At 41.1% G+C, this 60,948-nt stretch overlaps 1 protein-coding gene across 1 annotated transcript; it reads right to left on the bottom strand.

Annotated features, from left to right (window-relative positions):
• Positions 1–354: 354 nt before the first annotated feature.
• On the bottom strand, positions 355–56,552 carry pex14 (peroxisomal biogenesis factor 14). Its single transcript, XM_049581555.1, has 10 exons — positions 56,479–56,552; positions 54,032–54,085; positions 35,864–35,948; positions 29,585–29,710; positions 25,525–25,610; positions 23,406–23,508; positions 18,703–18,800; positions 6,245–6,336; positions 2,332–2,707; positions 355–843 (listed from the first exon to the last, which is right to left on the bottom strand). The coding sequence occupies exons 1-10, from the start codon at positions 56,512–56,514 to the stop codon at positions 820–822; spliced, it is 1,080 nt and encodes a 359-aa protein (XP_049437512.1). The 5' UTR covers positions 56,515–56,552; the 3' UTR covers positions 355–819.
• Positions 56,553–60,948: the final 4,396 nt, after the last annotated feature.

The raw sequence follows: 60,948 nt of genomic DNA, 5'->3' as shown, positions 1-60,948 counted from the left end.
TTTTTGAATTCACGGGCCTTTGGATATTCAGACATGTTGGATTTGGATTTCTTTAAAATGGTAAAAATCTACAGAGGTTGTTACTAGATATATAAGGCTCAAACTTGGACAATGGATGCATTTTATTGTTACCAAACTGATTTTAATGTTTAATGTTACCTGAACACACACAATCACATTCACATTTCGGTGTGCATTTTTCTATCCTCTGATGTTTACTGGATGGATGGAAATACAAATTAGGTACATTTTACTCTCATAGGATTTACAACCGGCACCCTGTTCTTTACTGCTGTGTGTCCCAAACTATATACTTATGTAGCTGAAAGAAAAACATAAACATGAAAATCTCTGTAATATTAAGTCTAGCCTTTAATAGTAACACACAGCAGCTTGTGGTTAGTGTCCAGATGGTCTCAAATGAATATAACAGAGATTATACTTGAGATAAACCAGATTTATTACACTTGTGTACACTTTTAGCTGACATTCAGACAGTAATCAGCAGGTTACAGAGAGGACTGGTTCTACAGTGTCTAAGAAGCATAAGTTACACCTCCTGATTATGTACTTTGTTTAACCAACCTGATTCATACATACAAATTCATTTCTACTAGATCAAAAAATATAATTTACAGCATACTGCATTGTTGTCGTCTCCTCAGTCACACACATTTAACAGAAATATAACCAAACATAATCTGTAGGTTAGGACGGGTGTCACACAGAGATGTGCAGTGCCCCTCTACCTTTTCTGTGTTCCTATGAAGGCCATGTGATGGGAGGTGGAAGTGGCACCAGAGCTGATATCCCTTCTTCTCACTCATGGACTCTTCTTGTTAGCTGGAGACACAGTGAGTAATTCAATAAGTCAAGTATTCATTTATTACTTTCCTTTTCAATCATGGGGCATTTTTTTCTAACTTCCCCTATCCACCTCCACACTCAGGGAAAAAAAAAAAGTGATACAAGTTCTGCAACTTCCATCTGTGGCAGCCCTCGTTGTCTTACTGCAGCTTAATTACAAAATATTGGCGCCGTTTTCTGTAAAGATTACTCACCGTAGGAGGCCCTACATAATTTGGACCTCGGGGTTTGTCACAGAAAATAATACAATGCAACTGGGCTTTCTGTATTAGATTTCCGCTTTTAGCCTCCTTGACATTTCAAGCTGCATGAACTAATACATCTGTTATTTGTTGATCATTTGATTATTAACATACTTCACAAACCAAATCAGCTGCCCTGCTGGAGACACAGATACAGCTCAGCAGACAGTCTGGGTTTTCTCGCCTGCCACGCGCAAACACACTCGCAAAAAAAAAAAAAAAAAAAAAAGATGCACAATTCAGCCCTCGGTGAAAAAGGAAAGCGGGGGGAAAAAACATTTATCTTCCCCTCCTTTGAGCGTATGAGCACTCTGACACCGGCATGGAACAAAGCCCGTCATCACATTCTAATCTCGAATTTCAGGGCTTTTATTTCACCCAAATGCCACCCTGCTGGCCTTGTGAATTATTGACAGACTGACACCAATGCGAAAGGACACATAAAAGAGGCTAAAAGCTCCGGCCCTGGAAGAGCTTGTCCTCTCCTATTGCCATCAACAGGGAGACAAACTCTGCTAATGCTTCTCTGGAAGCTCACGGTAACTTTGAGACTGAAGTGCCAACATATGACTCCTGACCTACAGCTGCACCATACGGGAGAGATATTCTGTGCAGTGCTGCCTCTTTGGTCTGTATGTGAGCCTTAGTACAATTACAAGGACACCAAGGCAAAGCTGTGAATTATCTGATCAAATCATGGAAATTAAAAGTCACACACGGTTAGTACTGCACACAGCCTTTTACAGTCGTTCTGATTTGACTATTGCTCGTCATTTCTCCTTTCAAAGAAACATCACAGCATGGTACTTGGCTCTGCAGGCAGTCATTTAGTTTGCATGATGAAAAGTAAATTGAGGTAAGCCCTGTGTCAACTAGACACTCCAATATTTGTCAGTTTTGTGTCTTCTCACGCCCACGCCTACTCCTCATTTTGCTCAAGATTAAGATATTACAGAAACAAGTTGAAACAGACAGTGAAGATGGATTAAAAAAAACAAAAAAAAAACAAAAACAAACAAGTGTGAGCAGAGAGAGAGAGAGCAGAGTAAAACAAAGCCGTCAGCAGAGATGAGAGGCGGTGCTCGGAGAGGGTGTTTGTGCTTTCTACTTCTGTCTAATCCACCTCGCTCTCATTGCTGGCACCCTCGGGCCGCCTCAGTTTGTCCACCTGTTCATTAATCTGTCCATCCCCACCTCGCCGATCCTCTGTTTGCATGCTTACACCGTCCTCCTCCTCCTCCTCCTCCTCCTCTTCTACGTGGCTCACATCATCCTCCTCTTCCTCCTTCTTCTCTTCCTCCCCCTGCACCTCCATGCGAACCTGGTCCTTCAGGTCCAGGGGCAGCGTTGCGCCGAGCCCCAACGTGACGTCATCTCCGTTGATAGCATGCGCTCCATCAGGCCCTCCCAGTGTATCCTGGGAGCTGTGGTGTCCATCTTTGATTGGAGAGGAATTAGTAGACTCATTACTGACAGGGGAAATGTCGCTGCTGCTGTTGGTGTGGTTGACTGGCGGCGAGCCGGGCGCCGATGGCGGCTTCAGGGGAATCTGCCATGAGGGGATTTTGGGAATACTGGGAGTGGACGGGAATTGTCGCCTATGGAAAGTGGGGTAGACAAGAGAGGGGAAGAAAATGAGGCCTGATCACAACCTAATCATACTCCTCACTCCTCACTGTGATGAAAATGTATAAAAAGAGCTTTCCCACGATGTAATCAGCCATAATTGGGCAACCACAAAACTATATATAGCTTCTTCAGTCAGGTGTTGAATGAGAACATATCCTCAGCGCTGGCTTACATTTTAGCATGCAGCCACACACAAAGCACCCTATGTAATTCTCATAATTACAGCAGAGAAAATGGCTTTTCCCCCCCAAACAGCCAGATGTTCGTCACACCTGGTAAAGATGCTCTAAGATTTTTTTAATTACATCCACTGCAGCTTTTAAGATCAAAAAGACAACGTTGAATCGTAATGGGATAAGCACTTCTTGGTGGGTTTTAAAAAAAACAAAACAGTTTGGAGATGATTTGGATCATTTGAACAGGAAGGGAACACGTTTGGAGACAGATGGTGATACAGAGCCTTTAGTTTGTGATTCAAGCCTTTGCCAGAAAACTCATTGTGAGAGTCAGGATGAAGTCAAGAAAGCAAATGACAAAGGGATTATTGCTGATTAGAATGTACGAGGGGAACAAAACATGCTCAACTAGACAGTTCTGAGGCAATTTTCGTCCTCGCCGGTTTTCTGATGTACACTCTTACTTCAGGCTTCATTATAGACACTGATACATAATCATGCATGCTAATGGGCCTGACTGAGCTGGGCTGTGCCTGACTAGATTGAGGAACAAAGATGGGAAGAATGAGGGGATGTCTGGCGGTATACAATGAGACCTTTAGCAGCACAAAATACTTTCCACCTTGTATTAACATGTGGTAGGTACAATCAGATTTTACCTTGACAACAAATAAAACGACTGATTAAAACGTATCTACAGTTTATCGGTTATTTTTCTTTTGCTGTGTTGTATCATTTTGCACTCATAAAATGACTGAAGTTGCACAGGAGCAATTATGCACATGTGCGGTTATCCTGCTTACCAATAAAAGCATTAAAACACAGAAGACCAGCTGATGCGTGCAATATGCTAATTGGCCCAGGCAAGTTGTGAAGTAAAAGAAATGGTGCAATCAGTATTAGAACCTCTTGTGCCTTTGAGTTTAAACGTATTTCAGATTAATGATTATTTAAGTGCGCAAGTCATTTTAAAGTGCAATGTGACATACTGTGTTCTTTTAATTTATTTATTCAGTTCCAAACACAAACTCTCGGGCCAGCTACAACAGTGCTGTACTGTAGACATGGGTATGCAAAGATGACTGCATGATGGTTGTTTTGCTGCCGCTCTAGGATGTCACGATGTCGCTAATAGGAAAAATTAACGCAAATTCAACCACACCCCGTAAATTATGCACGACCTTCCAAACTGTGTCCAATATCTGCAACTTTATCACAAAATTATTATGGTTTCAACAATCATAAGCCCCTTTTACACTGCCTGTTCAAAGCAGGAATATCATGCTGTTATGCTGCCTCGCTGTGCTGTACATAAGGTATGATTGCAAAATGGGGGACAGAGTGAGCTCGCCTTTAATCTACCGCGGGAGATAGCTACGGCGCCAAAATGGAGTTTGTATAAACAGGACAGATGGGATCATGGGCAGCACGAATATAACATTTTGACAATCTGTTTCTTGTGCGGCCCACCATGGGAGATTAAAAAAGTAGCTGTTAGCAATTAGCGGCTAACTCCAAGAAGAAGAATGGCCGACTCTAAACAAGTGCGTCATCAGTTAAAGACACAACTTCAGGTGGGTAGCCCTGTTGTGTGGAGATGCAAATCCTTGCCGTGCTGGGCTAACAAGCTGAGTCAAAGAGTGTCAAGCCAAGCTAGCCCATACGTAGGGAAAAGGGCTATCAGTTATGTTCAGGTCTGCAAACTCCAGTCAGGTAAAAAGAGCAACAGTTCTGAGAATATGAACATCTTTTAATGTGCCGCAGCAGGTGTTTAAGGCTGAAGTAGTGAAACTCACTTTGGACCAGGTTATGTTACTGAACCTGAGTTAAACAGAAATATTTCCATACTGGGATCATATTTCAGGCTGGGAGTATAACGTCAACCAAGGCAAATCTCCACACAGTCACAACAGACCAGGCAAAAGTAAATTAAAGAGTTCTGTTTTTAATCTGGCTTTTTAATTTAAAGTGACATTACAGACTGGTCCCATTGTCAACAGTATCGCCAGCCAACCCCAGATTCACTCTCATTTTTTAACGAGCTTTGTCTGCCTGCCGTTTCGTGTAACTATATATGCATTTTTTTCTGCGCTGTGTCCTTGAGTTTTTATAGCTTCCTCTTGGTAGCCTGCTGCCTACAGTCTGGCACCTTGTCCCCATCTTTTTAAAAAGTCCCAACCATGCCTGTTCGCTGTGCCCAGAAACGTCCTGAACACAGCAAAATGAGAAAATACAGGCAGACGGCAGAGTCTCTGCTGATAAATACACGACCACACACTTCTAATGAGTCATACGTGATGATTCAGAGGGATTACCTTTGTACCAGTCTTTATTGTTTTTTAGGAAAATCCTGCATAGTATAATTTTAAGGATACAGAAATAAAGATTCATATATAAAATGTGTGTTTCATTTGCATCTAGCATTTGGACTTTGTTGACCATGACGCCCTGAAAACTCTGCCAAAAACAGAGAATTGCTGTCTTTATTTATCAGTACTATTTCCATCTAGAAGCCTCTCCTGCTTTCCTACCTACTTTCCTGATTAAGTGTTTATGGCATTTATCCATTTTTTAAAAAACAAAACTTTGAAAGGGTAGCTGTGATATTTCAATGTGCTGAGAACAGCTCATGTGTTTAATAATTTTTTAAAACACTAACCATGTCAGTTGCCTGTGAACGTATCTGTTATTCTGCAGCATTTATAATGGTCAGTTGATGCTGTCTCTAAATCACACTGGGTCCATACAGTCACGTGATGACAACAAAGCAAACTCTACTAGCGGGGAAGACCACAAAATGTGATCAAAAGCTCCAGGAAAAAAAATGGTAACTGCACACGGTGAGTTAAGAGTTGTCAAATTGCCATAAAATAACTTTCATGCTTGTTATGCACTCTTGAAGGGGAGAAATACAACACACTGCTTGGCTTTTTGGACTTTTCTGATACAACTGTTAAAATGACTTGAATCTATGTTTGGGCCCCTGATAATATGCTGTTTTTTTACATGTGCAAACCAAAGAAATAAAGTAACAGTCATTTAAAAGAGTGACATGAGATTATGTGGGGAGTTAAAAAGTATTTTAATGTCAGGTATAAATGAAATGTGGCCCAAGTTAACACATAGCATGTTTGAGTGAATTACAAAGAGCTTTGTTCCTGTCAAATGGTTCAAACGGACAACATCCAGGAACACAAAAGTCAATGAAAACAGTGAGCTGTTCGCCCTTCACACACACACACACACACACACACACACACACACACACACACACACACACACACACACCTGCCCTGTTTCATGTGACAGGGGTCTGGATAACTTTGTTACCTGCTGAGCAGTAAGCCCTTCAAAGAGACGATCTCAGCCTTCAGCTCTCCAACTGTCTGGTTGTCCAGGACGCGGTTGGTTGAAGACGATGCCTTTAGGAAACAAACAAGTGAGACACACACACAACAAATGTCACAGACACACACAGGAGCACTGTTCAGGTCACATGCAGGGTCGCAGCACAAAGTCAATATATGTCTTTCAACAACTCCTCTGTGCTCCGTCTCAACAACATGAAATAATAATAAAAAAGCTTTGTTTGGAAAAAAGGACGGAGAGTACAAGGTAAACAAATGTGGTAAATGCAAATGCTAAAAGCCACATGTTTTTGTGTAGTCAGGTCGTTCGTCACCATAACAACCTCACAACGGCCTACTGCTGCTGATGACAGAAAGGAGGACAAACAGTCCCACTGCAGGCACATTTATGGCCTCGGCAGCTCAGAAAGTCCAGTGAGTGTGAATCATGCTGTTTTTACATAATTTTCCATACTATCTAGAAAAGATTAGGCCAGCGTCCAGAGTTTTGGATAATGACTTTATCTTGAACAATGGCCACATTCATGAGGGCAGACCATAGCTTAGCAGTTTGTTTTGTTCTTTTTGTTTTTTTATCAAAGGCATGCGTTATCACTCGCACACTGGTGTGGCATGAAATGCTACAGGGTATAATGGCAAGTATTTGAATGGCAAATTGCTGCCGAAAATCTGTCTCTGCAGCACTTTTTTGGGACAGGCAGGTGTTTGACAGAGGGAGTTACAAAATGACGGGTTTTGATAACGGCCTAGAGAAAAAAACATCACGTGCCACATTCAAATGCAATGATAAATACTGGACTGCACCTACTGCAAAGTCCTGTAGGCTACTGGGTTACTGCAAAATGAATCAAACATAGCAACTATCAAATACGGAAGACATCAAAGGCCCAACATGGAGGTGAAGGTATATGCATTTTTCTTCTGAATACTGAGGAGCTGTCCCTCCTCAGGGTGCTCAAAGCAAAACACAGTGTTCACTGAACTACTAATGGAGAAATACAACCTGTGATGACATCAAATCATCAAATACCATTGCCTTGTCATGCCCTTGGTGTCTGATTGGGACACACAGGGCACCTTTTAGCACATCTATTTGATGCACAGTTGAAACACTGCCTGACACGTAATGTTGTGCAAAGATTGCGGTCAGGTTTAGGCAACAAAACTACTTGATTAGGTTTAGAAATAAGATCATAATTTGGGGTTAAAAAAAGTTTATTTGTTACGTAATGTATGTAACGTGGTGTATTTACCTCTGTGCACGCAACCATACGTAAATTATGCAAAGTTACGATAGAACACCCGTGACTTACAGTTTCACAAGGGATGTAGGTGCATAAGGTTATTTTAAAATAACACAGACTTCTGGTTTCACACAGCGACACAAACTCAAAGTCTCCTGGGTGAAAGTTGGTAAAAGTCAGCTTTTGTTTGACCCATCCAGCTCCCCTTCCTCCCAGACTACACAGACTATTTTGCTCTTTATACTATGTCGGTTGCTCTCTGTGTCAAGTATTGCCACAGATGGGTTTAAAGTGGATATAGCTGAAGCCCAGTGCATCTCATAAAGACATTTAAGGGTGCCTTTGGCATCAATATTGCCCGCCGAGGGGCATAGCGAAGTGAAAATGTGCTGGAGAAGGCATTGCTTGGCTGTATGGCGTCTGAACCCAAAAAGGGCTGGGAACCAGTGATGTAGATAATTGCTCCCCATTCGAAATCCATTCCTGAATAAAAAGCACAAACATGTACGAGAACAGGGGGATAGACTGATGAGACCAGAGGGAGGAGAGGGAGAAGACAAGGGAAAAAGTGGGATAAAAGAAAAGTAAAAACTGTAATTAAGACTCTCCTGACTCACCAGAGGAAGCTTGTTAGGCAGCGTGGACCCCCTATCGAGGGGAGAGGGATAACTTGGACTCTTTCGCTTGTAATTAAATCTAAGAGAAATTAATTGAATCACATCTGAAAGGGATCAGACTCATTTACAGTGGAAGGAGGGAGGCAGAGGAGGAGAAGTGAAGGGAGACAGAAAAGGAGGCTTTTTTTTGGCTCTTATCGACTCCTAAACCTCGCTGATAAGGAGCCCTGTTTTAGAGGTGGTGCATTGGAGGCCTGCTGAAGACACTCTTATTACAGCCGTCACCTCATTAGAACCATCTTAATCCCTCGCCTCCCCAAGGCACCCGTATAATAAGGCTGGATTCTGCTTCTCTCTCATTTTACATCGAAAAAAATTAATTGCTGGATGGGCTGAGCTAAAAGACTTCCAAGGCACCGAATCAACTTAAGAAATATGCAAATTGCTCCAAATAACTGAAATGTATTTCTATATTATATCACTTAACATAAGAGAAAAAGGCTTTAGAGTAGAACTGTTAACCGCCGGCTACATAATGTGCATTATCTACCGAGCAGCACCATATAATATCTCACATCAAGACTTGTCACACAACACTACCACTGACATATGTCTTATTAAGTCTGAAGAAACCTAATTAAATGTTGGGCCAGGACTGGATTTCAGCTTTGAGATGCATTATGTGAGTGTGTATACACACACTTGGTGTAAGAATCTTGTGTTAAGTGCACTGGCTGCTTGGGTAGAGGCTGAGTGGAGGGGTATCAGTGACTGGAGAGACTGAAGGAAACACCGCTGACTTTAAAAGCCCCACCTGAAGTGCTGACACATATCCAATAGACCGCACACTTGTGTCCAGTGTGATGTTTTAACAAACTGCTGATCAAAATATTTTACTTCTGCAATGATTTAGAGGATCTGATTACAAAAGCAGCGTCATCAAGACGATACTTTCAGGTCTGTGAACGTACGCAAGCAAATGTCTGACTGATGTCTGTCTGACTTCTTTATAAAGATTCTGACAATTATTTTACAGGAAGTAACAAAGATTCTTGTTTTTTTCCTTAACCACAATATTTTACATGTAAGATTTATGTGTGCTATTTTGGAATATGTTTTCTTATAATCTTTTATAAATGCTTGCATCCAAAATGTTTTTCTATTGCGTGAGTATTTACTCTGAGATTATTTATCTTTATTTACTTAAAAGATATTCCACACAAAGATTTTTATTTTCTTGAACCTTAAAGGAATACTTCACCCACAAAATGACCATTTGTATGTCTATTACTCCCCCATGTTGCCCTGAATTTGTCGAGAAAACCTTTTCTTGCACGCCTTCACAGTGGATGAAGAATCCAAAAATGGAGAAAATTCTTTATAAATTGCACTAAAAGGGGGCCACACTTAAGTGTTTTAAAGAGTAAGATTTTAATGAAAATGCATGTGTTTGGGAAGGACTGAGCATACGACCAGACAGAGGGGACCTGGGTTGTACTGAGAGTTTGCAGATTAATGTTTTGATACACTTTTGCTGTTTTTAATCGCAGTTGCCATTTAATTGAGCATAGCGCTACTTCAGGCAGCTCACATCCCAGCTACATCAGCTGATCTCAAGCTGCCCCATCAACTGATGGAGCAGCTGACTGATGGAAGGGAGTCAGCTGATAGATCACGAGATTCCTTTCTATGCAACCACTTGGCGAATCTCATTCAGGGCGCCCTATTTAAACTGCTCTGACCTGCCTACTGTTGCGGCTTCCTCTGCAAGCCACTTTGCAACCTGCCTCCACCCTAGCTCCTCCTTTCATACTGTGTCTGACTTATCACTGTCTTTTTTTCCATTGATGCTGCTCTGTTTTGTTCTGGGCGGTCTTTGCTGCTGCTCTCCCTGCCTCAGGCTTTCCATGTAGGCACATGGAAGGGCAGAGAAGTGTGCTCTCTCTGCCTTAGGCTTTCCATGTAGGCGCATGGAAGAGGCTTTCTGCGTAGGCTTGAGGAAAGGCAGAGAGGCCCCAGAACAGAGCCATACTGCCAAATATAATACAATATAATGTGGACATGGAAATAAAGTTCTTTTGACTAAAGTGTTTCTGACTGAACTTCAAGTCATGAAGAATGTTCCCTGTTTTAGATTCTTCATTTACCGCTGAAGCATGTGAGAAAAACAAAGGTTTCTTCACGAATTCAACATAACACAGAGTGAGTTATTTATATACAAATGGTCATTTTGTAGGCCAAGTATTCCTTTTAATATTGCATGTGCATGTGTGACTGGAATGCATTATGCATTCTTTTGGAGACTTGATTTAAATGCATACATCGAAACATTTTACTTTGTGATCCTCCTGCTGGTTCTTGTGTGGATATGTGGACATAAAGACGTAAAGAGGTCTTTCTTGGCTACGTACATGTACGTGACCTCTTTCTAGACTATTAATTATTCTATGTTTAGACTACATATGACAGTTTTACCCTGAGGAAGGTAATATGTGCAAAAGCGAAACGTAGATTTAAAAATAAAGAGATTCAGAGTTATGAGTGCACATCTGCTCTTTTCATCTGGTGTTTGACTTCTATCACACTTCCTGGTGTACAGGTGCAGGGCTCTAAGGGCTCTCTGTGGCCTACACAGTGGAGAACATAATTCTCAGCTTGGCACTGCACATCACAAAAAGCATCATGCATGAACAAACAACCAACAAACAAATGAACCAGCCAACCAACCAAAACCAAAATAACAACTCAACCTGGGAGAGAGGTGCCACCTTTTACATCATCAAACGCTGTGCTGTTGGCTGGATGTGCTTTTTACTGTGTAAATACTGTACATAGTAAAGATTCCCTCTAACTGGTTTAAAAGCCTTGTAACTAATATGTCTCGAGTGGGTGCCTGGATGCAATAGGGGTCGGCATCTTTCTGCTGGTTTACTAAGTGCTTTGAGGGGAAAAAAAAGGAAAAAAAAAAAGATATCCCGAGCAAAGAAAAAAAAAAATCAACTCTAGCAGCACCCAAGGACGGCAACGCATCTGGCTAAATGAAGATAAATGCCTGTGGACCATTAGCAACAAGATAAGATCTTTAACAAGGCTTGTTTAAGAGTGTCTGAAGGCAAATTAATTCACAGTTACTCCGCCGGCAGACAGTGTGTTTTCGTGTAACGCATGTATATTTATGATGGAATTAGTTTCAGAAGGAAGTCCCCAGAGGAGTGTTTTTGAGTGGAAACACTGGTACAGTGCAATTGATTTCACTCTATTTATGCACTTTCCCACTGGCAGTTCGTCTCGCACAAGCAAGGAGGCGGTTTCTAATCTTCTATGTAGTATCCACTAATAAAGAGAACGATCAGTGAGTTGAGACAGCAGGGAAAACACAGTTAACAGGCAGATTTGTAATGATAATGGAGCAGAAATAGACTAGGCTGTTTAACATCGGGGATGAATCATCCTCAGGCAAATCTATCCTTTACACCAGTGGTAGAATACAGCAGCGTGTCTTTGAAGAGTCATGATAACTGAGAAAAAAAGGGAAAAAAGAGAGGAACTGTCTCTGAAGTCTGGAAATGTGCAGCATCAGCGTGTGCTCTGTGTGTGTGTGTGCGTGTGTGTGTGCACGTATGTGTGTGTGTGTGGACATGAGTCAGTCTGTCTAAACTCACTTCCATAATGAGGTCCCCAGTTTAGGGACAGTAAACGCACTCCGCAATTGAGCGGTTTCCAAACTACGAGAAATGTTTACTTAGCAGCTGGAGAAACAGAAGTCTCCATGTGTTTCGGGTTAAAGGCACATTTCCGCGTTGAGAGGTATAATTGCTAAGCGTGGCGCACTTTGAGCGGCGTGGTGAGGCAAACCCCGAAAGCCGCAAACGGTGAATGATAAGTAGCTCGCCAGCTCCAACATGTGTTTCTCATCAAACATCCCGGACCTGAAAACAATTTCACAATTTCCCCCGTGGCCTGAGACAACAGAGGGCCTTGTGCCGACTTGCAGGGAAAATTTAAGATCAACACTATAGCTATAAAGCAGAGTTTATGATTTGTTTAATGGGTGTTTTGATGTGAATTATACTTTTTATACACTACCACTGTCCAACAAGGCACTCATAGCAAATGAAGTAGACACTTTTTAATCCAATCTGTGATTTGGAGATGACAAATGAAAAGCAAAAACATCCCTGTCCCTTTGTGCTGGAGGGAGCTCATTGTTTGAAGTGGGCCTACAGCCTGCTGACAGAAAGCCTCAGATAGTTTTCAGATTTCAGACCAGCATGAGGTCAAATCAGATCATCGCTCACACATGCTGATTTGGGATGCCGCTGCTTTCTACACTGCTCAGAGAGACTGTGCAGCTTAGAACTTGAAACGGCACAAAATGAGCTATGAGTCGTCAGTTTTTTGATGAACCTCGTCCAGGGAAGAGATTCATATTTTTCTTCCTCGTTTGTGCCGAAGCAGATGTGTCCGCATATGTTTTCCTGCGATATCCAGATGCTACAGTGAAACACCCATGTGCTTAACAAGCTGTGGACATAAAACATTGTCTAAGATTGTCTCTTCCAAGGCACTTTTTTAGAGCCCAGAGATCATAAAGCAATTTATGAGCGCTGTTATAAAAAGCAAGCAACATTTCATCCCTGCATGTAAGTTTTTAGACCAATCACTCACTCTGATTCACCTAAACACTTAGCACAATTCTGAGTAGATTATGAACACTGTCTATAAAAATCAAGGCAAGGAGGAACGACAATATGGTTAAAGATTATGGTCCTATGATGAGATGCACCATACTTTTTTGCAGCTTGTGTTCTGATGATATACAGGATAATAAGGCTGTCCGTCTTAGGTAGTTATGACTTGGGGCAGCGCGAGAGGTTTTAGTACACAGAGGCCTCGAGAAACCTTTTCTCTCTCCTCATCAATCTGGAGATTTCAACCTGCAACTTTACGTTTACTGAGCTTCTGCAATTTCAGAGTTACTGCCTGTCTGGCTTTCCCCAAAAACATTAATCATACATAACAGGCCTTGAAGGTGCAGACGGTAACTTCCATGTTCAAACTACACTAACTACTGGCACTTTTTGCCAGCTTTGTGAAGTTGTTTCATCTCACTGTTGTTAGTTTGCTGTAAGGATAATAACACAAATTTGTCTTCAGTGAAATGATTACCGCCCCTTTCACACATGCAGTCCATCCCTGAAATGTTCAGGAACATTTCCTGCTTGGGGCCATGTGTAAATGGGAGCAGGGATCGATTTTCATGGAACTGTACCACCAATTTTCTTGTGACATTTCATGGAAACTGCAGGTACAGCTGTGTTGTGGATGAAAGTAACACTGCAGGAACGAGCCTGTAATAAGATTACGTCCATCTGATGAAAGACTCTTTAATGTGGAGCGTGCAAACCAATTACAGACTCTGCTGATGACGCATTTGAATCCGATTTGTTTACATTATTATTAAATACATTACAAGAACACTGGCATCAAACAACTGCCATGGCATGTGTGAAAAAGTGCAAGATGGGGAATGTTCCTAAATGTAGTCCATGCATGAAGAGTGAAAATCACTACCGGGGCCTAAAAGATTATCGCAGTAATTTAACAGGAACTACAGCCCTTTTTACACAGAGATCCTGCAATACTGCCCTTCCATTTGCTAGCTTTGTTTTTGTTTGTTTTTTTTACACAGAACCAAACAATGCCGACATTAAGCTGCCCTAGCGTGTTACTTAAAGAGGCAACAGATAGCATCTTTTTCTAAATATATGATTATGAAAATAATGTGGGTTGCACAGGGTTGTGGCCACAGTAAAATCAGACTATCAGCGTTTACATAGGTTACTTAGTGGCTGTGCAATTTTGCGGAAAAAATCTGCTTTACGGCAGGAAACGCGTCATGTATTGGGAAATTGGTCAGTCAGCCAATCAGTGACTGGAGCGAGTCCTTATGAGGAGTTGGGCATGAGATAGTTGAGTCACGAGCACACTGGCAGACAAACAAAGTTTGGAGACAAGCAGTGCTTAATTTGTAAAATTAGAAGTAGGGGAACACTTTGGGCCTCTGAGAGAGCAGTGTTCCCCCACTCCCAAAAGTGGGGGAACACTTTTTTAAGCGGCACCCGAGCCGCCTCACTGTGCGACTCCAAATGGAATGGTTGTGACATCTAGTGTTGTCACCGTACCAAAATTGGGACCCACAGTACGATACCAGTGAAAGTATCACGGTTCTGAGTAGTATCAGGATACCACAGCAAAAATGAGGCAGATGTGCCTTTTGTCATTTATAAAAAGATAATTCACTTTTCTATAATACATCAATGATATTTCAATGGAATAAATTACTTATTGACTTATTCATACTTCAAAAACAGCATCAATGAGTGATGAACATAGGGGGGATCAAAATAAAATGAATAAATAAAATAAAAATCAACCAGCCACCCTCCTCCCCTGACAAGTAAAGAACAGTCCCTTCATAAGTAACGAACAGTCCCTAAAGTGCAGTGAGGTTTGCGGGCTGTTACCTGCCACAAAGAGAGAAATGTGAACGGCTCGTTTCTCCTCTGACACTCCACATACCTGTGTGCCGCCACGGCTCAGTTGTCCAGGTACTACTGGGCAGTCATGACACCAAGAAGAGGAAATTACTGGACCTGGAGTCGGACTCACCGGTAAGCCATTATGTTGCGGCGTGGAGCACTATGAGCCTCCACCGTAAATGACCGCTGTATCCTGTCTGTGACTCCCGTTCAACCCACAACCGGCAGGATTTGATTTTCCTTTCTGCTGCTGGCTGAAATCTGTACTCACACAGCGAGCTGAATGATTTAATTTGCGCGCACAAACTATTTTTAGTCACAAATGCGAGTAAAATGCACACACGTAGAGCTCTGTGGAAAACAAATCACTGCTGCCAAGTAAAAAGAAATAAATAATAACTTTCACTGCTCAAAGATACTCACATGCCTGGAAAACAAACCACTACAGCAGCATATTGAGTGCCAGGTGGCCAGTGCGTGCCGTTATTGACCAGCACGCGCCGGGACGGCGCATGGACACTCACCGTCTTGCGACTGGACTTTGAACTATCATATGTAGGCTACTGTGGAGTTTTAGTACCGTGATCTACCATTACCAGTACACCCTGCAACACTAGTGACATCAGCCAATACTGTATGTAGTTTTTAGATGCGAAAAGTTCTAGACCCATGCAAATTAGTTCCAGAACGCACCAAGGCCTTTTCTGAAAAGATCCTGGTACACGTTCCAGTACGTTCCGGCTCAAATTAAGCACTGGAGACAAGTGAAAAATGGCCTCCCAAAATAAAACGAGCTCCTCTGTCTGAGGAGGCGAGGATGCACAAAAAGGAGAGTGATAAAAGAAGAGGAAAAACAAGAGTAAACCTCAGTCAGGTGTTCAAGAGATGGAGGGAGCTCTGTGATCAAAAAGGCTTCAAAACGGATGTCCAGCTAGCTTTCTTTCTAATGGATCAGTAAGTAACACTGCTAAATGTTAGCTAGACGAGAGAGGACTGTACTGTGCAGGCTGCTAGTTCATTCCTAGCTGGCCAGCATCACAAATCGCTGCAACCAGGGACCGGGTAGCGAGTGTTGGTCGGCTGACATCCTCGTTGCCATTCTACAGCAGCCCTCGGACAGTGATACTCCCCTCCCTTCCTTCTGTTCTCTTCTCACTGAGGCAGCTATCGACAAACATCGCCCAGCTAAGTTACGCCCAGCTAAGTGAACACTGGACTTTGTTTCCTATTCAATTTGGGCTCCAACCAGCCGCATCGTTTCCATATGGTACCGTTTATTCTAGAATCGGGACTGTTTACATGTGCATATTGGTATAATTCCACTGCGTCTACTGTTGTTTGTACTGGTACTGTACTTTCTGGTATAATTATTTGCATTAATATTTGTTTTTTCTTCAGATAAATCTGATAATTGTTGCTCGGTGTCTTTACTCATTTATTTAGTAGAGTGTCCACACACCTTCTCATTCTACATATATATATATACAGTACAGGCCAAAAGTTTGGACACACCTTCTCATTCAATGCGTTTTCTTTATTTTCATGACTATTTACATTGTAGATTCTCACTGAAGGCATCAAAACTATGAATGAACACGTGGAGTTATGTACTTAACAAAAAAAGGTGAAATAACTGAAAACATGTTTTATATTCTAGTTTCTTCAAAATAGCCACCCTTTGCTCTGATTACTGCTTTGCACACTCTTGGCATTCTCTCCATGAGCTTCAAGAGGTAGTCACCTGAAATGGTTTTCCAACAGTCTTGAAGGAGTTCCCAGAGGTGTTTAGCACTTGTTGGCCCCTTTGCCTTCACTCTGCGGTCCAGCTCACCCCAAACCATCTCAATTGGGTTCAGGTCCGGTGACTGTGGAGGCCAGGTCATCTGCCGCAGCACTCCATCACTCTCCTTCTTGGTCAAATAGCCCTTACACAGCCTGGAGGTGTGTTTGGGGTCATTGTCCTGTTGAAAAATAAATGATCGTCCAACTAAACAAAAACCGGATGGGATGGCATGTCGCTGCAGGATGCTGTGGTAGCCATTCTGGTTCAGTGTGCCTTCAATTTTGAATAAATCCCCAACAGTGTCACCAGCAAAACACCCCCACACCATCACACCTCCTCCTCCATGCTTCACAGTGGGAACCAGGCATGTGGAATCCATCCGTTCACCTTTTCTGCGTCTCACAAAGACATGGCGGTTGGAACCAAAGATCTCAAATTTGGACTCATCAGACCAAAGCACAGATTTCCACTGGTCTAATGTCCATTCCTTGTGTTTCTTGGCCCAAACAAATCTCTTCTGCTTGTTGCCTCTCCTTAGCAGTGGTTTCCTAGCAGCTATTTGACCATGAAGGCCTGATTCGCGCAGCCTCCTCTTAACAGTTGTTCTAGAGATGGGTCTGCTGCTAGAACTCTGTGTGGCATTCATCTGGTCTCTGATCTGAGCTGCTGTTAACTTGCCATTTCTGAGGCTGGTGACTCGGATGAACTTATCCTCAGAAGCAGAGGTGACTCTTGGTCTTCCTTTCCTGGGTCGGTCCTCATGTGTGCCAATTTCGTTGTAGCGCTTGATGGTTTTTGCGACTCCACTTGGGGACACATTTAAAGTTTTTGCAATTTTCCGGACTGACTGACCTTCATTTCTTAAAGTAATGATGGCCACTCGTTTTTCTTTAGTTAGCTGATTGGTTCTTGCCATAATATGAATTTTAACAGTTGTCCAATAGGGCTGTCGGCTGTGTATTAACCTGACTTCTGCACAACACAACTGATGGTCCCAACCCCATTGATAAAGAAAGAAATTCCTCTAATTAACCCTGATAAGGCACACCTGTGAAGTGGAAACCATTTCAGGTGACTACCTCTTGAAGCTCATGGAGAGAATGCCAAGAGTGTGCAAAGCAGTAATCAGAGCAAAGGGTGGCTATTTTGAAGAAACTAGAATATAAAACATGTTTTCAGTTATTTCACCTTTTTCTGTTAAGTACATAACTCCACATGTGTTCATTCATAGTTTTGATGCCTTCAGTGAGAATCTACAATGTAAATAGTCATGAAAATAAAGAAAACGCATTGAATGAGAAGGTGTGTCCAAACTTTTGGCCTGTACTGTATATAGAGCTATACCGGTGGCTTTACAGCCTACTTTTTATTAATTATCTCTGATCCCCATGGTCAATTTGGTCTTTGCGACAGTGCAATGCAACACCACTGACGCTAGGTGGCGCCAAGCTAAAAAAACAAAAACAAATCCTATCTGTTGCCTCTTTAAGATAGCATACCGGCATTACAGAAGTCAAAGAGGCAAGACGTGTAACACAACAGCGTCCAGTGTTGTCCAGTGTGACATGTAAAATGCACGTCAGGCAGTGCTTCTAAACAATAACATGGCAATAAAAATCTTTTACCATTCCTGTCACATGACGGTTAATCTTATCCTTTGCTCGGAGCTTGCAGACCTTATTGTCTCGAGTTAGCTGCTAACTGCTACAAGCTGCTTTCTAAATCTCCCCCAGGTGGGTCGCACACACCAAACGTCCAAAAAACGTCAAACTCGTCCCATCCTGTCCATTAACAATTTTTACACAGATGTTGATTCAGTGCCAATACTACACCCACAGCACGCTTAAAGGCGAGACAACTCTGTTCACACATTGTGCGATTGTACCTTTTATACAGAGAGGTAAGGTGGAATTTTCCTGCCTTGAAAGGGCAGTGTACAAGGGACTTTTGTGTAAAAGAAGCTCAAGTAAGATAGTACAGTGAGTTGACAGTGACACACCAGATGAACATTTATCAGCATTTCCAACTGCAGCAAATGTGTCAATATCTGTAGCAACTAAATCAAACTAAAAGGAGCTGCTAAAATCTCATAGGTGATGCAGAAAATAACATTTTTTGAATTGTGAACAGGTAGACCCTCAGAGGTTTAATTGAAATCATGGATATTCCAGCATACTTCCAACAGTTTATGGTGGTGAGTGAAGTGCGCTGAGTGCTGATGAGGTGGTAGCTACCTCTGCTGCAGCCAGTTCCTGAGAGAGCTTCTGGATTTTCTGCTGCTGCTGGATCAGGAGTTCCTGGACGGCGACCAGGGTCTGCTGCAGCTGGCTGACTGTGGAAACACACAGAATAACAGTCAATTCAACACACTACTAGAAAGGGGGGGGAAAAAAAGGAAGTCAGATTACGTGATAAGGTTGTTTTGGTGCTTTATAACTGAATATTTTCTTTAAAGCGTCGATGACAGAACTGATGAGACTTAACTTGTGTCAGTGATCAAAGCTGTCCTCTAAGAATTGTAATCAAAGCTAATACCCGGTAACTTTAGTCGCAGCTTTTTGGTCCGAGGCGTTGGGGGTAGAGGGTGGGAAGGGGGGCGGGGGGGGCACATAGGATGGAGATATTAATCTCTAGTGCCTGAACTTAAATCAAATAACAGTCTCTAACCTTCCATTATCCACCCAGACACTGCCTTCTAATGCATCTTAAATCCTCAAACGATCAACAAAGGAAAAAACAAGGCTCTCATTTGGGAGGAGGCTGCCAGACAAAATGTCCCCCCTAATCCTAATAAATATTGTTCTTTTTCCATTGACTTTGAAGATTGAATTAGTTCAAGTGTTGGTGTTGGACGAGGGTGTATGATTTCAAATAACACCGGGCACAGTTTGTTGCCCCCTGCTTCCAGTCACGCGTGTATTACCAAACAATGCATTAAGTTTCCCCGAGCTGATTATATTACAGAAAACCAATAAACATTCATATAAATCATGGGCGTGTAAAGTGTTAAATCAAGCCTAATAGGATTAACATCAACAGATATTGTGGCGGTCCACTGCTGAGGTTGTCAGGCCAATGGTTAAAAGCCTGAGCTGCAGCCGGCTGGACGGGATGTAAAGAAACCTCCTCTCACATTAACCCAGCCCGGGACAAAAGACGGAGCGCAGCACGCAGGCTGTGTTTCTTTTGAAAAACCAACACAGACAAAATATTTGATATTTCAAAGAAGCTAATATCTTGTAGTGACACCTGTGTTTAAATGGGTGGGGTTGTATCAATATGGGTGGGGTGCTGAAACGTTTGATCTTTTCATGCCTGCAGAATCCTATGGAACACGAGTTTGAGCAGGATCATTGGTCGGGGCCAAAAACCTTTGTGCAAACAATTTGAGTTTGTTACTTGGTTTGTGCTCCAGAGTGTGACCAGCCTTTTTGAAGGCGGCAATAAAACTAAAATACCGCGGCCATCCCTGCTTAAAAAGGTGTTAGTATGACAGGGTGTGCACGCTAAACCAAGCGCTGCCCTATTAGTCTCTGATTCCACCTCACCACAAAACAGCTTATCCAGATGTGTGTGTCAGTCTGCCAGCCTGTAATGCTGTGCCTCCTGAATTACCACTGGCACCGCTTTTTCAGCCACTTCAGCCAAACAGTCCGATTCTTTTCATGTCTCTCCACAAAGTTGACTCCTTTGTGCTGTGCAGGCGCTTGACAAAAATGCACAACTTCTTGTCCCCAGTTATCACAGATATGAAGCCAAGAATAATGAAGTCAATGACTTTGGCCAGGCATGAATCAGAGGGAGAGTGCGCGCGTGTGTGTGTGTGTGTGTGTGTTGTGAGAGAGAGAGAGAATCAGAGACAAGATGATGTGTGAGGCTTGCAGCTGCTGTGAGGAGGGTGCACATTGTGTATTCAGTAAATTATTCAGTAAATACCTCGATATAATGTACACTACATATGTCCAGGCCTGTCTCTGTCTTTAATGGCCAGCTGGTCACCAATATGGCTCCCACCGACAAAGAGTGCCCAAACAGCCGCACAATTCCATTACAGCCTGGGTGCGCTGAAGTAGTTCCAAGATCCATTCATTAATTGTCTGTGTGAAGTTGTAGGCAAATCATAATGGGAGTCAAGGCCCCTACTCTCGAGCTGGGGCTGGCGAGAGAGACTAATGTGGTCCCCATTCAAAAGGATACATCACCTCATTGCGCCCGGCACTAGAGAAATACATGAACTTTAACAAAAGGGGGTTCAAGCAATTGGCAGCAGCGAGGCAGTCGGTCGCTATTACTCAGTGCAGCGAGGAGAGAGGGAGCGAGAGGGAGAGGAAGACAAAGGGAAAGCAGAGGGAGAAAACTCTCAGTGTAATTGCAACCCCTCTCCCCAACTGTTAACTACAACAGTCATTAACTACAATAGCAGCTTGGCTACTGCAGTCATAGCAAATTAGTTCCCCACACTGGCTGAAGAAAAGACCCATGTTTTGTTTCTGTTTTTTTCTCCTCTTGAGTCTCACCTACTCGCTGCAAAGCACAGGAGGACTCTCACTGTGAAATTCCGTCTACGCCGACAAACAAAACAGGGTTTGTAACTTGGCAAATCTCCAAAAAGTGATAAGTAGAGCAAGAATGGGCAGTGAAATAGCCAGAGGAAATGTGTTTGCATAGTTGGGAGAAAATGACCATAAAAGAGCATATATTTGTTAATCAGATTCAGAGTGGCACACCTTGCACGCAATCGCACCCAACTGCTGCCCTCCTCCTACCTTAGCCAGCCAGAAAACAATAGCATGGGTGTGACTGGATAAAATGATAACGGCCATATTTTCGGCTACACCATGTGTGTCCGTGACAAGAGCTGTAAAGTCAAACGCTTAATTTGTTTTAATTTGGAGATGAAGGGAAAATCAAACAAAGGATGCTTGTGTTGAAACTGACAAGGTTGTATTTATGCTTCCTGTTAAGAGTACAACCTGTTGCGGGAACATTTTTTTGGCTCCTCTTTGTCTCTCCACAGCTCAAAACTCGGCAAACTCATGCATGATAGTAAATCTTCATTTTTCTAACAGGCCTGGAAAATACACAGATACATTTGGCAGCCATGAGAGAGGCTTTAGTAACACACTGTCGAGGCATAAAAAAAACACCTGAGGGGAAGTTTTTACCTTGTTTGATATCTCATACACACAGGTGCACACAGTTCATGTGCACCTGAATGTGACTTAATTAAATTCAGAAAAGGAGTTGATTTTATTAACATTTCATAATTCAAACAAAAAAGTTTTTAAATATTATGAAATATGCCATCAAAGCTCTTCAATCAAGTCAAAACTCCCCTTTTTAGATTTTTTTTTTACTTAATATCCTGCTATTTTGTGCATGTAGGTTCTTTACAGCCCTGAATCCAAAAAGTTGGCATGCTGTGTAAATATATTTACATATTTAATGCTCCAAATAATTTGTAAATATTCACTCATTTTAAATTTGATGCCTGAAATACGTTGCAAACAAGTTGGAACTGGAGCATGTGCACCCGTGTTACAGAACCTTTTAATTTAACAACACTATAAGCTTGAGAACTGAAGACACTACTAGGTAAAGTTCTGAAAGTGAAATTCTTCCTCAAGATTCAAAAACTGCCCCCTAAAATCTTCAAGATTTAAAGTCTGTCTGTGTGAAAAACTGAGCCAAGATCTCATCTGAACACTGTGACAGATTAGTTTCTTCAAACAGAAAGTGTCTTGAAGCTGGCACTGTAAACAAAAACGTCCAAATAAGTGAATTTCAGTTAGCATGTTCCCCATTTTTGCTGTGTCATTCTACTTTTGCACATTCTTTTAATGTTTTAATATGTTAAGTTTCTTAACCTGTGTAGTTTTATTTAATTAATACCAATGTCTGGGCCAAAATGAACATGAATAGCTGCACTGAAAAGTTGACAAAAAAGAAATTGACATTGAGTGTTTATTTCTCCCACTGTATATCAAAAAGGATTTCCAAATCATTGCATTTTGTTTTCATGTAGGTTTTAGACAGTGTTGCAACTTCTTTGGAATCACTGTTTTATCAAACTTGTTGTGTAATTGCTTTGACTACTGCAAAAAGCACTCTATGAAAGAACGCATTATTATAATTATAATTATAGTTTTTCAAAAACTGTGGTTCCCACTGTGTCTGTATTTCTGCCAGGCTACCTGTCTCAGATGGGAATTTGTACCTTTCAGGTGAAAACACACTCGAGTTCAACAACACTGCTAACGAGACCAAACTTTCTCAGAGTGCCTCTCTCATTTACGCCTCCCTGGATTTTTAATTATACTGACGAAGAGCTAGGAAAGCATCTCTCTCCGTGCTTCTCTCTCTCTCCATGTCTGACAGCCAGGTTGAGATTCCTCACCTGTCCAACATGGGAGCCGCACCTGTCACCGTGCACTTAATCACACTAGGGCCAGTGCTGAGCCCAGACGCCACACAGTGCCATGCCGCACGCACATCCTGCGCACGCGCGCACACACACACACACACACACACACACACACACACACACACACAAATACACATACACGCACAGAAAATTAAAATGAACTTTCTCGCAACCTACGGGGAAGAGGGTGGATGATGATGATGCCGGTGGAGGTTTGGATGGGGGTGAGGTTGGTGCAAGGGGAGACGGATGGAAGGGGGGAGTGAGAGAGGATGGGCGGGGGGAAGAAAAGTTGTCATTTCCCAACTCCTCATTAATATTCCGAGGTTAAGAGCTTTTCAGCGAAACGTAATTAATTGAGCCCGAGCCTGACAGTAAACAAGCAATTTCAAATTAAAGCAAAATGACAGCGGCGTCATTTGTTAAAAACGTGCGGGGCCCCCCGATTTTGGCGACAGATAAATGAGGGAAAATGTTAAGGAGGGAGAAAGTGATGAAGATATTAATCTTCACCTGTCTGTGTCAGCGTGCCACTCATTGCCGCAATGTTGCTCTCCATCCTCTGCAGATGCTTCTTGTCCTCTCGGCTGCCCATAATGAGGGGAAGGATGTATTTCTGCAATTAAAAGCATGGCACAATATTACAATTCTCTCTGGTGGGAAGGGGCAGAAGATGAGGAAAAGACAGGACCACCCAGACTTGGCAGCGGCAGGTCGGAGGCATTGTTTTATTGGACTAGTGCCTCTTGTCTAAAAACTATCTGATTAGGAGTATGCATTTCTGAGGCAGCGTCCAAGCAACTGATACAGGCATGTGCACACATCCAGTGTTGAAACCATTAGAAAATTAACCAACACCTCTAATAAACAATTAGTTGTTTAAGTTATTTATCAAACATAAATGTCAAATAGTTGCTGCTTCTAGACTCTTTTTCATACCTCTGTAAATGAAATATCTTTTTGGACTCTTGTTCAAGGAAAGAAAGGAATTTAGAGTTGCTACCTTGGGTTTTGAGAAATGTTAACAGTTGTCGGACTGTTTATAGACAAAAACTTCACTAATCAGACCATGAAAGTAACTGTTAGTTGCAGCCCTAAAAACATATTTCCAGCAACATGAATGAATGAAACCCAGGAAGGGGCAGAGAAAACAAGAGATAGGCCCTCAGGGAAAAACATGGTGGTAAACACTGAAAATAGTCTTACAAAACCAAAAACAATGTCGTGTTGTTTATCGTCTTTGCCACTGAATAAACAGATCTCTACCAAAATGATATGTATGTCTGACAGCCAAATGAGGATGTTTGTTATCCAGTGTGAGTGTTAACCAGATGAGCAGCCTGCGAGCGTCTCATTGAATCCTTTACATGTGTGCATGCAGCTCAGCTCAACAAATTAAATCAATGTCCATGTGACCCTGGCGGGCCTCAGTGAACTGCATAAATGTTTTTTTGTTGTTTTGGTTTTAAGGCTGAATAAGGATCACTTAATCCCTCACAGCCAGTTTGCAGCTCTCTGCTGCCCGAGCCGGGTTTTCTCTCCCACTCAGGTGGCAAGCAGCCACACCAGCGCGAGTAATAAACACTTTTTAGAGAAAAAGATTAAATGAGTGTCAACACGTAGTAATTAATAAGTGGGTTGCTGGGAGTGTGGTGTTTACAAGGTGCGCCATAACATAAATAAAGTATGGGCAGAAGCTTGGACATATGGTGCGACTGGCGCTACGCTCCAGTGACATGACAGCAACCTGTGCTGTCCCGCCAGGGAATCCCACCTCCCAGGTGACCAGTGGCTGGCAAACCTTGCTGCATGTGGCAAACAGTGGAGTGGTGCAGTGTGTGTTTTTGTCAGTGAAAGACCACAGGGACAGAGGGATTAAAGACCGGAGACCCTATAAAAGGCTGTGTGAAGAAAGGTGAAATAATAGGACATAACAGGATCTATAGAGGAGCCAATACGTCCGACAGGGTCAGGTAGGCATATGCAAGAACATGATACGCGCTCCCTTTCTCTCTCTTGCACACACAGAGGAGAACGGCCTGTCATCGAGGCCGAGAGCTACTGCTAGAGCTCCTGTCCTCCTCTAAAACGAGAGTAATGGCTTCCACATGCCACTCAGACTACTACTAACAACCACTATGGGATTAATGTCACCGGGGACAAGGGGCCTCATGAGCTCATGTTCAAGGGCTGCTAAGCCCGATAAAAACCAGGGTGATTATTTTTAGACGGTAGGACGTCAAAAAAAAAATGGTTGTGTGCTGTGTTAGCAACTATATTTTTTGAAGGAAAAAAATATATCTGAGAGGAGGAGGGAAGGGGAAGTTAAAAAGAAGGGGTTCAAATGAGATCATGCTTTGACGTAAAGCAGGGTAGCTTTAATAACAAGACCAGAGTGATGTTTCATACTGCAGAGGCGCCTTCTATTCTAGCACCATAATTCATCATAAACTGATGTACTTGCTAAGCCCACCAATTTTAATGTAATATCAGGGAGAGGGAGTACTGACAGATCTTAGGATGCAAAGGATCATTTGTATAACAAATTTTTAAAAAGATTAACTGTGAAAACAAAGTTACACAGGCAGTGAGGAAACATAGTCGTAAGAGCAGGAGAAGCAGTGTGACTTACTTTGTAAAGCTGATGAAAGCCGAAGGCGATGCCCACCATAATGATGGTGAGGGCACCGTAGTCTCTCCATCTGTAGCCTGCTGGAACTGGAGAGGAGAGATCACTTGAACTTAATATGAAAGCTCTGAAGTATAAATCATATAGACAACATTTTTGTTAAACATTTTTATGTATAGATTGATATGAATAGTCTGCACTGGATGATGTAACTAATAGTTTTTCCTATTGCGTAAATGTTCTTAGTGGTAGATTAGACAATGCAAGCAACTAACTGATTTTCAGACTGAAAAGAAATGAATGTAAGCCAACACATGCCTAAAACATTAGGGAAAAAAAACATTCATCATCTGCTCAGAAATCTAGAAATATGGTTTGCAGAATAATCAGATGTGATTTTAAACATGCGCAAATTGTGTTACATACAAAACCACTGGTGTTGTCCTTTAAAGGAACAGTTCACCCCCCAATCAAAAAAACCTTTTCCTCCTACCTGTAGTGCTATTTATTTAGCAAACTAAATTGTTTTGGTGGGAGTTGCCAAGTAAGATATCAGCTAAGAGATGTCAGCATATTCTTTAATATAATGGAACTAGTTGGCACTCAGCTTGTGGTGCTCAAAGCGCCAAAAATTCATTTGAAAAACTCAACATCAATGTCTCTTTGCAGAAATCATGACCCAGTCAGTCAAGATAATCCACAGACTTTGTTGTGAACAGTTCCATGTAGGAACTATTTTCTGTCTACCAACTAAAGCCACCGACTGTATCACCATGCAGGAGGACGAGTGGACGAGAAGCGCAAGATATAACATCAATGGCATCCTGCTTAGCTGAGCTGCAAAGTCAGCAAGCGCAGTGGTGCTAGGTGAGCTAGTAGTAGATGCATGCTTCCTTCTGTGCAGTGATATGGTTGGTGGGTTTAGGTGGTAACAAAATTTTAAAAAAAAAAAAAACAACTTAAAAAAGTTCCCACATAAAACTACTCACAACAAGGTCTGTGGATTATCTTGAGTAACTAGGACACAATTTCTGGAAATAGACACTGCTGTCGAGTTTTTCAAATTTTTTTGAGCACCACAGGCCGAGTGCCATCTAGCTCCATTACATTTTAGAGAAGGCAGACATCTCTACAGCCGATATCTCCAACATTCAGCAACTGACACCAAAACCATCAAGACTGATAAATAGCACTACAGGTAAGAGCAAAAATATGTACTTTTGATCGTGGGGTGAACTGTCCCTTTAAGATAAATAAATTGCATACTGTTTACGAAATTTACTTGTAAACACAATGCAACAAAATGTATCTCTTTGTGACATTACAATTATTCCATCTATTTCTGCAAAATGTTGGAACTATAAAGGATAAAGTCCACAGAGCAAACACACACACTTTCTATCCTGGTCTTCCATAAAGGACACCATTGTCTTCCACTTTTTTAGGGGCTGGGCTTCGTACAGCATTTGCATATAAACCTTTAAGCAACTAAAACGGACAGAAAGAGTGTATGTGTATGTGTGTGTGTGTGTGTGTGTGTGTATTTAGAAGTTGACTGCCTTGCTGAGTGACAGATAATGTGAAAGTGTGTCATTGTGCAAGCTGTCATCTGGGTAGGCCAACTGTCTGTCAAAGTGGAAATTCCCCACATAAGAGAGGCATTCAACTGAAAATGTCACTAAACAACAAACAGGTCTGGAGGAAATATACTCTGTGAGTTTTGTCTTTTATTTACTCTGCTGGGGCCCAAATGAATATGAAATTATTAGCGGCTAGGCCACTAAAGTACGCCACTGATATTCTGTTACAGGTCTGATTTCACCTAATGGGTTATGTGGTACATGTTTACTGGTTTGAAGTAAGTAAACCTGATTGATCTTGGGCCTCACCACTTGTGTGATTTGACATGCAAATAAAATGAGAGACCCGCTGTCATATTGGACTATACGGTACATCTTCAAGGTGAATGCTATTTTATTCTCTTTACTCAAGGGCACGTTTCATTGCTGCCGCAGCATTCAGGGATGAACCTGTAACCTTTCCCATCGAAAATTTTGAGTCATTCTCCAGCATCCATATGGTAACCACATAAATTTGGGTCTTCATCAACATTATAGCTGCGATAGACTGTCACCTATCCCAGAATACCGTGCTTCTGAAAGGCCTGTGAGTCCTTGGGATGGGTGGTTGACCCTGAACAAGCCTCACTGCATCACCAGGGGTCTTCACTTGCTCTCTTCCCCCCCGTTAGGACCTTCCATTCTTCCTCTGTCTCTCCCTTTTCCGCTACCACTTCCACTCTGCCATCTTCCTTTTTTTATTTGGTCACTTAAGCTGTGGAACTGTGGTATCCATCCCCCGTTTTTCCAATCTCCTCTCAAATTTATTGGGTTCAGTGGAGGCCTTCCTGTCCTTCTACCGCGTGGAAATAGAGATCAGAGTATCCATTACTTCGACAGAGATGGATGCGGGTCCCCATGCACCGTCCCCATAACAAGGACATCAAAGGGAGGTAGCCCCCTCTTTTCAGCATGACCCCCCATACAAGACTCCCCGCTCTCACCTCATTATGCAGCTCTCTTATAGCCGTTTTGATATAAAACCCCCCACTATGGACGGAGAGCCGCGAGTCTCCCTAACTACATGGCCATCCCATCAACATCACTTTCATTACAAAACATGAGATGCCAGGGGAGTCAAGGACAGTGTGGTAATAAATGAGGGTGGAATACATCTGGAATCATTGTCATATGGGTTAAGCATTACGCGGACTTCATTCTGCATTGGTAAATCAGTGGACAGCACTCATAACCTTCTGAGGTAATAAAGATACAGGTTGCGGTGTGGGGTCTTGCCAGTGTGGAACCCCTTGAAACAGAGCGGCTAGAGACTTCATGAGCTTATGCTGTGCAGTGTCATATTCCCTGTATCTGAATGCACAATCAAGGCAAATGTTGTATGGCATGTATGTCTGTAACACTTGTAAAGATCCTGGTGTTTGGTGAGCTCCTGATAATGCGGTTTAGTGGGTTTAAATTAATAAAAACAAGAGGGAGGATCCCTAAAGGCTAAGCTGGACAAGGATTTAAAGGGACAGTGTGTAAGGTTTAGGGGGATTTAGCGGCATCTAGTGGTGAGGATTGCAGATTGCAACCAGCTGAAACTTCTCCCATGTTCATTGTTCAGGAGGTTCAGGGGATTTTTTTTTAAATCAATATAAATACTGATTAGCAGTTTCACATTACAAATCATTGTTTCTCAGATGCAGTTCGGCATGTAAGAGACTGACTGCTAGCCCAGCACCTGCTAAAGCTAATGTGTGGTCACCCTATGTCTGATCCAGACGTTCAGGAGTTTTTTGTTTTTTTTATCATGAGACAAATTATGCGCAGAGGTCTCCTCTTCTCCAAAACAAATGGAGCTGGTGATTTAAACCCGTGAAACAGTGAATACAGCAGTTTAACATTACAAATCAGTGTTTCTCCAATGCTATTCGGCATGTCGGAGATGGGCCGCTAGTCCAGCACCTGCGAACATGTGCCCACGTTTTTCCCTGATAACTTGAGATCCAGATGCTCAGGAGCCAAATTATCCGCTGAAGTCTCTTCCTCTCCAAAACAAAGAGACCCGATGATTTAAATTGGAGAAAATACTGTCACTTGTCACCGAGGGGCTGCTAACTACAGTGGCCGACACGAAAATGTGCAAATGCAAATTGCCCTATATAGAGCCAGAATTTGGTTTGTCCATTCTGGGCTACTGTAGAAACATGTCAGTGCAACATAATGGACCCCATGGACAAGGACCTGCTCCCTATGTAAATATAAACGGCTCGTTCTAAGGTAACAAAAACATGACAACTCTTAATTTCAGGTGATTATACACATGAGACAACATACCTATTATATTACATTCCATTTCTGACAATATATCCCCTAAACCCTACACACTGCACCTTTAAGTTTTAAATTAGACTATTCTTCAGGTGAGACAGTGCACATGTTACATAATATTACGTATATGCAGCAGGTATCACAACAGGGAAAAGGATGTGTGCACTCACTGGGTGGTGCAGGAGCCAGCTGGGTTGCATGCAGTGGATGTGGGGGCCCCACAGGGCTCAGAGGCAGGATCTCTTCTGTGCTGCCAGAGCGCTGGATGGCCAACTCTACCTCCTCATCCGTCAGCCCTGGAATCAAGGCACACACCTTTAAGACATTCGGAGGGGGTGTAGTGACTGCGTGTTAATGGGAAACACCAAATGGCTCCTTGGCTATCATAATGTATGCTTAAATACTTCCCAAGCTGCCCACAAATCTTTTAAGTACAATTTAGAGAAAGCATGACAAATCTTTATTCAATTTTACCTACCCTCTCCTCAAAAATACATTTTCATTTCATAATTCAGAAATTCCACAGAGAGCCTCTGTTTCAGGGACATCCATCAAAGGAAGATAGTGTGGAAAGGTTCACACAATGAAATCTGAAACTCGCTAGCCTATTAACTGCCACCAAAGGCAAAGAAAATAAGAGTCTGTCCACTTCTCCAGTTATATTTCCCATGTGGAGATTTCATACACCCCAGACAGCGAAAATGCATTATTTTAATTTCTTCATTGTAATGTAAATGTATTACATAATTTTGCAAATGCCAATATAATTTAATCTTCAGATCTTTTTAATGATTTTAGTGATGATTAAATTGCAAAGGGCTCCCTGATGGAGAATCTGAAGGGAGGAGAGGAAAAAAAAAAATCTAATATGAACATCTCCTTTTGTGGCAAGAAAGGATTTTATTTCAGGCGCCATATGCTGCCATTGCTGTGGGTCTCATCTTTTAATGAGCGACTTAGTCTAAACAAAGGGAAATAATTACAACTTTTGATGAACCACATTCAAAAACAACATTAACCAATTCATAGCAAAACAATTAGGAGAAAGCTGAAGACAAATAACCAAAATGGGTAAGTACAGTGGTTCTTAGACACTGATGAGCATGGTTTACCTGATGATGAAAAAGCAGCAATGCTGTGCACTGCTCATTGTGGCCTAACGGGGTGTTTCTCTCTAACATCTAACCATTACTTTCTTTAGCTATTTCACTTGCTTATTGACAGAAAATCCTCTTTGTAAGAGAGCCTTTTACTTGAACTATTCCCTCAGGATTTAGAGAATTTACACAAGCTCAGAATAAGCTTCCTCCATCCTTCCGAGAGAAATCGAGCAATTGGAAAAGGTTCAGTTGCAGTGTTTCGAGAGATGGCTCTACGTTTTCATTAACAGTAAATGCACAGAGCCGGATCCTAATATCTCTGCTACTGACCTGCAGAAACACCCAGGTGGAGTATGAATAATATAAACTGTGTAAACATGTAAAGCAGAAATTTCCATTTCTTAAGGTGGATAAGATATAATAACAAAAATCCTTTAACCGAAAGACTCCTCCCATCTGAATAATCTGAATAGCAGGTTGAATCTTAATCAGGAATCCTACTTTACACTATCCTTGTATCAGCAGCCCAAAAGCATAAAGAAATCCTTTGATAATCTACCACACGGCTCATGCCAAGAGGAGGTCCCTCCCGTCACCTATTTAAATGCTCCGAGGACGTCAAATGGCCATGAAAATTGTTGAATAATTGAAGGCAAATATTGGCCGGCCTGTAGTCTACAGCAGGTCCTGAGTGCCAGGAAGTGGTGAGCGCCATGTGCTGAGTTTGTGCAGTCAGACTGCACTGTCAAATAAGCAATAATGTGTCCCTGGACTCCTGATTCATCTGACCACAGCAGACTACATGGTGGCAGACTATTGAGTGAGACATGCAAAGATCTCGGTTTCACTGAATGAGAAGAAATTTTTTTAAAAAAAGAAAAAAAACCATGCTTTAGGTTATTTTCCTTTCACCTTGAAATGTTAAAAAAAAGTCCACATTTAAGCTGCTATTGAGCTTAATGTATGTACATCTTAATGGCTGTTCACATCTTTGATGCTGTTTATGCAACAAATGAAAGGTTTTTGTACCTTGCATCAAAATAAAATACATGGAAATTCCTAAAGCTGTTTACTAGTCAAATTACAGCTTGCTAAGTTGTGTTGTACGCTCTGATGTGTTTATTGTTGAGGGGAAGACAACAGCAAATGAAAGAGCCCTTAGATCCAAAAGAAAAGGGAACAAGGTGAAAGTGAGTTTTACATATAAAAGGAAAAGACAAAAAAGGGATTGTGAAATTTATTATGGGTTCCAAAACCTGTGGAATGACCCCTGGACCCCCATTTCAGATCGACCTGTGGGGAGATGAATTTTTTAAGACATAAATTACACCTAATGACGACACCATAAAAAAGAACAATAATGGAAAGCTATTCTGTATTTCATTATACTGTATTATTTGGTGCACCTGATACACGCAGTGCCTGTTTATGAGTCACCGTATTAGCAGATGCTCAGCCAAAGCATTTGCTTTGACCTTGCCATTCTCATTGGGGCATGAAATTACGGTGCTGGCACCTCGATATTACAGCTATAAATACTGTAAACTGCATATCTGGGCTACGTTTTCTATTGTCTTTCAACATAAACCTGATCGGTATTTATTTAAAGGAAAACCCATTGCTCGTCAGGTTATTTACAGCTCTATTTTCAGTGGCTCATATTCTCTGGGTATTTTTAAAGGGCAAAGAGGCAGCAAGGCTCTTACATTAAATCCATTTCTCCAATTCTGGCATTTCTGGACTTTATGGGTCAACACCTAGGCCGGACAGCCAATTATAAAAATTGCTTACTAAAATATTTTGGGTGGTAAAAGGTGAATGCCTTTTTCACTGTCGTCCCAAGGCCTGAATTATGAAGTTGCCCTTGAGTGAAAATTACTTACATTTTGAATATCGTATTTAGAAAGAAAAAAAAAAAGGCATGGCAGGGGTCATAAATAGATGGAGGTCAATGGGTTGTTAAGAAGTCGAGTGCAACTTCTCACGCCGTGCTGGTGAGGGAGATTCATTTGGTTCGGTACAACTGCTGGAAAATAGCATGCCCTAAATAATGACCACTCTCATAGAGTATTCATTTATGTATTAAAAAAGGGGACTCTGCTCTCATTTCCCTGCTTTATCGCCTTGTACTGATGACAAAGCAGGCAAGGCCTCGGCTAGGTGGCGCCGTGGAGTAATTTATAACCACATCAATCCCTTTACCTTCTATGCAGGCCTTGGTCATTGTCATTTTTGTCCGAGAGGTGAGTCACATAACCCCACTTACAAACAGCATCCTATTAATATCGGGGATGATGAACCTTATCCTTACCCTTACCTTCAAACCAGGTATGGTAATAGACCAACAGCCTACCTGTGTTCCCTGTGACCCTCGATCACTGGCCCTCTACTCAGGGTGAAATCTATTAGCATTATTTATTCAACTCAATAACAATTGGGACGGCATAAAAAAGAAATAAGTCAAGCGATCATTTATGTCTCACTGACAGCGAATGTACTGTGCCTGTAATGCATTTAATATTGTATTTACCTGTAATGCAACAACGCACGTGTACACTCTGTGCTTTACTTTCGCAAAACAAATTGCACTCAGTCTTGTAATCTGGGAGCGGCTGAGTGATGTCAGTTTAGGGGCCACGGTCAAAGTGACATGTTGAAAGCTGGAAAATGTTGTTGACTTTGTCCTGAGAATTTGATTTTTTTGGTAATTATGTGTGTAACTGCTAATTGTCTAGGCTTAATGGTGGTGCCAAAATGGGGCCCCAATGCTCTTTAGTTGTTACACGTGTTAATTGTAGAGGACATAGATGGCACAATTCACTAGATGAGAATGGAGCACATTATATTTCACTCAATCGCAATAAAATTCGCTTGATCTTGGCAAGGAACAAGTAAAGCAAAATTGCTTCAAGATGGCTGCAAGACAGTTTAAATGCGTCTCATTTCCCAACTCCTCTGCAAAAGAAAGAAAGAAAAAATATCTGGGTTTAAATGTTGATTTATATTACGTCTAAGTGACAAAGTTTCAATATTTCAGCCAGTTTATTCAACAAGGACTCAAGAAGGGCAGCTAGAAATATTGGACTGCATAATTGCCAATTCATAACCTGAAATTGACAGTTGAAGGAAAACAGAAAATTATATTTTTCAATGAATATTGAAATAAACCACACTATTAGGATCTCTTTGGAAAAAAGGACATGTAACAAGAGAGGCATCTTTCAGTGCAGATTAGGGCAGGGAAATAATATGCAGGAGCAAGATTATTGTGTAAAGATTCTGCAACATGCAATCAAAGTGGGCCCTATTTTCCCCTTCATCAGCTGTCCAGCGTAAGTACTGGCAGCAAGAGGAATCCAATTTAAAATCCACTCTACCGGGAGATGGTATTGTTTCATTTTATGTGTGCTTTGACATTTCTGGCTGTTAATATAGAGTAAAATCCAGAAGTATTTACATAAATATGACATTAAACTGTATTAGAAATTAAGACTGACACATTTGCTGTGGTGACTGTGGGAGGAGGAGGATGATTGAGTTTCTAGGTCGAAGGGTTGAGAGGACAATGCGCGCTGGGTACAGAAACGGGGGAACTGTGAGTACTGGCCTGCTGCTTTCTCTATGCAGAAGTCTAATATGGCTCAAGTGAGACCGAAAAGGTAGCAACTAATCGGCAATTACCATGACCGATCATAATCTGGCAACATCTTATATCAACATATGAACATTTTTATGAAGAAGAAGTGGTCATTTGAAAACCTAAATCTGACTCATGATTAACACTAGTTTCAGCTCAAATTAGTTGTTAACTTAATGATGATCAGTTAGATAATTACTATATAAATGAGCCTTTTCCTGATGCAATTTCCTGTAACACTGATAAATACTGCTCAAGGAGGGAAATTAGTGTGTTGGAGAACTTAAGAAAAGAAGGTTTAATAAAGTACGCAATTATAGTTTAGTACTTTCCTGAAACAAGTCAGGGAAGTTCAGGTATGAATGCGCAGGATTTCTAGGTTCACTGCTGAATGACTACACCCTACAAGTCAAGAGTTATCCTATGAATGCAGCAGAGTGCTCAGTGTTTCATTGCTCTATTTTCTCTCATTCTTTACCCTCTCTCTCCCTGAGATCAATGTCCTTATGCAAATCGAGGGTTCTTGTTTAGATCTACAGTGGAACGGACTTTCCAAAATAAATCTGCATTAAAGCGTCATACATATTTCATGGACTTAAAGTGCAGTAAGAGCAAACCATTTTGGATAGCAGAGCTCCGTGAGAGTTTACTACAAAGCGGAAAGTAAGACGAAAATGTGGCGTAGCATGACATCATTTAGTATTGATGGGGCCTTATTACATTTGAGATATCCAACAGTGGATTATGAACATGCCTTAGTTGTCAATAATGAGACGCAAAGACAAAGAAATTTCAAAAGATATCAAGAGTCATTAGAGCCACATGAGATGTGTGTAGTAGCAGCCGGCAACCATGGATTTGGTTTCAGGTTACCTTCCCCTGTCATGGAGCTTTTAGGCTCACTTTTCACTGTTTGGCTACTCTAATGCTGGAGGCAAAGTCCCCCAGCTGTGCAGAGCTACAGTCCCTCAAGTACAGAAATGTTTTGCAAAGAACTGCAACAAAAAAACTCACCACAAAGAGCTTATCTGAGGTAAAGCCACGTACTCTCTCTGCACATATTGTCACTGCTCAGCCATAGGCCGGCTGTAAGAAATACATGGCACAACACTGCACATTTCCACCGCCGCTTTATATTGAACCGACTTAAATGAGTTCAGAGTAATAAAGCTTTTTGCAAGTTTTATTGCACAAACAATGTGTCAGAAATAATCTCAATGAATTGCAAAGAAACTGAAGAGCCAGCAAACATTTCCACCATCCCTGCTTAGAAAACCCTCCCTGTGTCATGCCTCAAATTTACGATAACAGTTAAATTAAGTAAAAGGGTTAAAATGCTGGAAGGCAATATTGATAATTCCATTGAAAATGCAGAGGGAGTTTGTCAATATTAATTTTCCTGAACCCAAAGGAGCATCCCAACTGGTGTGTCATTTATTCACAAGGCCTGAATCATGCACTCTGAAGCTAAATCGACCCCTGTTAGACCCCCAGGGCAAAGAGCTACAGCCACAACCTTTGACCCTTATAGACTAATCTTACCCCCCCCCAAAAAAAAAGACAGAGTGTGTGCATCCCTGGCTAACCACATTTTATTAACAAACACATATGGATTATAATGTTAATACAATATTCTGACAAATATATATTGCATTTTTCAAGGCTTCCTGAATTGCATCCAACATAAATCAAAAACAAATTAAATGTCTCACCTTTTTTCTTCAAGAAGGCTTTTCTAGTGGCCAAGGGACTCTGGCGTACTTTTGGGTTCTGTAGAAATTTTACAGCAGTGGAAATCTGTGAAGAGACAAATGTGATTTAATTTCTCAAAATGACATTATGAGAGAGGAAGAAGATATGGTGCGCAGGAAAGTGATGCTTTCAACAGTGCAAACAACAGTCTAGACCTTCTTTAAGGAAAAGGTTCGTTATAAATCCAGACAAAAGAGAGAAACATAAATGGATTCTATCTGATAATTGCTTCTAAGCCCCCACACCCAGCAGTGAGGAGAAAGACCACCTGACCACTTTCCAGCTAAATGTGGGGAATGACCAAATCAGCAGTTATAAAATTAGCCCATCAAGAGTGCTGGACAAATGGAGTATGGAGCTTAATTTGCTATTACCCTCTTAAAGACAAACTTCCATTCTTAAGTGCGCAGTGGAAGAAAATCTATACTTAATGCGGAGGTGATCATTTGTATCTAATAACTTGAGAATCCTAGGCTGAAAACTTCTGTAATTCTTCCAGTTAAAAACCTGCCATGATCAAATCACCCAGCCTGAATGTTGTAATGACTTGAAACGTTAATGCACTAGAACGTTAAATAGCATCAGAACATCAGTAGTTTTAAGTGCACTGCGTTCATCGATTCTATTATGTTTTCCTTCGAGATGCACCTTAATTTTCCACCCCAGTATGCATTTCCAAGAATTGGAGGGAGAGAGAAAAAAAATCTTCCTCAAATGGCATTAAAACATAAATTTGAAGTGGGCGCCATGAAGTGGCGCCTCCTAAAATAGATAAATATGTAAGAACACAGAGAAAGGAGAAACACACTAGAGGGGAGGTTTAGATGACTTATTATCGCACCTGTGGTCCCCGTGATTCAATTGTAAAAGTCATCCCTCTAATAGGTTGAAAGGTTTTGATTACTCTTCTTTTCTCTTAGTGTTGAAAGATACAAAGTGATTGAGCGCCCTGCCAGTGGTAATTCGTTTTGGGTAATGCATTGCATATACTATGAACCTGTTTCAGTCCAAAAGAATTGCAGTTTAAACTTGTCCAAGTGGTAGGTGTGGCAGCGAGGCTGCATAAAGAGCTAGATTTCTGTGACAAACACACAGCACAGCAGAGGATCACGGCACAGGCAACTTTATGAGACTTATGAAAACATATTCAACTTGTCCTTCAAAGGCTATAAACAAGCTCAAAAGCAACTTTGCAACACTTTTATTTTATCGAGGCACACGTGAAAGTACCATGCAGCCAGCAGCCACATACATGCTGCAGAATTATACTATTCTGTAAGTCTACTTTAAGATATGCGCAGCAACAAAACTTCAACAGTGCATATTATCAAAATGTACCAGATTCATCCCCAAAGGATGCCGGCACAATTTATTTAGACACTAATCTACCATTTCACTGTGACACTACCGTGACCTTGATGTACATATGGGTTACGCAAGGGGTATGGAATTTCCTGTATCTCTATATGCTGAGGGCTTATTAAAGTCAGTCACCCGGAACCTTCATTGTGACAAGCAGATTAAACCATTTGCATGGTGAACCCCCAGCTGATGTTCTGGGCCAAAAGATACAGTCAAAACACAGAGAAAATATCCCTTTGATAACAAGACAAAATCATCCTGCTCTTGGCAAAGCTCTTACTGTTCACGTAAGTGAGCCAATGAGACTACTTGAGTTAAAAGGCAGAAACCAGAGATAATAAACACGCTGGAAACTTAATATTTTAATATTTATTCCAGTAAATAACGGAGTGATGTAGCCCCTGAGAGATGTAATGATCTAACAGAGAAAGAATATGCTGAATGAGCAAACCTTGTTTACATTCTCTTAAAATTTCAATAGCACAACATTGACAGGAAAATCATGTCAATGTTAATAGGCATAAGTATGACATGTTAGTGAGGACCGCAGCCAGCTCAGCGGCAAACTAATGAGGCAAATGTCCATTTGGTTAAAACTGTAGTGGTAGATCTTCAGGGAGAGGAAAAGTGCACTTCTTAGCAGATGACATAGATGCTTTGCACAAGTTCTACCCAGACATCTCAATCAATTATAACCACATTGCACAGATTTCAGTCTTGTCTTGTTATTGACTTATGGATCATCCCAGTTATAGTGTTGGGTAGCACACAACCAGGCTTTTAGGGGGTTAAGATGGATGGCAGCACAAGGCACATTTGGGTCCGCACTGTAAATAACTACAATACAAATTTGGTGCATTTCCTTCCTTTTGGAAATCATTTAGATTAATTCAACAATTAGGCTCTTTTGTAAAGCTTCTGGTAAAGCTTTGACTGCTAATGCACCAAAGTGCTCCATGTTAAGAGCAATAATCTTTACAAACCAGATAACCAATAAAGTGTCAGGTAAAGCCGAAAAAGAGGGCGAAAACTCAATCATAGGAAGAGATAACATTAACCAACACACTTAAAGAGAGTGAAGTTGATGAACGGACAAGATTACAGCGATGTTATTGAGTTTGAATTGGACAAGACTTCACACTGCACTCGTCTGAAAATTACAATTGCAATACCTTAAATTCCGAGAAATGAGGATGGAATCCAATTATGTTCGAACCACACGGTTGGACGCCTGAAAGAATCTATGTAACCAGTTGTATATTTTTGCTCTTACTAGTAACAGCACTTAACTACGATATACAGTAAGATCTGGATGTTTTGCAGGCGTGCATTATGAGGTTTCAGATCCAAGCAGTTGGGAAATTCAGACGGTCTGTACCGAAACAGCAGCGCACTGTATGCCTTACGAGTGTGTGTCTTTGGGGTGGTTTCAGTACAGTAAGTTTCAGTATTCGAAATAAAGTGGAGAACAGCATCTGAACCACAACATATTTATAAGATGCCTCATGAGATATGATTCAAGAGTCTTGTTTTCAGTCTTAATTATTTGGGCCAACCAAACCACGGGTTAACCGGTGAAGTAACATTTACTCTGAACTGAAAGTGTTATAAGGCCAAATTGCAGTGTTTGCAACTGTGACTTTCCTTTCTTGAAATTTCAGCGCATGTCGATGATCTGAGTCTTTAGAAGGTACTTTTTTGTTGTTGTTTTATTAACTAAGAACGTAAATGATACAAAGTCAGACATCCAAGAAATTATTGATTATAATGATATATGGTAGATACTTTGAGACATTTTGATTAAAACACCACACATTTTACAACAATTCACTGGTAAAATGTCACATATACTTAAAAATAAATTCCCATGCAACTTAATCCATGTCATCTACTCCACAAAATGGTCAATGTACACATTATGTCTGTAACAATGAAGATATTTGGAGGACATGATGGAACTAAAAGTTGGATGGGGGGATACGATGGAAGGGCTAAAAGGAAATCATTAGCAAGTATAAGATTCGGTCTCAGTGTGAATCAATTCATTCCAAATTGCCCCGGCCTGTACATTTGAGGAGAAGTGCCCCTGATATAATAACAGACTGATAGACATGAACAAAAATTGTGTTAGGCTGGTCTCAAATTTCCCCCCCCAAACACACGTTCGGAGGACCAAAAGCGAGAGAAAGTGAGAGACGGCGAAAAATGAAGCTCTATATTAATTTGGTGCTTTCATGGATGATTTGCTATCAGGGCCAGCTGTCTTAAATGACTTAACCCAATACCTTTCTGATACCAGAGCCCGACCAGAAAGGAATGAAGTTTTAATGCAATTATTGTGTTTCCTTTAGTCGCCTGACTGCTTGATGCGGCCAGCAGTGCTTTTTAATCTTTTTAAAAGAGCAGCTTTAAATGCCCTTCTAATTGTGACATCTTTCCCGCCTTGATGTGACCTTTAGCAGAGGAAGTAAGGCCTCATGGGAGCAGCAATAGGGAATTATTGACCCTGAGAGACATCAGGAAGCGAGGTGCAGACCCGACCGTTTAGCTAACCTCCACATCCACTCTGGTTCAGACACTGCAGGAGCTTCAACAGCTCTGCTGGAGCTGAACCGTTCTGACAATGACTGTACAAAAGGAACTTTTTGTGTCTTTGTGTCTTCTTCTCGTCTGGGCAGAGCTTTTCACAGAAGCTGCAATGTGAGAAAATTAAATGAACAACCATTACCGAAACTTCACTAAAAATCTGATAAGGGAGTTCTGGTGATAAAAGGGCGTTTTTCTTCATCTTCTGAAAAACTACTTTACTCCCACTTTCACATGTGTTTAAATGATACAGTAAGTGGAGGGGTAAATACAGAGGTTTGGTTTTGTGTGCCTTATTTTCTGAGATTGGTCAACCTTTATCGCATGAAAGTAACTTTTGAAATTTAAACATTAGAGTCAACAGAGATGAAAAAAGGGTCATGGAAAACTTCATTGACATTTGCTTCGCAAGGGTTTAAAAATAACATACAGCGCTGTATCAGTGTCAGCGTTAGAGCCATGGGCAAGGCTACAATCATGACATCAAAAGCACATTATGCAATTTTTGTAAAGGGGGGTTGGTGGACGGAAATCAAGCTTTTTTCAAGTCCACTGCATGTACAGACGAAACTTTCCATTCAGCAGCGTTTCCCTATCAGAGCTCTGTCATCACAAACATGGAAAAGTTGAGTAGGCTCAGCGGTAAGAAACACTGGGGGCTAAAGTACATTTCATCCGGCGAGGACACCATCACACTGTAAAAACTGTGCAGATAAATACAGCCTGGGGAGTTATACTGAGGCTATCAGGGAAAAAAGAAAAGTTGCCCTCTTCATCGCCCCCACCTCTGTTTTGGAGACAGACAATTTTGACTATGGTGTAAAATTATATTTCAAAACTGTAGCCACACATTTTATGATTTAATATGTTGAGTGCAAATAATGATGTCATGTGTTGGCTTTACTTCTGTCATATTGTAAATTTAAGATATGATATGTCTACAAACTCAAAGATAGGGTCAACAAGTGTGTGTTTTCAAAGTTTCTGGTTAAAGAAAAATAATAATTCAGCCTCTTTCAAGATCTGAATAAACAAAAAAGACAAAGACATTTTAGTGCAGCATAAAGAAACAGCAGTTCAAGCTTACAGCCAAGCGCTTAAAAAACAGGATGAAGCAACAACAAAGTGAAGCATTTCTTTTATTCTGGTGAGATCTAAATCTGAAGAGAAACATGTGGCATCCAGCCAATTCAAAACTAGCTTGAGAGATATGGTATGAAGCCGAGTCTGACATTTCTTAATGTGTAACTGTCAGTCGTGCTGCCTGGGGTTGCCCTTGCTAAACTAGCGAGACAGATGACTGTTTAGATAAGGACGTCCCCAGTGGGGCCCTAAGAGCCCCGAGAGCCCCGATGACTAAAGAGCAGCGACTCCGTCGGTGACACCTCACTTTCACCCACTTTGGACAAAAATACTTCTATAGCCCACAAATTCCTTTTAATTCAGGTAAAAGGCCCAAACCATGAGTCTGGGGCCGCTCTGAGAGATGAGGGTCATCAGAGATTAACCCATGGCACTTTAGCAGTGGGGGTGCAAGAGGGGAGTCGCAGCGGAGCACAACAAACTACTTAGCCACCACAAAACATTCCAGCCCCTTCTCAGCTGCAATCCAGTAATGGATACTTCCTCAGCTCCTCGATTGGTCAAAATGTTTTCATACAATAATTTAATTCAGAAACACATTTACAAAGCAGGAGTAATCAATTTTAATTAGTTGATTTTTTTTTCATTCGCATAAAATTTAATGTACTGCCATCGATCTCCTTTGTTCTTTAATGCAGTGCCTCTTTCCTGTAATTCGAAGCTTTTCTTTTTCTTTTTCTTTTTTTCTTTTACAGTCAATGATGACATTCTGTGACAAGCACTGCTCTTCAGTGAGGGGGATGAGCGTTACTTAACACAAGAGTGCTCACGATGCAACTTTAGATCGGGGGAATGTGCTAAATAATGTGGTTATACTTTGGCTTGGAAATGAGAAATGAAAAAATGTTTAAAATGCAATAAAAAAAATGAAACAGTGTATAAACTTTGGTAACTGTTGCTTGCTGACTTTGATTTTCTGAGCATAAAAATGACATATCTAGGTTGTTTTATTTAACAAAAATAATTGTGTACCATTTTAAAAATGAACAAAAACAATAGTGAAAGTCAAGTGACTTTTGTTACGAGTAATGCCCATCATCAAACATAGTAGAATGACTGAAAATATGCTTATAAAGTGGATTATACACGTGTTATCTAAAGTGTTGTTTAAAATCGAGACATGAAATACACAAACAAACTTTGGTCACTCATCATTTGCTCACTTGAATTTCATAAAAATGACAAATTACACACTCAAGCCATTTTTATCTTACAAGATCATTATATACATATCTTTAAAAAGGAACAAAAACTGGTCAATAAAAACTGTTTACATTTTGAAATACAAGTTTTTAGCCACAATAAACTGATCCCCATGAGTTAGCGGAAAGTTCTTTTGTGAGCAGAATTGAGAGAAGCAACCGGCTACAGTCACACAGACGAACACAAAGGCTTTTCTTAAAACTGCCACTGCTCTGTGTGTTGTCCTTCATATCATCAAGGCCCGCCAGCCTTTCACATTCAATTAGCTGATTGAGGCAAAACGCAAGCGGCACCAGCAGCAAACAACGTGAAGCTTGTGTCCAAGCGACACACCACAGAAGTTGTGTTGTGGTGTCAGAAGGAGAGCCGCCTCCGTCACAAGCAACTTACAGTGACAAGCCTATCCTCCTCTGTTGATCCAAACTGCTCCTCTCACTGAGGCAGCACCCACCCAAAGACACATGCACACACACATCCTGTAATACACACACAGCAAAGCAACTTCAAGTGAACCACTGCAATAGGCAAATAAAGCAGGGAGCTGGGGTGAAGATGCAGCGAGTTGGCATCAGTTTTGTGTGCAGTCCTTTCAGCGTGCCAAATTAACTAATAAAACTAGAATGGAGAGGCCAGTGACAACAGAGAGAGAGGTGTCCTTTTATTGATCAAATTATTCCTTCTTGGGTACACTGTGCCACCGGATGAGAGTATGCTCGCAAAGACAACCAGGCAGATTGTGACATTCCAGTGACATTATAATCGTGCGTCAACCCGTCTCCAGTCAATAGGCTGAATGCACTAATCGTGCGTCTTGGATCAGCAATTTCATGGTCTTCAAAGGGGGCCAGGAATTGGTGGCATGACCCTCCACACGGGGTGAGACCCCGACTTTCCTCAGCGAGTGCCACAGAGAGAAGGAGAGGAGAAGGATGGTGTTAAGGGAGACGCGTGAAGGCAGGAGCGGAGCCAGAGAAGATTAACATCGCCATCTACTGGTCAGGGGTGGAACGGGTGGAGTCAAAGGGGGGAGGAAAGCCTGGCAGTTTACCCTTGCGGCCTGTCTTTCACTGAGACCTGTCAGAAACATTTAGACACACTTGCCAAGACAATGGGCCACACATCTACAGCGGCAGATAAGCCAGAGTGAAATCACCATCAAATGAGGGAGGAAACTTAGAGCATGAGGCCTCCATTTGGTTTTGGAGAAAGAGAGCAGGCAGAGTCTGTTCCTGATCACAGTAAGTGACAAAGAAAAATGTTGGCTAATTTGCCTTTTCTGGAGGCTTCCAGCTGCCAGTAAGAATCTAACCTCCAGAGGAGGATAAGCATAAAAAGAGTGCGGTGCTGACAGCGTCAGAAAACAACACTCATCAGGGTCGCAGAAGTAGCAGTTCTCTTTCTTCTCATTTAACCCGATGCCAGAGAGGATACAAACACGACAGCCCGTCAGATCGGATAATAATTCTTCATTTCAACCTTTCTGAGCCACTGAGGCTACACACTGGAGATTTCATTGGTTGTAAAATCTCGTAAAGTGACAAAAGCTTGTGTGACATTTGCTTTATGCCGCACCTTAACGTAATCCACCTCTTCTGAGAAGTTCAGACAGAATTTTCAGGTTTTGCAACATGTTTGCTTGATGCAGATTGTGAATAACTATATGTGACGTGACAATGATACAAATCAGCACACCTTCTCCTCCTACAGCTCTATCCGTCTGTCTTAAATCACGGACGTCACACAATGTTTTTACATTTATGTTCTCTCTTTAGATCTCTGATTTTGTTTCAGATGTATTTTCAGTGATCTCTCTCTTACAGAGTTTCTTTCTAAATAGGCACTTAATGTACTGTCTTCTGCCTACAAAGGCCATAACCTGTAATTAATCTAAACAAAACAAAAGCACGTCAAAACATGTTCCCCCTCTTTTGAAAGTATGTCTGCTAAAATAGGAAGATTTAATCAGATCAAAACACCAGAAAAAAAGGAGTAATCAGAAAGGAATGTTGCACGTCACTGCTGCACAGCACCCATACTTTTTGTGACTACGTGACAATCAGAAGCAGTGGTCAATGTTTAGGCGTCAACACCCGTCTGAACTCTGCATCAACTCACGTGGTGACGGGAGAAAATACATGTTTTACCAGTCTCCTCCAAAAGAGAGAGGAGAGGAGACAACCCACAGTGAACCACTATAATGTCACGCGGGGTGGCGTGTTACAGCAAAGGGGCTGAGTTGGCAAGCAGCTCAGCAGCAGACGCGCACCTGTTCTGACATTTTCTGTCGACCTTGACACAGAAAACACATGACAATGCCACTCTCTGCATTTCAAAAGTACAGGCTGTTTGACGAAGCCCCTTCACTTCCCCTTTTCCCGTCCCCATGATACCTAAAACTACTTTCCACACAGTGTGGAAGGGGAGACAACTATGACGTAGTCCAATAGACGTGAGGTGGGACAGACAGGAGGCAAGTCACACAGTGACAGTAAATAACAAGGAAGAAGAGGAAGTAATAAGGGGACGCATACAAAAATCTGATACTGACTCATATTTGGGGACAACCAAAGAGTGTTTGCTCTTTCCACAGGATTGCAGCCACCAAAACCTTCCTTAAAATCCCAAATTCCACAGTAAACACAAAATAAAAACGACAAAAAGGCCTCAGCCTTTCCTCTATTTATTCTGTTTCTATCATCCCATTCTCACCCTTTCTTCTGAAGTTCATGACAGAGCTTCAATGCATTCATCCATCTGCTATTTTAATCAAAGAGAAAGCAAAGTATCGCTGCCAGGAGAGCTGCACAGGAAAACAAATGCAATCTTCCTGTTAATCACTGCATTAACAAGAAGTCGACAGTCTTGACGCACATGCCAGGGAGGGGAGCCAGTCCAGGTGTTGGATAATTGTCAGTTGTGCAAGTGGCTATGGTTGCTTTTTTACTGTGCCAGCCTCTGTTTCACTGCTGGTCTACACTTGTGCCCCACCTTAATGATAGCTTTTAAAAGTCCTCTTTCTGCTGAAGACTGCATACAGACACAAAGAAGTCTTGGCAAGGGTTTCTCCATGCTGACTGTAGTGGACTATGGATGAAGGCTTAGGCGTCCTGCTATAATCACTGCCAAGTGAAGTGAAGCTCAATTTTAAAGAAGCATGAGGGGTGTCTAATTTTTAATGAGAGGCCAAAAACCACTAGAAAAAAAACATACAGGCTTTATAACCTCTCTGAAAAACAAGTTCATAGTTCCTCTTTCTGGCAAACAACCATATATTAGAGACACATCACAGTAGCCTGAGAACAACTTGCCAAGACAGCAACTTGTCAGAAATGATTCACTTTTTTTTTTTTTTCCATTCAGATAAAAAAAAACAAAAACTTGTTTGTCTGCAGGTGAGGATCGCGTCATCCTGAGAAGAGGCGATGAATCGCGAGCCAGATTTAACTTTTTACTCAAACGCAGTGAAAACTTCACAGTTTACCGTCAACACACCCTTGTATCACACATCTAAAGTTAGGCTAATTAGAGTGCAGTATTTTCACTTAAGTGCTCTATTTTTTACTGGTTTTAAGATAATTTATCTCAGTTTCTGTATTCTGTCACTTTCATTTTAGCCTGGAGAGTAGCCCACTATCTCTTTTTTCCAGATTCCCCAGATAAAGCCACAATCTCAGGGCGCCACACACACAGAAACTCTGAAATCCCATTAGCATTTTGCTTTCATTATTTTTAATCAAACCCAGAAAACTGACACATATTAATTAATATCCATTACCCGTTTTTGCCCCTCACCCAGAGAAGACGTTGGGGGGGAAAAGAAGCAATTAACTTAACAAAATAATCAAAAAAATTGTTTCAGAAATCCCTGATAAATGTCATGTGAGGTCCCGTCTAAATGTAAGAAGTGTAATACATTCTTGCTGTCATATTCCATTAAACTGCTATTACAGTCTTGATAGAACTATTAGTCACTACATTATTAATAACATTAATGTATTTACATTTTTGGTGTACAAGCCTGCTTTCATGCAATAATTTATGAACCAGACTTCAGATATGTTTTAACGTTCCCCATCTAGGCTCTTTTGTGTTTATTATTGATTGTGAAAACAGTCAAAATTCCAAGTCAAATCTCCCCCTGCCCTCCCCCGCCCCCCTTAATGTATTGGAGTGGGCTGTTTACATTAAAGGACTGGAATAAAGTGCATTTACATCTGAAGCATAACTTCATAATTTACATTCCAACATTTATTAGAGGTGACAAACGAGCATTTGGTCCACTCGTGCTTTTCCACAATGCAGCACTCATTCAATCCATATAAATTACAGCTGGGCTAGGGAGTGCAAGAGCAAATTATTTTATTATATTTATGCATGTATGACTCTATAGGGGGTTACTAAGACAAACAGGGAATTACTTGATTAGGCCAACTGTGGTTAACAAAGAAAGAAATATGAGACTGAGGACTGGGCCAATCAAATTTCAGCATTATTTAAATGTTTGGCTTCAGTTCAAAAAATCTAAAAAACACAGATCTTTGTGTTGAAGCTTTACATCTTTAAGATTGGTGTATCTATAAAATGAGTAACCTGCAGACGACATTGTGCAGCAGACTGCTGTGCATTTTATACAGAATGAGGAGCTCTTTTGAGTGTTGCTGTTCCAATAGCTTACGCTGAGCTAGAACTAATATTATTCAATTAAAAGAAACTTGCCTAAAAGGCAGTATTATATTACATAATTGGATAGGGCAGCATTTTCAGAAGTGTAGTTACAAATGCACTGAGGGGATCCCAGTATTTGAACAAATATCTGGCGCTGTAGGGGAGCTTGCCGACAAATTAACAGCTAATAACTTACTGGGAAGCCAGATAAAAAGAGAAAAAAATGTTCCCCAAAGTGTCAATTACAAATAATTTTTCCTCTGATTTCCACACTTGTGAAAGCGTGATGTGCTAAAAAGCATTTTGAACAGTGTGGCGAAATTGCCTGTTGTTCATTTATTCCTTGTTTTATTTTTAACACACACTGGATTCATTCACAGAGAAATAATTCGGCAGCGGCAAAAGGATTGTTTAGGATGGCTCTGGAAGCGTAAGCATATGGCTCCCTCGTGAGAGCACTTGCTGGTCAGAGAGGCGAGAGACAGACAGACGGGTGCAGGGGACAGGGGGAAATGAAGGGGGGATTCAATCAAATTCATGTTCATTAAAATCAGAGGACATCACAAAAATTAGAAAGATGCTGACAAATCAAAGGGTCTCAGTACCTGAATTACCATAGTCATTTACTTATTAAAGCCAGGATGCTTCCTGTCAATCAAGAGCCATCACATTCTCCATTTGCGGCGGAAAGCCAGCGTAATTGCTTCTCATACTAATCAACACAACTTGTGTAATTATGCCTTGAAAGTGACATTGGAGGCTGAGAGCGATGTGAGCAGTCTTGACAGCGGAGACATCTCAGATTCATCGGGAGATTTCCAGCCTCGCTGCGAGGAGACAAGCCACTCTCAGACCAAGTTACTCACTCGAGCAGTTTACAACCATAAACACAAAGAAAAGACAATAAATCAAGCTGAAGTAATTACAAAGCAGAATAGAGAGTATAAAGGAAGCTCGGCTCAATAAGGCCACTTTCCCAAGTATATTGAGGCAAAATGACTACGCTGTAATTAAACTGGTGTCGTATTTCTATCATTTCTTAAGTAAACATATTATGACAGTTCACTAAATTGTGGGAGAATAGGAAATTACAGCTCTGTTACCATGCTGTTTACATTAATATACTTGCTGAGACGAAAACCCTACAAATAAAGCCCTAAGTATTCATTAAAGTTTATTGAATTCGGCTTAATCACAGACTTTACATGTGTCTCCAGAATGAACTTTGGGTAAAACTAGCTTTAACATTCCTCAGAGCATTGGAAAACTATCCAAACCATATTCCCAGGCTGCATCTGTCACTAGTCACACTGTGGCCGAGCCAGGAAGGTCAGAGCGAGGTCAAATTACTGCAACAAATCACGAGCCACGGGCCACGACATGAGGCTCTATCTACATAAAATATGCGTATTATTGACACACACTGACAACAGCTTCTTCTTCATTTACTATGAACTTTACAGTGAATTAAAGGATTTTCAGCGCTCTCATCAAAATCCGAAGACAAAGGCGCTATTGTCGGAGGCTGACAATCCAGATCTAGTCCGGCTCAGCACATGAGGCAGAAACCACAAAATAAATAAAATCTACAAAATGGGCTGGACTCATCTGTGCTCATCATTTTCAAAGAGGTGGGAGGGAACCATCAGAGGAAAAAAAAGTCACCAACATCAAAAAGAAGGCAACTGATAACTCTGGCATACTATGAGGGGAATAAGCGTAATGATTTCATCTGCGAGCAGAAATGAAGACGAGAGATTTATGGCTCGTAAAAAGTTCAAAAGACAGAAAAACCAAAAATCCTTGTCTGTGTCATTCCGCGCTCATCATGACCTCCAAACTTCAGCACATGTTGAAGACAAAGTGAAGAAATGCTCTTTTGTGGCCAAATATGAGAAAAACAACTACACTTACTGACATAGAAAACAGAGGCTTTTACAGGAAAAGCCTGTGTGATTCACCCTCTGCGTTCAACTCTAATGAGTCAAAAAGTGTGACCTGCACTTAAACAAGAAGTCACAGCCAGAAGCTGTAAACTCATTTTCCCCATCCGAGCCAGCAACGTCGGCAGGACCTGGAAGATGTGCTCCGAGCATGCACGATAAATCTGACGTGAAATCATAATCATAAAAGCAATTAGCTGACCCTGCGCCACTCGTCCTTGGACATGACAGTGAGAATTCATACAGAGTCCTCTAAGGAGGCTGGCTGCCGGGTTGGGCGAGGAGGGGAAAAAGTGCAACACAGCAACAATAAAATGGAGGGCCCTTCCTGTATCATTAACCACCGAAACAAACAGCGCATGATGCACAATGAGTGTTGCGCTGAGAAACAGAGAACTGAGCTTTTATGCTTTTCAAAGAGAAAACTTCACCACGACCACTGAAACAAACTGTGGTGTACAGACGTTTCACATGTAAACCTATGTGCATGGGAAATAAAATACAATTGATGTCATCTCATCACCTGTATCCCACATCACTCTACGTACAGTAGAGTACAGCACAAAATAAGTGAACTTATTTGAAATAAACATACAAATATAAGGGCCGATGCCTTCCACACATGCCTTTGTTCTGTGTCTCTGCACAGTGTGCAGCATGTTTACACTCAATGTGATGGGATACTGACTCTATTGACTGTGAGATGGCAGCTTTATTCGACTTTCCTCTTTCAAGGAGTGTGTTAGAATCTGAAAAATCCCTCTTCACACACACTCACATGCACACATACAGTTTCTTGCCATCACTTCCCACCCAGTAATTACAGCGAGGCCGAACTAGTGGCTGCCACCTAGTGACCGTCTTCTCCAATAATCATGAAATATCTCTATGGCTCGCGCCCCCACTCGGACCATAACTCTCCTTTACTGCAGACAGCTCCAATAAAGGATTACAATTACAATTAAAGTAATGAGCAAAGAGGAAAAAAGGAAAATCTCAGAGAAGGTTCCCTTGACTAACTAAATGGTAGCCTAGTTTCTTGACAGAATGGAGTTACCATACCAGACTCATTACTGGCTCCCATTTCTTATTCTGCCCCAATAATTAATTTGGGGCGTGTTGAAACCTGGAGTCCTCAAAAATTAAAATAATGGTTTTGAAAGTGATGAATGTGAAATGAATTGAAATATGAATGATCAAATAAGAGATTAACTTCTTGTTATTTTTGCTTTATGGTTGGTGGGAATGTAAAAAGGTTCAAATCACTTAAAATTTACTGTATTTTCAGGTTTTTTCAGGCTTTTTTTTTTGGATAATAGTCCTACAGTCCAGTGAAGAAAAGACACACGCAGAGGTTAGATTGGTGTTAATAGGACACATATTTCCACAAACACATGTTCCACGAGGGAAGTCATTAAGGACAAAAAAAATAACTGAGTCAAGACCCAAGAGTAACCTCTGACTTCCTGGTATCACCACTGTGTTACATTTGTGTTACACCCACGCATAAGCGCAGCAAAAAAAAAAGAAAAAAAAAAAAACTCTTTTCAGAGCTAACATATGAGGAACATCTGTCTGCCTGTGACTCGTGGGGCTCAGCAGAAGAGCAGTCAGGGAGAGGGAGGTGAAACGAGGAGAAAAAGAGCCAGAAAAAGACAACAGGGGGACGGTAGCAGCGGCAGTGCCTTCATGTCGCTGGCTGGACCGATTACTGTTGGCACGTCCTCTGCCAACCTGCCAGGTCCCCCACAACTTCTGCACTTAACACACTGTTCCCTTTTTCTCCCTCTATAGTGTGATGGCTATTGCAGAGGGGCTACGGAAATTTGGAGACTGCTGAGCCAAAACAGATCACTTCAAAGCGGCTTATTTAACGCTTGCTAAATTTTTCATCACAGTCGCTTAATATCCTGGGGAAGGGGAGCTTTTGAAGTTGCTGTGAGACCGGGGATGTTCTTCTCACAATTCTTTTCCCCCTCCCATTACCACCCTCCCTCTGCTGCACTAAAACCCCCAAACCTAAATACATACGCACACCCAGTTAACACTACGTATGCCCATATGCATGCACAGAGGGGTGTAAATGGCACAAATGCACCTCCTGCAACACATAGACCACATGCTTGCATCCACACACACACCCTTTAATTCAGGGCCTGTGATTTTCAGTATGTGGAGAGTAAACGACAGGCCGAATTCTGACAGTGATACCCCCAAAAGAATTTGAATCTTATTTAGTGAGGGGTTGACTGTTCTGTAGATCAGCTGCACATCCACATAACTTATATATTCACACACAGCAGCAAAAAAAAAAAAAAGTTACGTTTTTTGTGATCGATGTTCACAATCAAAATCCTCAAAAAACTGACTGTGGTCTGATGCTTTGCTGCTTTTCCATTGTCATATATGACGATAAAACAAAAATCTTTGTTTTTGGACTGATGCAGGGAATTTGAAGATGTCACCTAGTAACTTATGAAGAGTGTTTTTTAAATATTTTCTGAAATTTTAGACACAAAAGAACAATCAAGACAATAATCAGCAGATTAATCAATATTTTTTGTTAAAGCCCTGATCTCCATATCAAATAAGACAAAATACTGTGGCTGTGAATCTTTTTTCATATTTTTAATTCTTTTTAAAAATCTAAACTACAGTTTTTGAGAAAAAAAAAATTAACGTGCACTTGATGGCTAAGCAGGTTAATTTTTACCACTCAGAGCAGTCAAATATGTTACAAAAATAATAACTTAAAGCAACTATAATGACTATAATCCAGCTTTTACAATGAGGAACATTTAAATTAAATCCCACACAATATTTAGTCTCATATAACAATATACTCACACGCTACTGGATATTGTGGTGACGTACTTCCTGGTTTCAGAACTGACCCTGTTTTCTTATCATGTGATCAAACAATAATTATTGTTGTGATGCATTTGGGTGGATTTGATGGCAATGAGGACTGACTGATCGGAGTAGACGAGGGGTGAGCACTGGGTGTCACTGCAGGGAGAGAGCTCAAAGACTATAGGGAGACACCGGGAAAAGACTGGCAGGGGTAATGGCCATGGCAGCGAGGAGTGGAAGGTGGAGGAGGGTGGGGGTTACAGACAGAGACGAAGCAAGTCGGGGTGAGAGCGAGCAAAGAGCAGCGCCGGAGGCAACGGCAGCAGCGGCTGGCAGCGACTGGTATACCAGTCAACCATGGAACGCACACTCAAACAGTCTCTCCCACCCTTTTTTTTTCTCTCTCCCTCACTACAGGTCCAGGCCTCCCCCTCTGGCCTGGATGGTGGCAAAGGCTGTGGCACCGGCCCCTGAGCTGGGCCCTTTTGCCACAGAGGAGAGCCCACGCCATGCAGTGTGCCAGGGCCTGCTGATCTGGGCGAGGTGAGTCAGAACCTGTTAACATGACTGGTGTCCCCAGCCTGACACACTGGCTTGTCTGACATGCACATGTGCACATAAATGTTATACAAACGTGTGCGCGCTCTCTCTCGCTCTCTCTCTCCCTCTCTCTCTCTCCCCCTTTCTCTCTCTCTGCCCTCCCAACCCTGCCAGCACTCCCTTTCCTCTCATCCAGATAAAATCCTTTCAGACATAAATTTCAATTATTCACCTCATCCAAATAATGCCATGTGACAAGAATTATCCCTACTGTAATAATCCACTTAACTGGGAAAGAGCAGCTCATCAAAAAGAGAAAGGAGAAAAGGGGCTGGAAGTGAGGGTGGTGGTGGTGGTGGTGCGGGGAGACTTGTCAACCAGTCTCGAATCAGGACCCTCATAACAAGAATTTCTTCCCTTTTTGAGGAGGCAGTCTTGAAGCGCACTGGGATGATGAAATTGAAGTAAATTGAAAGAAAGCCTGGGAGAATGCTCCCACAATCAATAACCCCAGGATTAAATTAGCCTTGGCATGAAGGGATGATGGGGGGAGGATGAAGAGTGAATGGTGGTGAATGACATTGAGACATGTAGGCTGAACAATACAGCACTCCTATAACCTGGATGCTGTGTCCATACAAGGACAGTGAATGTACCTGGGATGTATTCCATCCCACTTAGCAACGAGGCAGTCCTGGCTATAATCGTTGTCATCACTTGAGCCGCCCGGGTGATGTCTAATGAACACTTCCCTTCACACATTATTGAAAAACAACTGATGTTTATTGTCATTAAATGTTACTGGCTTTTCGTGTATTCACAACTTGGACAACTTATGAGGACTCTGGAGACTCCAGAGTTTAAGGGGGAATAAAACCATATTCATTTATAATGTTTCTTATAATTATAATACTACATACAATACAACAAGGAAGCACGTTAAATATTATTTAAAACAGACTGCATCTTCAAGAATGACTACGGAAACTTTCCTTTCACTAAAACAAAGTTTGTTTAAACAGTATTTTTTTCCCTACTTGTAACCACTGACTAGTAACAAGCTAATTCAAACATCCTGGACCCAATCCTGGGCCATCACCAACACTGAAAAAAATGGGCTTCACTAAGGACCACAAAGGTATGTGGTAAAAGTTTTACACTAAACATGATTAAAGCAACCGTGAAACCACTGCGACTGCTAAAATAGAGTTTTCCTACATGCTTTTTAGTCTCTAAAGACACGGAACATGAAGTACACTCTCATTATGGGCTTGGGGACATCAGTGTGTTGCTAAAGTGACTGGCTGCTAATTGGAAGCCTTCAACACTTGATCTCACTGGGGAATGTGTAATATCATCTGATTAGCCAAGGAAAAGTAGTTTGTTGATGAAAAGATGAAAACAAACTTCTTTAAGTCACTAGATCATAAAAAACAAACTCACTGTTCCTCAACTACGTGCCATCAGCTGCCAGGAGTGTGCTGACTTTCATTCTCTCCAAACAGGACAGCAGCTGATTTCACTGGTTAGCACACTATCAGACCAATCTGACCAGTGAAGTCAGCTGCTTAAGCACAAACCTACATACTCTGTGGCATTAATAGTTCATGGCTGAGATCATGGCATGCAGCATTTATCAATATTTGAAAATTAGCGTGTAATAAATTAAACACTGTTCTTTATTAAATGAGATTAAATTAAATGTGGCTGTTATTTCATCTAACCTGCCGCTAATATGCACTTAGATCAAATAAGCACACTTAAATTATTTTGTTATTATAGTCCATATTGTCTTATCAGTCAAGTAATTTGTATTAAATAGTGAGCCCTTACCAGTGTTTCTCTGGGGGGAGCTGCTGCCGCAACATCTCCAGGTGGAAGGCCAGGCTGAGAAGAGAAACAAACACTTGTATTAGAGTGCCATCTACTGGAGGAGAGCGGATATGGTGGTTTAATAAAGCAACGTTTAAAAGACAGCAGTGGTGGAAAGTAACTAAGAACATTTACTCATGTACAAGGGCTGCAGAATATATTGAGGTTTTTTTTTTAAATCATCATTATAATGTCAACTTGCCCAATAAACACATCATGAAAGAATGCAATATTGCAGTAAGGGATAACTGATTAGGTTGAAAGAGTATCAGTAAAAAACTGCACTTTAAAATGCCGCTATCGACTTTTATAATAATTTCTTTTTGTGTTCGGTTCAATGTTCAATTGATTTAATATAAAAATAATGGTAATAATTTCCTTTCCTTTTTTTATCAGCAATAAATTCACTGTATGTTAGCAGTGTACTGAAAGTAGCAGTATGGCAGAACTGAGTACTGTACACTTTAATATCCATTTATCACAAGTAGTATCATTATTGCGATATTTAACAATTTAAGTGCATATTGCATATGTTCCTCATATCGTGCAGCCCTATCAAGCACTGTACTTTAATAAAACCTTGATGTACTTGCACTTTAATTATTATTTTCTGCTACTTTATACCTCTATTCAGTAATATTGTACTTTTTATTCCACTACATATATTTAATACCTTCAGTTAGTGGTTACTTTACAGATTCAGATTAATATAACAAAATATAATTAAGAAATAAAATTTAAAAAAAAAAAAAAAAAAAGGGCTTAACTAATGACCAAAAAAGGTATGTGGTAAAAGTTTTACACTAAACATGATTAAAGCAACCGTGAAACCACTGCGACTGCTAAAATAGACCTTGTTACTTTACAGTTTCAGATTAAAAAAAACAAAATATAAATCAACAAATAAATTACGATGCACTATCACTGGTGAAAGCTAAGATTTGATCAGTCCTGGCATAAAATTCATAAGCAACCTAACAGTGTATAAAGTGCTTTAAATTAGTCCTGACATTACCAGCTGCAACAGTAAAGTGATTGACACATTGCTGCATCAATAACTTTAATAATAATATGACATATACAGTTCTTAAAATCGGCCATTCTGCATACTGAGCACTATATAGTATATATATAGTATGTGTAGTATATTTAGTATATTTTGATGCTTAGACTTTTCTCATTTTAGGTCAGTAAAAGTTTTGAATGCAGAACTTTTACTTGTAACAAAGTATTTCTACACCATGGTGTTGGTGGTACTCTTGTTTAAATAAAAGATCTTAGTGACTGTTCCACCAGTGCATAGCAATGACAGATTACTGGTGATGAAATTAACAAAGACAAACTAAAAAAGTGTCAAACATAAACATCTTTAATGTCATATGTTTGACAGCTTCGAGCCACAAGTCTTTCTGGCAGGAGAGTAGAGGAAAACTACATCTGTCATTTACTGTCATTACTAATTGCTAGATAATTGGCTGAAAGCACCTAAAATCTAGTGCAAACAGATTAATACAGTAAAATCAGCCACTGGCATTGCATTTCTTGAACCTTCTGCCTATTTAATGCAGAGCAGCAAAAGGACGTAGCAAGTCATGGCCTCCATACATGCGCATAGGATCTGGGTATTTTTAGATAGATATCTGTGGTCATGCACCAGTTGATTAATGAATCAGCATGTAAGTAAAGGTTGTGCAAATGTTGGCATGCATGACAATCATAAGTTGAGCTCCTTATTTACTTTACTTTCCTGGTTTATCAGTCTCTGGGTTTAGTTAATATCAAATCTACCTTGATTCAGTTCTGAACTTTGCACATTAAATTCTGCATTACATATGGTGTGTTTGCTGGATTAATAGCACAGTAAGTGTATAAGCAAAGTACAGAGCTGTGCCTGGGTGGATGCATGAGCTACAACTTTGTTAAACACGTGTTTTCTCAGAATAATCAATGCCTGTCTGCAACTTCACCCAACACAGTGTTAGCATGAGCCGTGTACAATCCAGCAGGCTTGTCTGGCTTACAGTGACCTTTCCACATCATGTCATTAACTGCACATAATGAGACACAGACAACAGTCAGGTGGAAGGACGAACATTTGCTCATGGTAAATAGCTAGCCCACTAGGTAAGCAAGCCACACAAGTTTTGGCAACATGTGGGAGAAGCACAGAAACGTCAGCTTGGCCCTTCGAGTCCACTTGTCAACACAAGCAGGCAACTTTTGAAGCGTTGCAGGAGCTAGCTAGCATGCTAACTAGCGAGCACGCTAACCTTCGCTAGCAGAGCAGTTATAAGAGTAACTACATGTATTTCAGGCATTAAAGGGTCGCGACTTTAAAACACATGACAAGAGTTCACTGTCGTATCCGGACATCAAGAGATAAATGTTTTAGTTGCATAAATGTAGACCTGTGTTGGTGGGTCAGGTTGGTCGGTGGATGCCATCTTCCTATCCCTCCTCGTTTGCTGACAGGCTGCTCGAGTGCTCCTCACTCGACTGCTTTTCCTGAAGGATATCAACAAGCCATATATTACATATATTTATCAAAGAAAGACGATTTTACTCATTAAGTTTACAGGAAAAGTTTACACAAAAGTTTAATTTAGATATTTACAACAATCACAATATCACCCAAATTAATAAAAGTCTTAAAACTACTACTACCACTGCTACTACCACTACTGCTACTACTATACTACTACTACTACTACTACTACAAATAATAATAACAATATAATAATAAAAATTGATCAGAAAAACGATCAGCTTTATTGGCCATGTGTAATTAATAGAATAAAAGTAAAACTAGGCTATATTTGGGCACAGGGCTCCTGTATTTAGGATTCAGGGGCATCTTTTGGTTGACACGATAACCTACAATCTTCATAACTATATTTACATTAGTGTATAATTGGCTAAAAAAAGAAATGTTGTGTTTTCGTAACCTGATAATAAGCGGTTTATATCTACATACAGAGTGGGTCCTCTTCCACAGAGTCCACCGTGTTGTTGCACTGTAAGGTCATTCATGTTTTCGTGTTTTAGTGTTTTCGCATCAACCACTGCAGTTCTCCTTGGAAAAGGAGGAGGCAGTAGCTCAGTCCATAGGGACTTGGGTTGGGAACCAGAGGGTGGCCTGTTCAAGTCGTGGACTGGTAGCTGGAGAGGTGCCAGTTCACCTCCTGGGCACTGCCGCGGTGCCCTTGAGCAAGGCACCGAACCCCCCAACCGCTCGGAGCACCTGTCATGGGCAGCCCCACTCTGACATCTCTCCACTTAGTGCATGTATAGGTCCTGTTTGTGCATGTGTGTGTTCGGACCTGTGTGTAATTGTAATTGACAACAGAGTGAAAAAATTTTATTTCCCCTCGGGGATTAATAAAGTATGTAAAAAAAAAAAAAAAACGAGAGAAGTTTCAGTTCTGCAATCTCACCACTAGATGTTGCTACATCCTGCACACTGGACCTTTAAAACACTTTTTGTACCAGGAGATATTTTGTGGTGCATTTTCAAACATAAATCTGTGGTTAATGGGTGGCACAGTGGCGTAATGGTTAGCATTGTTGCCTCACATCAAAGGGGTCCCTGGTTCGAACCCAGAGTGTGTCGTTTGAACCCAGGTGTGGGAGCCCCTGCTTCTGTTCGCCCTCCTCCTGTCACCTTGAGTTTTCTCCACATTCTACGACAATCTAAAGACGTGCACATTAGGGTTATTGGTAAATGTGAGCATGGATGGCTGTCTGTCTCTATGTGTCAGCCCTGTGATAATCTGGCGGCCTGTCCAGGGTGTACTCTGCCTCTCATCCAATGTCAGCTGGAATAGGCTCCAGTCCCCCTGCAATCCCCAACAGAATATGCAGGTACAGAAAATGAATGACTGAATTTGTAATTAATCAAAACAACAGAAAAAAGCAATGGAACTGGAGCCATTGGGCCACTGGGGTCTGGGAGCCTTAAGATCCTGAGGCCCTGGATTAGTTGTTCCATTTGTCCATTGAATAATCCAGCCTTGCCTTGCAGTCTGACGACTCCAAGACAATCCTGTCAATCAAGCCAGTATGACTGATATATCCCTGTTTGAGCTGTAATAATAATGGCACATTAATCTTCGTGACCACCACTGAGTGACACATTAAAAGAAGCTAAATTATCTAGTAGCTACTGTGGCCATAATGTTCTTGTGGAAAAAAATGCTGTCATTATATTTCCCTAGAGAGACTGACAGACACATTTCAAGTCAAGCCTCCTTTGGAGACAGAGGATGAGTCAAAAATCACTCCCTATTTACTGTCCACCATTTTCTGAATTCTGAATTCTGAGTGTGCAGGTGTGTTCTGATAGTGCCCTAAAAATTAACAATAAGGATAAAGATAAGTGCCCATGTCATGAAGGCTATACTGCAATGCAATTTACAGATATGAAATTAGGGTTGTGCTACAGCTATCAGTGATGAAACAAAATTAGTGTCAGAAATTTTCATTTACTGTTCACCATTGGTTGGTTATTATATCAGTCAAAGGCAGTTTTTATATATTGGGTTGGACATATTGCTACTCAAATGTCCTCCCAAATATAAAGTAAACATAATTATAAATAAGATAAACAAACTGCCATTATTATTACTACTGGTTCTGGTAGCCTGTTAAGGTCTGCTGCAGTTCTGTGTGTGGTTTGTGTGAGTGGTGTTGCCGTACCCCACCAGAAGCTATTGCTCGACAGTTGTGGATAGGCACAATCAATGTCAAACACTGTCTCTTTTTCATCACTTTCAAATGCATCAAAAAGTGGAAAACTAGAATGTATTATGGGGGTTATGTACACTAGGTCACTGTGGGTTGTTGTAGTTTTGTAAAGTGTTAGTATGCTTAAAAAATGTCATTAAAAAAAAGTTCATGAAGAAGTCATAGTGTGTGCACTTTTCCTATGAAGTGTGGCTTCCTAAAATGGCACCCCTATCTCAGATTTTTATTTTAAAATGCTCTAAACTGGTTGGTTTACTTGTAAAGTTTCTAGAAATTTTCTGCATATACCTGTAGGGAGTAGTTAAAGAGTCAACAAGTGAATTTATTTAAGTTTTTGGATCAACATCTAGCATCCATTAGTGGTGTTGCATCTTGATTTGAGTTGGGAGCACAAACTAAACCAAACCTGTTATGCTGAGTTGTACCTGCCTGAGATTTGCATGCACCTTGCAGCACAGCCTGCAGCGAAAACTAGACTACCAGCTACTGTGATGGTTTGTAATGTAATGCAAACTCTTTGGTGTTCTATACCACTGTGCTTTCAAACAAGCAAGTTTTCATCTGTTAATCTAACATGAGATTTTCACGTGTGGAAAAATGAATGTAGGAAGATTCACTCTGTCAATGTCACTCAAATAAAGTATGTGCTAATAACATTGATTCCTGTCACAGTTTGATTTGAAGTGTCTTTGCATTATTTGGTGGAACTGATTAGCTGCTGAGAAATGCATCGCCTGTTATTTCAGTTTAGGTGGTTATTAAATGTATATTTGAAATTCACTCCGGAGCCAAAATGGCCCAAAATATGTGCTGATAATCACCTGCCGAGAACTGCTTCCCTACAAAGTCAGTTTTGCCAAATGATGCATCCACCTCTAAGGTCATTTCCAGACACTTTGACATCAAACAGTGTTACAAGCTTATATTTTTGGTCTTTGGCTAGACAATGGGAATGTCCCACATTTCACATTCATCTTTGCTGAAATAACAGGGATGCAACTGTCTGCTGGCAGCCTACAAAAACGCAGTGTTGCCGAATAATGCATCCACCTCTAAAGTTCTTTTTCAGTCACTTGAGGATCAAGCGGCATCAGGTAGTTAGAACGGGCCCCAGTGCACACTATTATGACGGGCCTTGTCTATGCTAGTTACTGTTTTTGTGCCTAAACTAGTTATGGTGTAATCTTATCATCTCGTCACATGATCAAATGGAGACTCGACAACAGCAACATATATATATTACCCAGAAATAATAGTCGCCATTTTTATAGCTCATTTATAGTTTATGTAGAATAAGCAAATATTTTATAACATATTTTGTTATAGATTGCTACTGACTACAAAAAAAAGAAAACCAGTTTTTTTTCTTTTTTCTAACACAGGCATATATCTAAGGTGGCAATCTGAATAACCTAAAAGGCGCCGTTTTCTCTCCTTCATACCTTCAGAGGACCCACTCTTTCTATGGGCCTCCTCACCTCATGGGCCCCAGAACAACCGCCCTGACTGACCTCTCTATATTTACACCCCTGGGATCAAGCAGTGCTACCACAATTTTATTTCCCTCTTGAATTTTATTTTCAAATTCAATCAAATGTATTCAGTATGTACATCAGAGAACAAACAAACATGATGTATCACATAACAAATGCAAGCTTTGCATCAACCTATCATGTCCATATTATATACAGAGGCAACACCTCAATCACTTGTCAATGTATCGCCACTATACATGTACTTCTACACACTGAGAAACACATAAGTATTTATGGTTTCAGTTGCATGTTGACAGTATCGACCAACTTCCTCTTCTCTACTGGGGTTATGGAGAAGCTGTGTCCTTAATCAGTCTCGGCAACTGTAGTATTACTGGTGTCCACTTAATGTTGAAAACATCAGCGTTAAGTTGGAGCTTGGCTGTTAGGGGCCATCCCTATGTTTCCCGCTTGGTTGAGCGGGAAACATAGAACCTGTTTTGTGTAAGTGGGGAACATAGAACCTGGGAAACATAGATAAGCTCCCAGCTGTTATGCTTTCCATCAAATACTGCTCATTATTATTATTATTATTATTATTTATTGCTGTTTCTTGCATTTTTGTACTCTTTTTGCATGCCTAGTTTGTTTTACATTTTT

The sequence above is a fragment of the Epinephelus fuscoguttatus genome, linkage group LG7, assembly GCF_011397635.1.
Source record: "Epinephelus fuscoguttatus linkage group LG7, E.fuscoguttatus.final_Chr_v1".
Taxonomy (NCBI): Eukaryota; Metazoa; Chordata; class Actinopteri; order Perciformes; family Serranidae; genus Epinephelus; species Epinephelus fuscoguttatus.
The sequence above is the reverse complement of the archived record's forward strand: the minus strand, read 5'-3'. Positions and strand labels throughout refer to the sequence as shown.

Coding starts and splice junctions, on each gene's coding strand:
- pex14 (XM_049581555.1), bottom strand. CDS start 56,514: ATGGCATCCACCGACCAACCTGACCCACCAACACAG. Junction 54,086..56,478: donor AACCTGACCCACCAACACAG/GTCTACATTTAT, acceptor TTCTCTTCTCAG/CCTGGCCTTCCACCTGGAGA. Junction 844..2,331: donor AGGAGGAGGAGGAGGACGGT/GTAAGCATGCAA, acceptor CTGTGTCTCCAG/CTAACAAGAAGAGTCCATGA.